Source organism: Grosmannia clavigera (genome assembly GCF_000143105.1).
Source record: "Grosmannia clavigera kw1407 unplaced genomic scaffold GCSC_140, whole genome shotgun sequence".
Lineage (NCBI taxonomy): Eukaryota > Fungi > Ascomycota > Sordariomycetes > Ophiostomatales > Ophiostomataceae > Leptographium > Leptographium clavigerum.
Window position 1 is genome coordinate 3,855,477 of NW_014040801.1, and position 60,948 is coordinate 3,916,424.

General features: G+C 54.8%; 20 protein-coding genes across 20 annotated transcripts; 13 read left to right on the top strand and 7 right to left on the bottom strand.

Moving 5' to 3' along the window:
* Positions 1-4,519: 4,519 nt before the first annotated feature.
* On the top strand, positions 4,520-7,056 carry CMQ_1455 (isp4 protein; the record flags this gene model as incomplete). Its single annotated transcript, XM_014318534.1, has 5 exons — positions 4,520-5,020; positions 5,076-5,379; positions 5,434-6,745; positions 6,806-6,929; positions 6,997-7,056. The coding sequence occupies 5 exons, from the start codon at positions 4,520-4,522 to the stop codon at positions 7,054-7,056; spliced, it is 2,301 nt and encodes a 766-aa protein (XP_014174009.1).
* Positions 7,057-7,533: 477 nt separating this feature from the next.
* On the top strand, positions 7,534-9,422 carry CMQ_851 (serine palmitoyl transferase subunit; the record flags this gene model as incomplete). Its single annotated transcript, XM_014317930.1, has 5 exons — positions 7,534-7,764; positions 7,870-7,970; positions 8,050-8,563; positions 8,634-9,125; positions 9,192-9,422. The coding sequence occupies 5 exons, from the start codon at positions 7,534-7,536 to the stop codon at positions 9,420-9,422; spliced, it is 1,569 nt and encodes a 522-aa protein (XP_014173405.1).
* Positions 9,423-10,199: 777 nt separating this feature from the next.
* Positions 10,200-16,170, bottom strand: CMQ_636 (beta-glucan synthase component gls1; the record flags this gene model as incomplete). The annotated part of the gene is made up of 3 exons (XM_014317715.1): positions 10,200-10,548; positions 10,611-15,944; positions 15,998-16,170. The coding sequence occupies 3 exons, from the start codon at positions 16,168-16,170 to the stop codon at positions 10,200-10,202; spliced, it is 5,856 nt and encodes a 1,951-aa protein (XP_014173190.1).
* A 2,837-nt stretch (positions 16,171-19,007) lies between these two features.
* On the top strand, positions 19,008-21,135 carry CMQ_1415 (uncharacterized protein; the record flags this gene model as incomplete). Its single annotated transcript, XM_014318494.1, has 2 exons — positions 19,008-19,774; positions 19,854-21,135. The coding sequence occupies 2 exons, from the start codon at positions 19,008-19,010 to the stop codon at positions 21,133-21,135; spliced, it is 2,049 nt and encodes a 682-aa protein (XP_014173969.1).
* A 242-nt stretch (positions 21,136-21,377) lies between these two features.
* Positions 21,378-22,106, bottom strand: CMQ_686 (ran GTPase-binding protein mog1; the record flags this gene model as incomplete). The annotated part of the gene is made up of 3 exons (XM_014317765.1): positions 21,378-21,678; positions 21,736-21,951; positions 22,030-22,106. 3 exons carry the CDS (start codon positions 22,104-22,106, stop codon positions 21,378-21,380), a joined length of 594 nt encoding a protein of 197 aa, XP_014173240.1.
* A 962-nt stretch (positions 22,107-23,068) lies between these two features.
* On the top strand, positions 23,069-23,807 carry CMQ_976 (hit domain containing protein; the record flags this gene model as incomplete). The annotated part of the gene is made up of 6 exons (XM_014318055.1): positions 23,069-23,111; positions 23,162-23,244; positions 23,306-23,374; positions 23,442-23,534; positions 23,606-23,620; positions 23,700-23,807. 6 exons carry the CDS (start codon positions 23,069-23,071, stop codon positions 23,805-23,807), a joined length of 411 nt encoding a protein of 136 aa, XP_014173530.1.
* Positions 23,808-24,121: 314 nt separating this feature from the next.
* On the bottom strand, positions 24,122-25,770 carry CMQ_542 (cral trio domain containing protein; the record flags this gene model as incomplete). Its single annotated transcript, XM_014317621.1, has 4 exons — positions 24,122-24,654; positions 24,721-24,820; positions 24,894-24,935; positions 24,991-25,770. 4 exons carry the CDS (start codon positions 25,768-25,770, stop codon positions 24,122-24,124), a joined length of 1,455 nt encoding a protein of 484 aa, XP_014173096.1.
* A 1,390-nt stretch (positions 25,771-27,160) lies between these two features.
* On the top strand, positions 27,161-28,643 carry CMQ_350 (dash complex subunit; the record flags this gene model as incomplete). Its single annotated transcript, XM_014317429.1, has 6 exons — positions 27,161-27,481; positions 27,545-27,629; positions 27,694-27,751; positions 27,893-28,050; positions 28,199-28,341; positions 28,470-28,643. 6 exons carry the CDS (start codon positions 27,161-27,163, stop codon positions 28,641-28,643), a joined length of 939 nt encoding a protein of 312 aa, XP_014172904.1.
* Positions 28,644-29,133: 490 nt separating this feature from the next.
* CMQ_809 (tsa family protein) lies at positions 29,134-29,993 on the top strand (the record flags this gene model as incomplete). Its single annotated transcript, XM_014317888.1, has 5 exons — positions 29,134-29,462; positions 29,536-29,581; positions 29,656-29,821; positions 29,882-29,913; positions 29,973-29,993. The coding sequence occupies 5 exons, from the start codon at positions 29,134-29,136 to the stop codon at positions 29,991-29,993; spliced, it is 594 nt and encodes a 197-aa protein (XP_014173363.1).
* Positions 29,994-30,932: 939 nt separating this feature from the next.
* Positions 30,933-32,698, top strand: CMQ_1533 (ring finger protein; the record flags this gene model as incomplete). Its single annotated transcript, XM_014318612.1, has 3 exons — positions 30,933-31,026; positions 31,120-32,556; positions 32,613-32,698. 3 exons carry the CDS (start codon positions 30,933-30,935, stop codon positions 32,696-32,698), a joined length of 1,617 nt encoding a protein of 538 aa, XP_014174087.1.
* Positions 32,699-33,505: 807 nt separating this feature from the next.
* CMQ_1313 (succinyl-3-ketoacid-coenzyme a transferase) lies at positions 33,506-36,890 on the top strand (the record flags this gene model as incomplete). The annotated part of the gene is made up of 5 exons (XM_014318392.1): positions 33,506-33,565; positions 33,619-34,992; positions 35,092-35,219; positions 35,506-35,706; positions 35,759-36,890. 5 exons carry the CDS (start codon positions 33,506-33,508, stop codon positions 36,888-36,890), a joined length of 2,895 nt encoding a protein of 964 aa, XP_014173867.1.
* A 722-nt stretch (positions 36,891-37,612) lies between these two features.
* Positions 37,613-38,562, top strand: CMQ_768 (uncharacterized protein; the record flags this gene model as incomplete). Its single annotated transcript, XM_014317847.1, has 3 exons — positions 37,613-37,685; positions 37,739-38,370; positions 38,452-38,562. The coding sequence occupies 3 exons, from the start codon at positions 37,613-37,615 to the stop codon at positions 38,560-38,562; spliced, it is 816 nt and encodes a 271-aa protein (XP_014173322.1).
* CMQ_1147 (uncharacterized protein) lies at positions 37,674-39,875 on the bottom strand (the record flags this gene model as incomplete). The annotated part of the gene is made up of 3 exons (XM_014318226.1): positions 37,674-37,844; positions 38,074-38,593; positions 38,743-39,875. The coding sequence occupies 3 exons, from the start codon at positions 39,873-39,875 to the stop codon at positions 37,674-37,676; spliced, it is 1,824 nt and encodes a 607-aa protein (XP_014173701.1).
* A 262-nt stretch (positions 39,876-40,137) lies between these two features.
* Positions 40,138-43,044, top strand: CMQ_1157 (mitochondrial translation initiation factor; the record flags this gene model as incomplete). Its single annotated transcript, XM_014318236.1, has 3 exons — positions 40,138-40,161; positions 40,223-42,842; positions 42,893-43,044. 3 exons carry the CDS (start codon positions 40,138-40,140, stop codon positions 43,042-43,044), a joined length of 2,796 nt encoding a protein of 931 aa, XP_014173711.1.
* A 291-nt stretch (positions 43,045-43,335) lies between these two features.
* On the bottom strand, positions 43,336-44,547 carry CMQ_365 (rli and duf367 domain containing protein; the record flags this gene model as incomplete). The annotated part of the gene is made up of 1 exon (XM_014317444.1): positions 43,336-44,547. One exon carries the CDS (start codon positions 44,545-44,547, stop codon positions 43,336-43,338), a length of 1,212 nt encoding a protein of 403 aa, XP_014172919.1.
* A 424-nt stretch (positions 44,548-44,971) lies between these two features.
* Positions 44,972-47,062, top strand: CMQ_1421 (vhs domain containing protein; the record flags this gene model as incomplete). The annotated part of the gene is made up of 4 exons (XM_014318500.1): positions 44,972-45,517; positions 45,591-46,287; positions 46,339-46,793; positions 46,853-47,062. 4 exons carry the CDS (start codon positions 44,972-44,974, stop codon positions 47,060-47,062), a joined length of 1,908 nt encoding a protein of 635 aa, XP_014173975.1.
* A 228-nt stretch (positions 47,063-47,290) lies between these two features.
* On the top strand, positions 47,291-48,195 carry CMQ_1007 (fha domain containing protein; the record flags this gene model as incomplete). Its single annotated transcript, XM_014318086.1, has 2 exons — positions 47,291-47,396; positions 47,507-48,195. 2 exons carry the CDS (start codon positions 47,291-47,293, stop codon positions 48,193-48,195), a joined length of 795 nt encoding a protein of 264 aa, XP_014173561.1.
* A 1,368-nt stretch (positions 48,196-49,563) lies between these two features.
* CMQ_1623 (and nb-arc domain containing protein) lies at positions 49,564-54,112 on the top strand (the record flags this gene model as incomplete). The annotated part of the gene is made up of 6 exons (XM_014318702.1): positions 49,564-49,566; positions 49,634-50,325; positions 50,388-50,622; positions 50,683-50,698; positions 50,975-51,850; positions 51,918-54,112. 6 exons carry the CDS (start codon positions 49,564-49,566, stop codon positions 54,110-54,112), a joined length of 4,017 nt encoding a protein of 1,338 aa, XP_014174177.1.
* A 355-nt stretch (positions 54,113-54,467) lies between these two features.
* Positions 54,468-56,039, bottom strand: CMQ_1645 (glucose galactose transporter; the record flags this gene model as incomplete). Its single annotated transcript, XM_014318724.1, has 4 exons — positions 54,468-55,024; positions 55,081-55,132; positions 55,193-55,473; positions 55,529-56,039. The coding sequence occupies 4 exons, from the start codon at positions 56,037-56,039 to the stop codon at positions 54,468-54,470; spliced, it is 1,401 nt and encodes a 466-aa protein (XP_014174199.1).
* Positions 56,040-56,892: 853 nt separating this feature from the next.
* CMQ_579 (eukaryotic translation initiation factor subunit) lies at positions 56,893-59,159 on the bottom strand (the record flags this gene model as incomplete). The annotated part of the gene is made up of 2 exons (XM_014317658.1): positions 56,893-58,494; positions 58,578-59,159. 2 exons carry the CDS (start codon positions 59,157-59,159, stop codon positions 56,893-56,895), a joined length of 2,184 nt encoding a protein of 727 aa, XP_014173133.1.
* Between the last annotated feature and the right edge of the window lie 1,789 nt (positions 59,160-60,948).

A 60,948-nucleotide genomic window follows, 5' to 3' on the forward strand; every position in this document is an offset into this window, starting at 1 on the left:
AAATAGTCTTAGCGTTTAGCTAAAGTTAGTAACTAGCTATAAGCTTATTACTTACTAAGCGCTACTATAAGTAATAGTTAAAGAAAGACTACTACTTAGTTAGCTTAAGCTAGTATAGCTAAGGCTTTTATAGTTCATAAAACTTATTTAAGTAGTTTTTCACTCTTATTATAAAATAAAGCATATTAGCGTAGCTAGTTTTAATAGTTATATTAAATTATTTTATGAATAATAAAATAAAATAAAGATTAGCTTAAGTAATAAGTTAGTAACAACTTAGCAATAAAGCTAAAAAGACTTATTATTACTTTTAAAGTAGTAGCAACCTAAGTTTACGCTTAAAAAAGCATGCTAACATTTAAAATAATAAGTAGTAAAAGCTAAAAGATCTTTACTAACTATTAAGTAGTTATTAAAGTTAGCTTTAGCTTTTACTAAAATTAGTAAAGAATATTAAGCTATAATATAGCTTACTAAGCTATCTTAAAGCGTTCATAATAAGATTACTAGTTAGTTGCTAGTAGTTTTAGCTTATTCTTTTATAAGGCATAACTAAGCTTTTTAGCTATTAAAGTTAGTAATAGCAACTATTAAGCAATTAATATATAATTTGCTAGTACTATTATAATACTATTAATTATCTTACTTTAAAGAAATAGCTTATTTATATTTATAAAAAAACTGCTAAATATATTAAGCTAAGCCTTTAAGCTTTTTAAAAAGCTATTAGTTAGTAGTTATTTACTAGTATATATAAGTTAATATACTTATTAAAAGGTATAAGTTAGCTATTACTTAGTAAACATTATACTATTAAGAACTTATATTATTAAAAGTTAGTATATACGCTCATACTAAACGTTTTATAAGATTTATATTTATTAAAAGTTTATAAAATTTAAAAGTAACTTTAGTTTAATCTTATTTTATAAATAATTATTAGCTAGTTATTACTTTATTATATAAACAGTTATATTAACTTACTACTTAGTAAGTTTAAAGAAAGAAAGCTAAAGAAGTAAAAGTAGTTCTATAAGATTAAATAAATTTTACTTTAAATTATAAGATTTATTTAATTTTCTTATACTTTAAAGTAATAAAAGACTATAAAACTAAACTTTTAAATATATCTTAAGTACTTAATAACCTTACTTCAATAAGGTAAAAAACGTTTAAAATTTAAAAAAAAAAACTTAATGATAAACCATTTTTATTAACTAGTTAATAATAGTCTTATAATTAGTAAGTAATAAATAGCTATTATTACTTTTATCTTCCTTTATTTTAGTTAAAAACTTTAACTTTATATAGCTATTTTTAGTTAGCATATACTACTTTATTTTAAAAATAAGTAAAAGAATATTTTAGTAATAAACTACCTTTATTAACTAGTTAAAAATAGTCTTATAATTAATAAGTAATAAATAGCTATTACTACTTTTACTTACTTTTATTATAAGCTAAAAACTTTAACCTTACTTTATTATTTTTAATTAAGCGTATACTATATTATCTAACAATTAAATAATTATCTTAATAATAAACTACCTTTATTAATTAGTTAATAATAACCTTATAATTAATAAGTAATAAACAGCTATTACTACCTTTATTCTACCCTTATTATTAGTTAAAAATCTTAACTATATAAGTATCTTATAACTAAGATTTAAGCGTTACGCCTTTTAAGAAGCGCCTTTATAAGATAGCCTTTATACCTAGCTAGATTTAGCAATTACTTTTGCTATATTCTAAGTAATATATATACGCTTCTATAATATAAGAATGCAGTTACACAGCAAGCAGTCTATAACCGTTTAGCAACAGCTAATAACTTAAAGCACTTAACTCTTTTTCTTAACTTTACTAAAAGAGGTTTTTTAATAAGTAAGCAGCCGCTACGTATACACCTTTTAGCTAATAAAAGCGTTACTTTAAAAGAGAAGAAATAGTATAAGAGTATCCTACGTACTTGCCCTACACACTAGTTCGGCAACCTACCGCTTACTAAGCGTTAGACTTAATTAACTATCTTAATATATAAACAGGGCAAAGCATAGCTACTTAGCTATACTATACCTACTTAAGGTTGCGCTATCGCGCACCTCTTATTTACGTATAAATTAGATAGTAAGCTCTTGCTTAGTAGTTTTTTATAGTTTGTTAAGTTAAAGGCTTAATATAATAGTATAAATACGTTTAAGCCTTTATAACTATACATTATATATAAACCCTTATAATATTACTAAGCTAGTATACTAACAATACTAGTACTTAAGTATTAGTACTTCTTTTTAGTACTTAAATACTAGTTTTTTAACCTTAGCTATATATAGCGTTATTTACTTTGTATTAAAAAAGAGAGTTGCTATTTGCACCGTAAAATTTGGCTATCTGCACCGTATTCCACTAATAAGAAATATGGTACATAGGGTGGGTTTAATAAAACTTAGTTGATTGGTTAATTTGTTCTGCGCTATACTAGAATAGGAATAGACTTACGTTTTTGCCGTAAAAAAAGTTGCTTACTATTATAGAGTACTTTTTACAACGTATAAATTATAATAATATTTACTTTAAGAAGAAGGATACTAGATACTAAAGGTAAGCGTGTAAAGTTAGAATTCCTACTATATATTAACTAGTAGCTTAGACTTATAATATAACTAGCTTTATTTAAAATTTTCTATAAGTTTTATTCGTAGTAGTAATTTAAAAGGGGGCAACATTTTATTATTCTTTAGTATTTTGTTTGCCTATAGAGTACAAAGTATAGAGTATAGAGTACAGAGTACTCTGTACTTAACTAGACAACGGTGCGAGAATATTATTGGCTAAAAGTAGATTTATATTATAGGTTCTTAGGGGTGAAAGCAGGGACCCACCCTATGTACCATATCTCTTATGAGTGGATTACGGTGCAGATAGCCAAATTTTACGGTGCAAATAGCAACTCTCTTAAAAAAAGCGTCTTTAAAAGCTTAAAAATATTATAAAGAACGTTTATTTATTTAGTAATTAAGATGTAGTGTTTTATGATATTTAACTGCTTTAGTTAATTACTAGCAGCCCTTTTAGCTAAAAACGTATACTAGTCAGTTTTTGCAAAATTTATAGGCTAGTATAAACTAAACAAGACTGGAATAGCAAAAACAGAGACTTATAATACAAGTTTAAAGCATTAGGCCGATTAAGGTCCTGCCCGGAATCGAACCGGGGCTACTGGAAATTAAGATTGACGAGATCAGAATCCAGTGTCCTAACCGCTAGACTACAGGACCGGTTGCTGTTGTGGCCCTCTGACACCCCTAGGAACAGAAGAGGCCTAGGCTCGTCTGCAAAACGGCTATCGTATAAAGTGCAACGCAGACTATATAGCATTTGGTCGCACCTGTTGCATGCGTACTACTATGTTACGTGTCTTTACAGCATAACGCTGCGAACTTGTTGGCCTCTCTCCTCCCTACAAATCACGCCAACAGAAAAAACCCGGCCCGGTTCTAAGCGCTTTGCCTTATCTCTGCGACCCTCACACACGGCTTGGCATCGCTGGTCTCGACGGTTTATAGTCATGGACCATGTTCTTCATGGCCGTGTACCATATCACCTTGATTTACACTTACAGCATGCCAAGTCTACGCTGCTTGCATCTCAAAGTCCTTTGTTATTCGAGCGGTTTGTGCAAACACCTCTTCTGAGGCGGCAGTGTCGACTAGACGGCAAGACATGTCCAGATCATCTATTACTCCGTACTTTGGCTATCTACTCCACAGGGTGGAGACTTTCGATCCTCGGAGCCTCTGAGAGGATATCAGGGAAATTGTTGAGCCCACCAGCTGCCTAAAGCAGTAAACTATAGCACCAGCTTGCCGGAACGCTACTCCCCAACCAAGACTAGTTTACGGGCCAGGATAAGAAGAGGCCCAAGCTTCCATCCTGCCTGTGAAATCACATTCACTTACACGGCCATCTCAATCCATCATGCCATGTCAAGCTTCCCCGCGATAAGGACGGCTACACGCCGTCTTAACCGTCGGGGCCAGAGCCAGAAGCCAGAGAAAAAGGGGAACAAAAGGAAGAGGTAGAGAGCAGGTGGTTGAGAAGAATAGAGATTTCGAGCAGCCTATAGATAAACTGATAAACTGGCCACCCGTATCTTTTGCCGCGGAGGCCACGATGCTGTGTCCCTTTACTCGGCCGTCGCCACTGTCTCGGCTCTTGGCGTCGGCGAATCGGCACACGAACATTGTCCCTCATCGTCGCGTAGCATCGCATATTCCTCCCTTCCTATCTCAGCTAGCCTAGAGGTTGTGCTCGTCGTCCTGCCTGTCTGGGATCGCTTTCTCTTTTGTGTGTATCACCAACATATCGGACTGGAGAGATATGTGGGAAGACGCTTGTAGCTTGCAGACAGTCCCCGCGGGGTATAAGAGAGCTGGGGCCCTTCTAGCCGTGCCAGCATCGCCGTCCACGTAACAATGCCAGGAGCGATAACGCCTTGTGCCACACCACAGATTCAATGACCGTGCACGAGATTGACGCCGCTGAGGCGGGTGATGCCCAATCAGCGATCTATCCCGTGGATGAGAAGCACCCTGCAGAAAAGACAGCATTCGACAGTAGTGAAGAGATTATCGATTCCGCCGACAAGATCTATGTTCCTGGCGAGGACGAGGAGTTTATCGACCCTCGTCTGAAGGACTACCCCATTCCTCTCGTGGCCAAGACCGTTGATTTACATAATGACTTCAGCGAACCCATCCTCACCTTCCGCTTCTTTCTCCTCTCCACCTTCTGGGTCCTTGTCGGCGATGCCATTTCCACCATGTACTACTTTAAGCCCTACAGCAACACTCTGACCAGCTACGCTGTGCAGCTGCTATCGTGGGGCATGGGCGACTTTCTTGGTCGTGTCCTGCCCAAGCGGTCCTTCCACATCTTGGGCCGCTCCTTCAGCCTCAACCCGGGTCCCTGGAATGCCAAGGAGCACGCCTTGATCGTCGTCGCCTACTGGGGGAGTGTGAGTGTCGCTGGTCCCTGCTGTTGTGTCTTTTCCTTGTTGACGTGGTGTCTAGTGCTATACGGCCTATGGCCTGGGGCCCCTCTCTGCCTTGGAGCTATACTATGACCGCAAGATCAATGCCGGCTGGGGCATCATGTTCCTCCTCACCTCCCAGATGATCGGCTATGGCTTTGCCGGCTTGTTCCGTGACATCTTAGTGCGCCCGCCCAAGATGTACTATCCAGGCGTGCTGCCCAACGTCGCTCTCCTCAATGCCATGCATCGGAACCCTACGGTGACCAAGAAATCGCTCAAGTTCTTCGCCTACGTGTCTTGTATCACTTTTGTCTACCAGTTCTTCCCTGGCGTGATCTTTCGTACGTTCCCGCTGTGCTCTGTTCGAACTAGACTATAGCTAACCGTTTGTATAGCTATGCTTTCTTCGCTCCCTCTACTGTGCTACATGGCACATGGCAAGTGGAAGGGCTTTGTGCTGGGGTCTGGCTATTATGGATATGGGTTGCTGGACATCTCCCTGGACTGGAACTACATCGGCTTTTTCTCGCCTCTCTACACGCCTCTCTGGGCTAACGCCTCGATGATCGGCGGCGCTCTTATGGCCTCCTGGATGATATACCCCATCATGTACTTTACAAACACCCTGAACGCTCTTACCTTCCCGCCCATGTCTTCGGGCACCTTTGACCAGGACGGCCAGCGATACAACGTCAGCCGCGTCCTGACTCCCAACTACAGGCTGAACCAGACCGCCATGGATGAGTACTCTCGGCCGCACTGGGCTCCGTCTTACGCCATGTACTTCTTCTGGGGGTTTGCTTGCTCGACTGGCGCCATCGTCTACTCTGTCCTCTGGTACGGAAAGAGCTCCTACACCGCTATTGTCGATGCCTTCAAGGGTCGGAGGACCGACTATAACGACCCATATATCCAGCTGATGTCGCGGACAAAGCGCGTACCGCACTGGTGGTATATAGTCCTGCTGGTCGTCTGCGTGGCCCTGTCGCTCGGAACTCTGTATGGCGGTGACTTTGGCCTGCCCTGGTGGGGTTTCATCGTCATCTGCATCGTGTCCGCTATCTCCACCTTCCCCAATGGCATCCTCTGGGGCATTGCCAACCAGCAGGTTGGCATGGCCTTCCTCTCCGAGCTTATGGCCGGCGCCATGTTCCCGGGCAACCCCAGTGCCGTACTGGCGAGCATGACCTTTGGCCGCCAGATCCTTGAGCAGAACCTCAACCTCATCTCGGACTACAAGTTCGGCTTCTACATGAAGATCCCCGAGAAGGAGATGTTTTGGGGCCAGGTGTACGGCACGCTGCTGGGGCCGTTTGTGAATTATGGCTTCATGCGCCTCATCATCGACCGTGTCGGCAAATCTGTTCTGACCGGCCGGCAGGAAAGCAACTCGTGGCTGGCGCTCAAGACGAAGAACTACTATTCCTTGTCCGTCTTGTGGGGTGTTCTCGGGCCCAAGGTCATCTTCGCAAACGACTCGCAGTACAACTGGATCTACTATGCCTTCCTTATTGGTCCTGCTCTTGTTGGCATGGTGTACATTGTCCATCGCTACAAGCCGCACTGGGAGATGGAGACGCGCTGCAACCCCGTTGTCATCATGTGTGGCGCCTTCACCTCGCCATTGTATGAGACTGTCAACATCTTCACATCCGGTCTGGCGGCCTTTTTCTTCATGGGCTACATGTTCCGCTACCGACCTGTCTGGTATGCTGTCTCGTCCCGACCACCCACTTGAGCATCATCGCAACTGACTGGACACAATAGGTTTCGCAAGTACAATTACCTGCTTGGTGTCGGCCTGGACTGTGGCACGCAGCTGTGCCAGACCGTCATCATGCTAGCCATCAACCTGACCAACTCCGAGTTCCCTCAGTGGTGGGGTAACGACGTAAGTACAGCTGTCCTGGCCTTTGTTTCAGGATTCAAAAGCTGACAATCTGGCTCTTGCTACGCAGGGTGCTTACTTCGACCGGTGCTATCCGCCATCCAACCTGCCAGCAAATGCTCTGAATTGAGCTGGATGGTAGATGGTAGCAGCTTGTGGTGGGGGTGAGCATAGGTGTGTACAAGCTCGGGCGCAGTCACAGAGAAGAGGTAACAGTATCAGATAAGATCGAGTAAGACGTAATAAGATACATACTCTGTACAGAGTACTTTGCCCCTATATTACGCAGCCTGCTAGTGTGTAAAGACACATTCACGTGATAACACGGTTGTTCTTGCCCGTACGGAGTACGAGGATTCCGTACCAACGACGTATTAGTAAGGAGTCTGCTGCATTTCAATCAGGGGGCTCCGCACAGATGTTGCGCCCCTTTATTCCCCGACTGTGACGCGAAAAGCGTGCCTGCCGTTTTATGGACCAGATCTGCCCATGTTTTTTGACGCAACCTGCTAATTGCATCGCCAGCGAAAGCCACCCTGTCTTGCCAATTCTTCCCATCGCCACCACTCGTCGCAGAGCAGAGCACGCACACACATACAAGTGGGCCATGGATTTCCACGAGATCCCCGGCCAGGTCACTGTGTGGCTTGATGCCGCCTCGCACACTTTCCAGCGAGTGCCTGGATCGGCTGTTTTGATTCGATATGTCCGGTCGAGCTACCAGAACGATCCTATTCGGTCGGCCATCGAGCTGATCCTCGTCCTCTTCTTTATCCGCTACCTCCTCTCGCCGTCATACTCGACCTCGAAGCAGAACTTCGTCAAGCTCACCGAGGATGTCAGTCTGCCCCTCCGCCTCTCACCGCCATGCTGTTCTTGTGTCATATTTGTGTCTCTTGTGGTCGCTGTGTGGCTAACGTGTCTGCCTTGTGTTCTCCTGTAGGAAATTGATGAGCTGGTCGAAGATTGGACTCCTGAGCCTCTTGTCGAGACTCTGACGCCCATGCAAGAAATCGAAGCCGACAGGCTCCCCGTTCTCGTCGGGTAAGGATGAGCCCCTCTGCCACGATTGTATACCGAATCTGTAGAGCTGACTGCTGATCTCATCTCTTCTCCCCAACAGTCCTACAGGCCCTAAGGTCAAGCTGTCGTCCGGGCGCACTGTTGTTAACCTGGCTTCCTACAACTTCTACAACTTCAATGCAAACGAGCTCATCAAAGAGAAGGCAATCCAGACACTCCGAACATACGGCGTAGGCCCTTGCGGACCGCCTCAGTTCTACGGTACCCAGGATGTCCACATGAAGGCCGAGGCTGACATTGCCGCCTACCTTGGCACCGGTGGCTGCATCGTCTATGCCCAGGCCTTTTCTACTATCTCCAGCGTGATCCCGGCTTTTTGCAAGCGTGGCGACGTCATTGTGGCCGACCGTGCTGCCAATTACTCTATCCGCAAAGGCCTCGATGTTTCCCGCAGCACCATCCGCTGGTACAACCACGGCGACTTGAAGGACCTCGAGCTCCAGATGAAGAAGGTCGCAGACGAGCAGGCCCGTAAGAAGAAGCTGACGCGTCGCTTTATCGTCATGGAGGCCGTGTCAGAGACTGTTGGCGATGTCACGGACCTGCCGAAGCTGGTATGTCGCCCCTCTCTCTCAGACGTCGTCGTCTCGTGTCCCAGGATATCTGGCTGACCGTATTTCACAGATCGAACTCAAGGAAAAATACAAGTTCCGCCTGATTCTGGACGAAACCTGGTCCTTCGGCGTCCTCGGACGAACGGGCCGTGGCTTGACGGAAGCTCAGAATGTAGACCCTTCGCAGATCGACATGATTGTTGGCTCTCTCGCTGGTCCGCTGTGTGCCGGTGGTGGATTCTGTGCCGGCGAGAAGGACGTGGTGGAGCACCAGCGCCTCATGGCTGCATCGTACACGTTCTCGGCAGCACTGCCGGCCATGCTGGCCACGACGGTCAGCGAGACCATCAACCTGCTGCAGACCAACCCCGAGATCCTGCAGCAGTGCCGGGACAACATCAAGACTATGAAGGCACAGCTGGACCCGCGCAGTGACTGGATCACTTGCACGAGCGCTCCGGATAATCCTATCATGCTGCTCGTACTCAAGCCGGACGTGATTCGGAGTAAGAGGCTCACTTCAGAGGACGAGGAAAAGCTGCTTCAGGAGTGTGTAGACGAGGTGAGTTTCTAATTCTTATATACACCCCCCTTGACGGCAGAGCTGCCACTTACTAACAATCAACAGGCTCTGGCCAATGGTGTGTTGATTACACGGCTAAAGACGCTTCCCATCACCAGCTCCCAGAGTCCCAAGGAGGCAGCTGAATGGACGGTGCGACCGGCTCTGAAGGTGTGCATCACCGTGGGTTTGAGCAAGAAGGACATTGAGAAGGCCGGCGTGACCATCCGCCATGCCATAACTAAGGTAATGACAAGGAAGGCCAGCAGCAAGCTGGGTCTCCCGGTTGTTGCATAGACGAGCAATTTCATGCGACGCCAGCTGTTTCGACCAGTTTCTTGGACATGCTTTGTCAGTCATACGTCGAGTTTCTGTCGAGGCCGGGAAGCGAGCCGACAAGGCAGAGGGGAGATGGGAATGGCATCCGGGGATTCTCGCATCATCTCTACCTTTTTTGCACTCCAAGTTCCATATTAGTTTTTAATAATACTCTACACAGACAGGCGCAGCCGCAGCAGTATTGCTCTCGGCTCTTCTTGTATACTATAATAAACCTGGTATCGGTATCCGAAACCAGGAAGTATGTTTACACCGTTTTAATATCGTGACATCCCCGAAACATTAGTCTTGCACAACGGCCAAAGGTCATTTATGAATCCTGGATTATACGCCCTCTCCAAGAGCAGCTTCATGCGGACTGCAAAGTTAAAAGTCTAAAAAATCCTATGTACCATGTCACAACCGCCAACACGGAAAAAAGAAAACAGAAAAAACAAAGGAAGGAACGCGTACAAGAAAAACCAGGTAACGAAGTGCAGCGATCCGGAAACTAAGGACTAGCCCACCAACACTTTCAAATTTACGAGGCCTCCATCCTTACTGTTGCAGTGTCTCCTTGGCCGCGCAACTTTCTGTCTCAATGTATACACGCCAACAACCAAACAAGATGACATTATCCTGCTCCCTTCTGCTTCTGACAAAAATCATTAGGCTTTGTGGCGTACATATCATACAATTTTCTCACCGCTGTCTAGAGGATCCTGACAGCCCTTTCCCGGGCAGCTTGAAATCACTCTAAAACAAACGGATCTTCTTGCTGTCTGCCGTAGCCGTCGCCGTCGAGGCAGATCCCGATCCCGATCCCGTCTTCCCAAACAGGTAGCCCGTGTAGTTCGCAGCGCCAGTACCGGTCTGTGTGTGGCCCTCTGTGTCGTTGTTGTTGAGGCCAGTGGGTTGCATCAGGTTGGTGCTGTTCAGCATACCCGTGATGCTGTTGGGAATCATCTTCTTCACGATAAGCGGCGCCGCAATGAGTGCGACAAAGATGATGCAAATGACAAAGTACAGGACAGCAAAGCGAATCACACGTCTCCGACGAAGCTTGGACTGCTTCATGGTGTAGATAGGAGGCCGGATTTGTTGACTGTTTTGCGCAAATTAGCTTCCGAAGACGTCGAGAAAGGATGGTGGACAGGGAAAACCAACCTGGGACGAAGCCAGAAGAGCATCATCGAGTGCAGCTTGTCGATCTGCGGGATGATGATGACAGGCAGCATCAAGAAGAGGATCGTGTGGCCGAGAACAAAGTCACCAGCGAACATGCTGAGCTCAGAGATCTTGCAGAGAAACTCGCGACCGGGCTGCGACATCGAGTGCCAGCCCATAGAATACCACTTGCCTGTCCAGAAGGCAATGTTCGACTGGTCAGTCTTGAACTCACGTGTCAGGACACAGCAGACAATAAGCTTGACGATGAATCTCTGCACAGCCATCACCACGATCATGCCCAAGACCGTCCGAGCAAAGTTGAAACCCTCTAGGAAGAAAAGCACGACCCAGAAGACCATGATCATGATGACGGCAACCGCATGAGCAATGGCAGCGAGAACACTACCAAATTTCTTGCAGCACATTGCCAGAAGGGGACCCATACAGCAGGCCATGCCGAACATAGCAGCCAGGACGCCGGCGTTGACACCGATAGGACCAAAAGCAATGATGGCGATGCGGATCAGCGACGCAGTCGCCTTTGCATCCGGGTTGTTCTTGAGCACACCAGTCTGCGCGTTGATAAACAGGTACGGGATAAGCGTGACGACGACCAGGAGAAACGGCGACAGGATCTCGCTCATGAACAGGTTCGTAAAGGCCGCGCGAGGAACATCAGACGAGCCCTTGGCAGACGGGTCACCGGCAACCTTGCGCTTGTAGCCAGTGATACGCGTGCGCGACAGACGGCTGTACGCAATCCAGGACGACGCGTGCGTGCGCGAGTTACCACGGGACAACCACCGGAGGAAGTCGCGGTAGTCGATGAAGAAGTCGTTCCACGAGAACTGGTGCGGGTTGTAGACAAAAGGCGAGACCATCAGGGCCAGCAGGGTGATCCAGAAGTAGACCAGACCCGCCTGCCAGATAGTGACGGAGGCAAACATGAGCATCATGACCAGACGGGAGCCGAAGTAGATCGACGGCCCGGCAAATCTCGAGAAGAGCACACCGAACGGTATGCGGGCAGTGGCGAAACCACGACCTGTACCGATGTAGCGAGCGCCACCAAAAGACAAATCCTGCTGCACGGAATTCGCGTAGATCTGGCAGGTGAAGACTTCGAAGAAGGGCGACAGCGAGAAGAACTGCTTGCAGAAACGCGTCGTGGCACGGAGAACACCACGCTCCATGAGCTCCTGGACCAGCAGAGGGATGTAAGACAGGAAGAACACGACCAAGATGGACAGGATACAGCGGTAGACCCAATCGTGCAGCGCGTCCGTGTTCTGACAACCGGTCGGGTACATCGGGTCGGTGATAGGAACGCTTCGGTTGTACGAGCAGCGAATCGTCTCGTGGCGAAGCGCGCCCATGCTGAGCAGGCAGATCATGAACATCTGCACCGAGAACATAATGAAGATGTTGTTCAGATGGAAACCCGGATGCGCGTAGTAGAAGGACAGGAACCGATCGATGGGGAGTTGTGTGCCAAGGTAGTAATATTCGCGTGCCAGCATTTGCTCGCCCATACCCGTGCCGATCTTGGTTGTGAAGTTCAGAATGGAGCCGAAACCCAAATCACGACCCTTGCCACACTGGTAGTACTCGCAGTGCTTGATGCGGCCACCACGCAGTAGCGCATTCATACCAGCGTAAATATCCTCGTTCAGATGCAGACCCTTCTGTGCCTTGGAAACACCGCCACGCGTTGTCATGAAAATGCCGTTGAGGAAATCAGGATGTCCGTAATGCAGCTTGCCTCCAATCTGTGCCAGAGTACGCGCGAAGAGAGTACCGAACGTCTGTTCCTTACCAGCGGCAATATCACCGAGGACACCAATGTTCTCAGAGAAAATGTACTCGCGAGCACCAAGAATAGCCACCGGCGTAAACGTCTCGTTCTTCACACCAGGCGTGTACGGGGACACGTTGTCGACCTTCATCTCCTCGAACTCAGCCAATACGCTGCGAATCTTCAAGCATTCCTCGAGGTAGTTGTCCTGGTTGGCGTCGATGAGCTGGATGTACTCGCCGCGGTAGTAGATCAAAGCGTGGTTCTGGTTGTCCGATTTGCCGTCACCCAAGATAGGGTTGCCAGAGAGTTGTACGCGGAACTTGGGACGACGCATGCCGTTCTCCAGAATCTCGGAGTGACCATCAATGAGCGCGGAGTACAGTCTAGGCTCCTCACCCTCAGCAATAGGGGGCTCTTCGTCGAGATAGGCGATCTGAAGGTCGGGGTAGGCGCGTAGCAGGAACTCGGCGTTCTCCATCTCCTCCTTCTTGAACTTGGCGTAACGCTGCATGGCGACGCAGATCTTGAACTTGCGGCGGGCCATACGCTCGAGCTCACGCTCGAGCTTGTCCGAATTGGCGCCGAACATCTGCACAACCTCCGGGTTCTCAACGCGGTAAAGCAGCTTGATCGCACGGCTGTAGTTCATGAAACCTGAGATGGTACGGTATAGAGTCTGGGCGCGAAGAGAAGCCCAAATACGCGTACGCAGAGTGTATTCCGGCGCAGAAGACTTGAAACCAATGCAGTAGAACGGCAAATCATCAATCTTGTTCTTGACAGCTTCCTTGTTGTCTTTGCCGTCCTCCTTGTCGCCGTCACCGTTGAACTGAGCCGTCTCGTCGGCGAGAATTTTCGTGTCCTTAACGAAACAATCCCACTCGTGCGGGTGCAGCTGCTTAAGATACTCAAGCTGGGTGACGCGCGAGTATGGCTCGTCCTCACGAATGATCTCGCGCAGAGACAGAAGAATCTTCTCACCGTAATGCGGAATGAAGACGGTGAAGGTAGGCATGTTGTCGACCGGCAGTGGCTCCGGAATAGGTGTCGACAGGGACTGGGCGAAGAACGAAATGCGACGCTCGGCCTCGCTGTACGAAGGGAAGAACTCTGTCTTGAAGGAGTGGTCCTCCTGCGAAACAAAGAACGTCGGTGCGCGAAGTGTTCGCTTGCCCTCCTGCTCAGACGGAACCTGGTGGTACAGAAGCTTCTGGACGTGGTCGATAGCCAGGAGATGTTCGCGGTACATGGAAATGACAATGGCGTTCCAGATCTGGGAGACAAGAACCTTTGGCTTGTACTTGATCTCCATGTCGGTGGTAGCCAGAACCTTAGAATAAATTCGCTTCGGCAGCCGAGAGTAGATGTTCCGCCACGGCGTCCAGATCGATGAACCGAGGTAGAAAGAACGCGCGATGGAGAAGACTGAGTTGTAGATGACATACCATAGGTACGTATCCAGGAAGAAGAAGAGCAGATCAGTGAACGCCATGAGACCAAGCAGGATCTGTGGCTGGTATGGGCAAAGATAACGCTTCAGAATCGTGTCGCCAAGGCAGCTCTTCACATTCATGATCGACAGGTACCGAATCGGATCACGGAAGGACAGAGCCAAAAAGACGTACGACTCGCCCATCTTGGTACCGAAGACACAAGCCCACAGAAAGTACGACATGAGAACGTCGTTGCCCTTGAGATGCGGCCAGCTGGCGGTAAAGGTCTGGCTGGCAACATAACGGCGGGAGTTCTTCGTGAGGTAGCTACCAAAGATGGCACCAAGCGGCATAATCGAGAAGACGATGTATGTGATGATAGCAATGATCAGGTGAACAATGCTGAGAGCGAGAGATATGCGGTTCTTCTGCTTCTTCACAAAGGCATCATTGTCCGTCTCTGGCATAAACACATAGACACCGGGAGCGATGTTAAGGACCAGAATGAGGATGAAGAAGAAGAGCTTCTTGGTCAAATGCTCTGCGCCAGCCCAATTCCGAGGCACGTAAGACCATTCGGCAAAAGTTGAGATAACCTGGATAAGAGCAGCGAAAGCACCACCGAAGGCGACAAAGGACAGTTGGGCAGAAGTCGGCGGTTGCTGGTTCACCTGCTGTTCGTAGCCGTGAACCAGGAGCGTCGGAGCATTGCGAGCAGTGTAGAACCACCACATGGTAACGTGAATGATCCAGATCCGGTTGAAGTTTGTGACACAATGGAACCATGACCGCTTCTCCAGGTACGTCTTGAAGAAAACCTTCTTCCAATTTACGTCCCTGAGCTTCATGTACCGCTCGGCCGGTGGCAGATCGACCAACTTGCTCTTGTCTTCGAGAACAATACGCTCAATGCCCTCTGGGTACCAGAACAGTTGGTTGCAGTCGTCGTAACCGATGATGCGATTGTGATCAAGTTCACGGCGAACATAAACACCGCCTGAGATCTCATAGCCCTGGTCGCGCAGATAGTTGTACAACGGGGTGATAATCGTGTTCAGGAAGGTCAGCTCCTCTACCGGCTCGACGAGGGCCTGGCAGGCGGGCGAGTTGTAGTAATCATCGGCGCACTTGAAGATGAAGCAGAGACATTCAGCCATGAAGCGAACCTGATTAGCCTCACCCCAGCAGAGCAGGTAAAGGGCAATCTGGCGAACACGGTCGTGCTGCGACATGCGGTTCATGCGTGTCTTCCAGCGGTACTCGGCAGCCTCAAGAGACTGGTCGCCTTCCAGATCCTGCAAGACTTGATCCTCACTGGTGTTCTCTTCCTCTCCCTTCTTCTTGTTCTTCTTCTTCTTCCGCTTGAGGACGTCGCCCTTGACGTTGGCAAATCCGACGGCGTCGTCGAGATCCAGGTGAGCAGCAAAGTACCATTTTCGGTAGTTAGCGTTGTCGCCGCCAATGTAATCGGCATGAAGCGACAGCAGAGCCTGGTTGGGCGTCATACGAGATGCACGCGAATCCAGGAGAGTCATAAAATGGTCGTACACGTTCCGCATGCTGTCACGCTGAAACCCGAATTTGGCGGTTAGATCCATGAAGATATCCTCGATTTCCTCTTTGGACAACGGAATCTGGGCGTCTGCGGTCCAGGCCGGATACGGTTCATGCGAACGCTGTCCAGCAGGCAGAACATTTCCGTAGTCTAGACCGTAGTTGGGAGTGGAGGCCCCGGAAGAGCGGTTGTTGCCAAAAGACACCTGCGAAGAAGGTGGGCGGAAGCCGCGGGCGCCAGCTGGGTTCTGACCATCGGTGTAGTCATACTGTTCATCACCACGGCCATAGTAGTCCATGTCGGCAGCACGAGCCATATCAGAGCGCATAGTGAAGTCACTGAAGGTCTCGGAGTCCTCCTCAGACGCGTGACGCTGACCGCCTTGAGCATATCCGGCCGACTGGTCGTAGCCCTGGTCGTAGTACTCATTGTTCTGGTTGCCGCCATTGTTGTAGTACTCGTCCTGGTACTGCTGGTTGGTGTTGTTCTCATAGTAGCCGCCGTCTTGATGATACGGGTTCGTGGCGTCCGCGTTGTAATATCCGCTGGCGATTGTCAGAAATATGAGCCAAAAGAAAGTTCCGATTAGAAAACTCACTGCTCATCGTAGTAGCCATCATTGGCTTGACCGCCGTGCGCAGCGTTGTTGTCATGATACTGCTGCTGATCATCCTGATAGTAAGAATCTGTATTTCCTTGCGGCGGATGCTGGCCGTAGCCGTCCGCGTATTCGTTATTCCCTTGATATCCAGACATGGCGACTGCCTGCATTACTGTTAGTGGGGACGACTAGGATGGGAGGGATAAGGTGTAGAAAAGGAAAGCGGCCATTGGCCTCGATTTAACGAAGCAATTGCATACTGCACGTATTGGAGCCAGCGTGCATTGTGCATAAAAGGCTGGACGGGGCTTAAGGGTGGAGGGTGCAACATACTATCAAGACGCTTGAAACGAACTAGCAATGTGACGGAGAGACAGACAGAGCAGATGAAAAAAAAAAATTGGAAGTGTGCTAGAAGTCGTGGTAGATGGCTGAAGTTGGGGAACTTGTGGCCGGCCACAGCATTCGGTAAAAGAAAAAGCAGGCCGCAAATGCCTTTCGAAAGCGAAAGTATAGCGTTCTGCTGTGAAGATGGAACGAACGGCAGAGCTCCGCGGAAGACGAGAGTGTCTGCGACGTAATGAGCGAGTGACTAGGAGGGTGATTGAGTGTTACACTCTGCTCACGGCGTGTCTGGATTTGATGGTCGGTGTTGCCAGCGTCGATTGGTGCAGGTGATGCGTAGCCGTATCGTAGGCAGAGATGGAGTAATTAAAAGATACGAGAAGCCGCGGAAGAAAGAGAGATCGCGAGAAGACGAAGGTCAAAATAGGAAGTTGTTGTGAAGTGGAAGCCAAGCGAAACGATCGCCGGCAGAGATACTCGTCTTGGCTCGTATCGCGCTCTCCGGTAGTGAGCAGGAACGAGACAAAAGGAGAGGCGTCCTGCAGGAGGACAATGAGAGTTCGATGTCGTGATGACAGTCAAACGAGCGAATGTCAGGGGGAGAAGACAAACAAAACGGGAGGAAAGAGCAGGAACAAGAAAAAGACGGTGCTCCGGGGGAAGAAAAGGGAAGCGTCGAAAAGGAGGGCAAGAGAAAGAAATGGCAAGGGAAGAACGACTCTGGTGGGCATGCAGGAGGTTGGCAATGTGGGCTAGACCGGCGGGAGTTGCGGAGACAGGGGGCATCAACAGTGTACGAGCGAGATACAAGCAAGTGTGGGTAGCGTGGTGCAGCAGTGCTGGCAGCGAAGAGGGTCCTGGGGCGAGGAGATTGGCGTTTCGCAGTGAGAGAAAAGGGGGTAGACGTGGCCGATGCTAGGCCGGGAAGACGCTGAGCCCGCTAAGAAGGAGGATGGCGGGCGGACACAGAGCCGGCACAGGGCGCTGAAACAGGAGACACTTGCAACATACCTTACATAGGTTGTGTGTATGCCAGCCACTGCAGCTAGCTGTATTTGCATTGTGTTGTGTTGCTATTTCGATGCATCCTACAGGGGGCTGGTCTTGGTCTCGGCGGTGGCCACATAGCTGCAGAGATTGTGGGGCTATGGGTCCAGGGGGGTACTGCGGAGGTACCTGGCCGCTAGGCCCCTGGAAAAGGCGGCGACACGTACTTGTGTTGTCTGCCGCCACGAGTGCGATGCGCGTAGAGTGCGACAGGAATGGGAGAGGACGATAATACTATGTAGGAGTACGTAGTCCTGGTAAACAGGAGGCTCACGCCCTGATACTCGTCGGATGCAATCATAAGCCCATGCCAGTACGGAGTACTCGTAAGATCGGTGGGGACGCGGTGGCAAAAACACAGCCGGACAGGTTCGTGCATATGTCGTATGTAGGTGCACTAATATTGCAGATGCCGCGTGTTTCCTCCGGCCTAATTCCTGTTCTCTTTTCCTGCCAATTTTCCCCCATTTGCTCTTCCAGTGGCCTCCCTCCTTTTCGGCTCTCTTCTTACATTTCCCCCCTAATCGCCGGCATGCAAGGTACTAGCGCCATCCGCTTTGCCACATCTCTACCGGCCAATGAAACGGCTGGATATTCCGTGCTTGTCGATGTAAACTGGACCGCCTATCCTGGCGGCCATCAGCCGCCACCCAACCAAATATTCTTATCGCGCAAGCTAGCAGCCATAGCGCATTCCGCTCAGCTTGTCCGGCTCTCTTCGTTAGGAAGTCCCTTTCCACCCCCCTTTTTTCTTCGTTTTTCTGGACCCTGTTTTTCCCAGTCCGATCTCCCAATTTTAGCGAACCTACGACCATTCCAAGCCTGATTCTAAGCCGCATGTCCGAGCACCGATCGATAGAGGGAGGCCGGACCAAACCAGACAGCCAACCGCATCATCTTCTTTGCCTCGTGAGGGAGGCAAACAAAGAGGACGACGACATGGAATACGAGCCAGACAGTCCTGTTCTGGGAAAAATGTGCCACACTTGTGCAAGCCGCATCACCCAGTTGCCCGTATTCTCTATAGTCTTCCCCGTAAACGGCCTCGCGCGAAGTGCATGATTTGCCGCTGGCTTCGTTTGGACTGTACGAGTACGAGTATCGATTGGTTTTCGATGTCTTGCTACACCCCGTCGATGCCCAACAATTTCATGTATGTGCACGACGTACGGAGTACGTCGAAGTGTTCAGTAGTCCGTGTCAGAAATTAAACACTGCGCTATTAGGACAAATTGTCTTGAAGAATTATTTGCCGTCTGCTTGGCCTTGTCTGCTATGGACCATGGGGCTGACCCATAGGCTCAGATGCTTGTCATCTTCAGTTGCTTCGGGCGTTTTCGAAAGCCGCTGACAGCGTTGCATTCAAGAAACTAAGCGCACATCTTGCCAAGTTAATCGCAGTTCTCCGCGCGTACTCCGTACTCCGTAAGATATTCTCGTATGTATGTGACATTATCTGTAATGACTTTTGCGTTAGCGTGCGGAGCTTCACCATCCAATAGTACCACGTGACCGTTGCTTTGCCAACGTAACTCCATTTGTCAGTCTTTGCATCTCCTGTGGGCTAAAGAGCATTCCTATGATGATGCATTGTGTATGAGCAGTAGTATACAATATGGGCGGCCGGCAAATAGTCAGAGATAGCGATGACGAAGACGAAGACGATTTTCCGTCACGATTCCCACCGTCATCAAGAAGAGCGTCGCAAGGACATCCCGAGGCAAAACCAAATGCACCTAAAGGTCCGAAGAGCACGGCCGTTCGCCGCAGAAAGCTTGGCGCCGTCGAGAACGACAACGCGCTGCTGCTTCCGTGGAGTGTCGACAACGACAACGTCAAGAAAGGCAAAGCCCGCGAGCCGATAAAGGCTGAGAGAAGACCAAGACAGCAAGTAGAAGTCAGGACGAGAAGAACCAGACGAGTCTCGGAGCTACCTGCAGATGACGCCGGCGAGATATCGACCGAGGAGGCTACAGTACTGGAGGATATCGCACTGGGTGGCGACGAAGCCAGCGATGCCGAAGAGGAGGGCAAGGATGATGAAGACGAAGACGAAGACGAAGACGAAGACGAAGACGAAGACGAAGACGAAGACGAAGACGAAGACGAAGACGATTCTTCCGAGTTTCATGAAATATCAGGGGACGACCTTTTAAGCGACGACTCGGTTGACGATTTCTTCCCATCCCCAGCCAAGAAAAAACCCATTCTACGTCCCCCAAGAGAGCCCAATGCCCGGAAAAAGAGCAAGGAGCCCACTCCGCCTGCTTTGGAGGAAAAGCAGGTCGCCGAGTCATTTCTAGAGGAGCCGAGCTCTGTGTTCTTCTCTGCCGACGAGCCATTCAGTGACGCCCTTGAAAGACCCATGACCGAGCTCAGCTTGTGCGTCCCTTATCGTATACACCCACATCTACGTCTATGCTTTGCCTTTCTGCTAACGAAAGCTTACTTGGCCGCATAGAGACATCCGGTCCAGACCGGCCAAGGAGTTTTCGAAGCCAGCTCGCTCTTCGCAGACCGCCCGATCGTCAACACCGCCGCCTTCACCCCCACAAACAGAGCTGTCTCGAGGCCTTGTCTCGCCGACAAAGAAGCTTCCGCGCATCCCCAAGACCCCTCACAGGCCCAGTACGGATGCTTTTTGGGACCAGCAGCTGACCAACGACTGGAACCAAGAGCACTCGCCGCGTAAGCTCCTATTCCAGCCCGCTGGCGAGAAGACGGGCACCACCAGTGTCACCACGGCCCCATCGCCGAAGAAGGCCAGCAGCACCAGCACCGCAGCCCGAGAGAGAGAGGCGAAGAAGACGTTCCAAAAGGCGAAGCACGAGACTGCAGAGAAGTTCCTGGCCGAGCTGGACAGCACCATCACCAACGGCGAGCTCGGACGGCTTGCAGCCACGACGGGGGGCGTCCGCATCGTGTGGACCAACAAGCTCAACACGACCGCAGGACGGGCAAACTGGCGACGGGAGACGCTGCGGCCGAGGCAGACAAAAACGGTCGACGGCGATGCTGGCGCCTGCACCGATGCCGCAGACTCGACCGCAGCCGTGCGGATTATGCACCACGCATCCATCGAGCTGGCCGAAAAGGTCATTGACGACGAAAACCGACTGCTCAACGTGCTCGCACACGAGTTCTGCCACCTGGCCAACTTTATGGTCAGCGGCGTGACAGGGAATCCGCACGGGCGAGAGTTCAAGGCCTGGGCAGCCCAGTGCTCGCGGCACTTTGGGGCGCGTGGCATCCAGGTGACGACCAAGCACACCTACGAGATCGACTTCCGCTACGTGTGGACGTGCGAGGAGTGCGCCACGCAGTTCAAGCGCCACTCCAAGAGTATCGACCCGACACGCCATCGCTGCGGCGCCTGTCGCGGCGAGTTGCGGCAGACGAAGCCGGTGCCACGGGGTGGTGCCAGCAGCAGTCGGGCTGGTGCCGAAATAAAGACTGGTGCCGGTGGAGGTGCCGTTCCGAAAGGCCCGCCGGCACCGTCTGCATACCAGTTGTTCATGAAGGAAAATATGGCGGTGTTGCGGCGTGAGAACCCAGGCAGCCCGCAGAAGATGATCATGAAGCTCGTCGCCGAGCGCTGGACTCGTGCAAAGGAGGAGAAGCAGTCTGCTGGCGCAAAAGGTGCCGCATCAGACAAGACGGCCACGGCCACAGTGACAGGCAAAGACGTTGACGCGGGCGTAACCCGTCTGCACAGCGCCTTTGTAGACCTGACGCTGAAGTAGAGATGGGAGAATGCACAGTGAGGCCTGCAATATAAATCACTACCTGAACGTATTTTGGCGCTTGTGCTCGCTGAATTTGTCTGGGCATATAAAAGAGCATTCGTACATCCGTCGTAGGGCTGGTTCCCGTAGATATTCCTCCAAAGCCATACACATGATCCAAATCATCTCCTGGAGTTCTGTGCACCTTTCCCACCACGACCAATCCAGTCTCGCAATTTGTTTCCATCCCGTCCAATACCTCATCCGGATTTGAACAGCTTCCAGTCATCGATGCGGAGCGTCGCCCAAATATGCGATGCATAATCGATGGCGTCGCCAATCAGCTCTCCCTGCTTGCCCAGCGCCAGGTCGATTTCTTCCTCGTCGTACTCGCCGCGCATGTGTGGCACGTTGATGGTGACCAGCAGGTCTGTGTTGTGTTTCTCGAGCCGCAGCAGAGTGAGCACGATGGCCGTGAAGTCCGGCGCGCTCGTGCTGCTGCTCTTGGGGTCGGCAACGGGCGTCTGCGTCGCGATCAGAGTGTAGGCCGGAAACTCCTCCCTGGTAGGGTTAGATGCATGCACGACCGCACATCTAGGACGAGGGCTGGCTGCTCACGTCAGCTCCGAGAACTGCGTCTCGGTTGTGTTCCACACGCGCACCGTGTCGACGTCGTCGCCCACGAGCTCCTCTAGATGCGTCGACAGCGCTTGCCCGTCAATCTCGGGGCTATTGCCCGCCGGACCGACACGCTCGCATATCTCGACAATGATGCTGGTGAAGCCATCCTTGTCAATGTAGACTTCCTGGTTGTCGGGAACCTGGCGCAGTTTGCTAGGAGCGGGCTGTTAGCAATAGATTCGTGCATGCCCGGGACACTTGTGCGCTTTTCTCATGTCTGCTTCCACATACCTGACATCGGCAAATTTCTCTGGCAGGTCGACGGCCATCGCTCCGCCGAATAAGGGCGTTTCGTGGTACTTGGTCATGATGAAGGGCGGGGCAGTGCTGGCGGGCAGTGACGCTATTGTTTCAACACGGGCTGCGGCGGCGAGGTGCAGATTGTCTGGAGAGGAAAATTACAAGATGCGCTGATTGCGACAGTGGCGGGGAAGTATTCGAGCAGAGGGACAGAGAGGCGCAGCAAGAACCCTGACAGGTCATGACGTACAAGGCAACTACGAAAATGAGGGCGTAGATGGAGGGGCTGCCAGCTTCATTCTGACATGTTAAAGTGGGGCAAATTGAATTGGGGGTATATAGGATCAAATAACAGCAAAAAATAATTGGAGTGGGACTATCCTAGCGAACTCACCTCTTGCCTTTTACCAGAGATGACCGTGGGACGGCCCAATAGACTCCGTTCAATAATCTTTGGCACCAAATCATGCGAATCCGCTGGGTTCGATTGTTCTTTTTGCCATTTTTTTTCTTGGGGGTTTTTTTCTCCCATTGGTTCTTGCAAACGGCCGTAAGAAAACGGGCCTACGTTTTCTTATCTAGTCCGTATAACTCCGAATTCGAAGACGTCGTCTCGAATTGTTGGGGAGGGGGAAACGGAGAAAACGGAACGGCTGCCATTTAGCGGGACACCGTTTTGTTCGACGGGGCTTTTACTGTGCGGGTATCTGCGAGTCACAGTGAGCAACACGGCGGAATACGGTGTCAATATGGCCCCGATACCTGAATAAATCCGAGATCCACACGCTAGGTCGTAACAGGGACCCTTGCTTCGCTCCACCAATGCCGTGGAGTGCAGTGTGATTCTTGTGATTCTTGCACTGTGTCGCCGAGTATTACTCGGAGCTTCGCACGAGCTGGCGCGGGGTGCACTTGCACCTAGCCGAGCTTACATTCAACAACCATCTTCCCTCGCGTATTTCAATCATCTCACCTCTCCATCTTTTATAAATCCTTTTTGTTTGTCCTCAATTTTACACCGACCGTCCCCATGAACAGAATGGCCAGCTGTATTTTTTGCAAGATAATCAAGGGTGTGTTTTACTCCGCCTCCCCGTATTTGCCGTGAAGCTCATCGAACTAGGAGATATCCCATGCTTTAAGCTCTATGAGACCGAGCAGACGCTCGCTTTCCTGGACATCAACCCTTTAAGCTCGGGCCATGCAGTGCGTAATAAAAACTGTTCAATTCGTCCCTCTTGCAAAATTGTCTAACATGCACTCCTAGCTGGTGATTCCTAAGTACCACGGTGCTAAGCTTCTGGACATCCCGGACGAGCACCTGGCCGATATTCTGGTGCGCATGATACATCATTCGATCTCCGCTCCCCAACATCTGTATGCTGACCACAATGATGTCGTAGCCCATCGCTAAAAAGCTTGCAAAAGCCACTGGCGCTGAAAATTACAACATTCTTCAGAACAACGGCCGATTGGCACATCAAGAGGTCGATCATGTGAGTCTTCCACTATCTCGCCATGTTATCCCCTATACACTGCAGCGCCACGAGACTGACGGCTTGACCAGGTACACTTCCACATGGTAATCAACTCGCAAAGACAGCTCTGATTGATCTGGTGCTTTTCGGTGTGCCTTTATTATTCTAACGTACAATACCTAGATTCCCAAGCCCAACGAGGCCGAGGGCCTCGGTGTCGGCTGGCCCATGCAGAAAACGGACATGGATAAGCTCAAGGCTCTCTATGAAGATATCAAGTCTCGGATTTAAAAAGTACAACAAATGAGGTACAAAAAAGAGTCAACCAGTAAAGGTGCAAAAGGATAGCAACCCCTGTATGTCGTTTCCTTCCCATTAACAATGAACCCCAAAAATCAGGCAGCTATAGTGCTTCTCCATCCAAACAAACAATGAAAACCCACATCAAACCAAAGAGAGTGACCGCCAACAGTGCAGTGTGGCAGTAGCGATACCAATTGGTGGCGATTGGACAAACCCGAATTGCGGCTGTAATCGAGAACCTCTGTGGAGGACCGTCGACATACAGTCTGGTCGGCAATGCTACAAAACAATGGCTAGCTGCATTACTCCACGTCATCGATCGAAATGCTTGCTGTCACCTCGCCATTAGTTGCGGGATTTGCAATTGCGCCAGGTGTCTGTGTTGTCTCGTCGATCCCCAAGTGAAGGCTCCGATTAACGTCACCGTTGGGCAGAAGAAGGCCAATTCGGTCATACAGAGAGCGTGCACGCAAGTAAGGATCGACCTTCCAGTAGTCGACCCGCATGCGATTGGCAATGTCGTCCCTTTCGGCCTTGAGTGCCTTGGCTTTCTCACCCTCAGGGTTCATAATCCACTCGCCTGTTGCCACTTCGTACTGCCGATAGAGTTGTTCACGCTTGGCAAGAAGCTGGTCCCGTGTGGCCGTGTCGCTGATCCTGTCGTCATCTCCTGGAGTCGGCTCGACAAATTTGTACTCCCAATCATCGCCACCATCCAGCTCCTTCAGGATTTGGTCCTTCTCGATGAATTGTTCCATGTCCTTGACATTATTTGTGAAGTGCACTTTGCTAGCCACGACCGGGTCTAGCCATCCACGTATTATCTTCCAAATGCCTGATACGACAGTCAGAAACAAGCACGACCGAGTATATAAGTCTAGAGAAAGAGCTAGCAACCCACCTTGGAAGATCCATGGCGCCTTGTGTACTAAGACTGCCCCGAGACATTCGGGATAGTTCGCCTCAAAGCACTTGATCATAAACTTGACAGGCGTGTAATCCTATGGAGCATTAGTCATGTCGGCCTTTCACCTCAGTTCCTACTAAGTCATCTCGCGGCTACCAGCAACTTACCATGTTCGCTAGAGAGAAGCTGGTCATGTCGAAAATAATAGTCTGATTCACGTCAGTCACTAACTTCCAAGGAGGCTAGGAAGCTGCAGCTGCTTACGGCCGTGTCGACAGGCGGCTGCAAAAGCATGCGAGCCGTCTCGATGATGTACACTGTGTACTGCTCCATGCTCTCTTCGCTCTGGTCTCCTTGGTGGTGCAGGCGTACACGCACGACGCAGATCGGGCGACCGGTTTTGTCAAAGCCGTGAAGGAAGCTCTTCCCCATTCGAATTTGGTCGAGAAAGTCGTGACTCAACTTGGCCTGATTGTCAGAGCCGCCTTCGCGTGCGACTGCAGCACCCTCACCGGAGCGCACAAGGTCCTCGACCTTCATGTCTTGAGACCGCCAGTGCATGGTGGATACCAGCATGACCAGTGCCTTGTCCACATCCCACTTCCTGGCGCGCAAAAAGCGTAGAAGGAGGGCATCTGGATGATCGTGCTTGACCATACTCCATATCGTGGCACGAATCAAATCCGGTGTCATGCTAGCAAGTGCGTCCTGATAAATCTTGCCTTGTCCATATTTGTCATCGTCGGTGTTGACGTTGACTGTGTGGGTCGATTTGCTTGCTGCAGATGAGCTGTCATCTGCAGTGTTGCCGTCCTTCTTGGACCGGTGGAAGAGACTGCGCTTCTTCTTTTTGTCGGGTTTCTTACCGTCCTTTCCCGATGCTTTTCCGGCGGAGTCCGTAGGCTCCATATCCGCACCCTCATCATCCTCGGCAGTGAGGTCAGTGCCACACACCCGAAACACGGCTGCCCATAGCTGACGAAGCTTCTCCTCTTGCTCCGGAGTCAAGGTACCAGGCCGACCAGGCCCCAGTTCAACCGCCATATTTTCAAATAGGCTACCGAAAGGCTTTTCGTTTTGAACTCGGTCCAAAGCGCCTTCTGTGGCGACCGACACGCTCCGACTGCGAGTGTTATAGAAGAATGATCCGGCAACTACCAGCGAGACGGCAGACAACAAGGTTAAAGTGAAGCTAGCTTCAAGAACGTGATTAGAGTGAGAGCGCGCGTAATCTTGCCGAATGGTGCTTGTGCTCGTTGACTGCCCCTGCAAATGAACGGAGCGGATAGGACGGGTAGGAATAACAAGTGTATGGCTCAGAAACGAGGTAGGAGTAGAGCAGCGTGGCACTCGAATTGCGATATTGAGGGTTGTTGAACGGAAAAGCCACGAGGACATAACATGAGAAGGAGAGCTGGCGAAACGCTCGTTAGCCGTGAATTCACATTGACGGGACGCATCAAGAGCGCCCTTCCAACCAGACAATTGGAGGGTGCATGTATAGTCAAAGCGTCCTGGAAATATTTGTATCTTGTTCACCTCAAGTTCTGTTTCAAAAGGGCTGTAGCAGCTGGCACACACGTCGCAAAGAGCCCTGACGCAGAACAGAATCACCTGCCGAAAAACCAATGGTGCTGCGCAAGAACCGCTGGCAATGACGTCGCTTGTCAAAAAAACAAATGGGGCGACGGAGTTGAGAGTGTGAAGAACACACGAGACTGAAGGACCAGAGAGGAAGGATAGCTAACCAACGGGACAACGGAGCTGGCAAAGTCCGTGTTGGCTCTGGGTGCAACCGATTTGGCGGGGTAGGACGTTGGATGCTGTCAGTTTGGCAAGTCGTCGCTTACAAACGCAGATCGACGATTGCGGCGCATAAAATACGAAGGAGAAAGAGATGGAGGAGGGGGGAGAAGGAGGAGGGAGATGTGAGAATGGCAGAATTTCTACGACATTACTGCATAGTCCAAAGCGGCAGCCACGATGGCCGGCGCAGCTGCTGACTGAAAAAAAGCAACTTGCCTGCACAAGCCTGATAGCCATACAAATTAATAAGCGCTGATCGCCGACGCAATATCCCGAGTCCTCCGGAGCCCCTATGCATAACACTACGTCGTATAATACGCTGCTGTAAGAGGCCGCCAGGCTCTGCCACGAGGGTCACGCGTCATTTTAGGGGGATCCAAACTACTCCGTACGTCGTATGGGTTAGGGCACGTGCTCGGCAACCCTCTCTCGTAAGGTGCGACGTACGAGCAATCTTAAAAGAGCGCTAGCATTAAAACGAGCACCGAGCCCGAACCTCGCCATGCATGTAAGCGTTGCAGTCGGAAAGTAAGATACAACCATCAGGACTTTGTACTCGTACGAAGTACGGAGAACTGCCAAGCGATCTGACAAACACAAACCACACTGCCCTGCACTTCAGTCCACAATGGCGACCGAACAGCACGGCTCGTCTTACCGCAATCGGTCCACGTCCCGAACGCACACTTCGCGTCCAACGACTCCGCTCCGACCGTCATCGCGGTCGTCGTTTCGCGAGTCTGCCCGCGGCAGCGTCCACGGTGACGCGTCCTTCCCACTCAACGCGTTCGAACCGGCGTTTGCAGAGCTCTCTGACGCCATGGCTGATCTAGAGGCAAATATGATGCATTACCAGCTGATGCACGAGAGCCTGTCACGGTTCAGTGAGAGCTTTGCTAGCTTCCTCTATGGGCTTAATATGAATGCCTATTGTGTGGACTTTCCCGAGGTGGGTGGCCCACAAAGAGCACTCCTGTTACGGGGGGAATTGAAGCTGATAATTGTCTTTCAGGGGCCCATATCTGAGTCTTTCCGAAGAGCGAAGCAGAGGGACGAGAGCACGACTGTAGCGAATATCCGACAGGAATCCGAAGGAGGTGAGCGGATGAGTCCTTGCTCGCACCCGTCTTTGTGAAGAATGGTTTATATTAATAAGCCTAGGAGCAACACAATTACGAGAAAGGATAATGGGCGACCTGGATGGCGAGACGACCTTCATGTAAGTTGGTGGAAAGGTCCGCGTCTGTAAGCGCTCCTTCTGACCTTGAACCGATTATATACAGGACTACAGACACATCGTTTATCGAAAACCCGGCGACATCCTCTAAGAACTCGTCCAGACTCCAAACGCCCAAACCAGCCACAAGGGGTTCTGCGACAGCTACGGCGCGCGGTGGACGCGGTGGACGTGGTGGGACCGGGACCCGAGGCACCGCAAGCACCCGTGGAGGCCGACCAAGCGGGCTGGGAAGACCGAGGGGCAGAGGCATACGGTGAACGTGTGGGTGGGAGGACTGGGTAATGGAAGCGCTGATGCCCGGTTAATTGCATACCCCGACAAGTGCAATCAGCAATTGCGGCTTCGTCGATTTCGCCCCATAACGCCAGCTGCTTCGTAACGGTTTTGTAAATGTGTTGATTCCAGACGCATCTAACCCGGCCACAGACATGGCCGCTGTTCTTCGTTATGTTGCCGGCACAAAGAAGTCGCCCAAGGGAACGCTGTACCTCCAGTGTCATATCAAACCCGGCGCCAGCAAGATTCGTCAGGGCGTGACGGCTGTGACGGATGATGCCATCGAGATCTGCGTGTCAGCCCAGCCGCGTGATGGAGAGTCGAACAAGGCCGTACTCGGTGTCCTCTGCAAGGCGAGCGCCTCTCGGCTTCCTGCCCCCAGCACAACGATGTGGTGGCTGTCTTGCTGACCTGGTTGCAGGTTCTCGATGTGCCCAAGTCTAGCCTGCAGATCACGCGCGGCCTCAAGTCGCGAGACAAGACCGTGGCCGTTGCAGGTTTGTCTGAGACAGACGACAAGGCGCAAGAGTTGTTGGACCGCGTAAAGATACTCTTGTCCAACGCAGCAGGCGGTAGCAGTTCTTCTGCCCCCTAGATTGGCAATGTCCTTCATCTGCTAAAAGGGTGCTGGATCGGATGAATGCGCAGCGACGATTGCTACTCACCCCTGATATGATGGGTGCACTACCGGGAAGCACGAGAAAGAAGTTGAGCGCATATTGTCGCGAGAGAACTATCTGATTCTGCATGGCATCCTGAATGGGTTTGGTCTTCGCTGGACACCATCCCGCTCGTAGGTGAAGACAATATCGAAGTTCAGGCATATTTAAATGACCTGCACAAGGATTAGGCAAGCCGAGTTCTGATGCATACTCCGTATGTTCGTAGAATACGGAGTATAAGATATCTTACTCCGTACATTTGCTGTGCTGTAGCAAGGCAGGGCCACTCTTGATTGGCTGTCACACCATTAATGTCCCCCGCAACCCACATCAACGTCACTGGAGCAGAAACAAGCTTCCCCATTTTGCGCCTTTCCCGCAACTCCCCAGATTTGTTGCAACCTCCCATTGTAACAATTAAACATGGCCTCCCGACTCTTCCGACCTACCGCCTCCATCGGCCGTTCAGCCGTGGCCTCGCGTGTGGCTGCCGCCAGACAGTTCCATGCGACTCGTCCGGCCTTTGTCCACGTTGGTCAGAAGGTTCCCAGCATTGAGGTCTTGGTCGAAAACAGCCCCGGAAACAAGGTCAACCTGGCCGAGGAGTTCCAGAAAGGTGACGGCCTCATCATTGGTGTACCGGGCGCTTTTTCGGGTGCTTGCTCGGAGAAGCACGTTCCCTCGTACATCCTGCACCCCAAGCTCAAGGAGGCTGGCCAGGTTTTTGTCGTCTCCGTTAACGATGCCTTTGTGTAGGGTTTTATTTTACGTTGTCTTGACTATTTTCTTCCAACTGGCTAATTCACCACCTCTCTCCGATTACAGCATGAAGGCATGGGGCGCCTCGCTTGACCCAACCGAGCAAACCGGGGTATGTCAGGACAGATACCAGGTGGAGAAGCCGTCGTTACAGCGGAGCAGAGCTAACTTCCGCTGCGCCTACAGATCCGGTTCCTCGGCGACCCGGCCGGGGAGTTTACCAAAGCGCTGGATCTCGATTTTGACGCCACGCCGATTTTTGGAAATCCGCGGTCGAAGCGCTATGCTCTCGTCATCCGTGACGGCAAGGTCGAGAGTGCCCACGTCGAACCAGACAACACCGGAACAAACGGTGCGTCCTGCGCGTCTTCCACTCCTAACAAGGTATTCGCTAACTTATTTGTTTTTTCAGTGTCGCTGGCGGACAACGTCCTCGGGGCCAAGGTAAGAGCGTCCTACTGCCCAATCACATCCGTCTATGGCATTCCATGTGACTAATACAGCCATATTTGAAGGATTGGTGAAGGACTTCCAAGACTACGAATACACCCAGGCGATCCAACGGGAGCATAGTCGACAATCTGTGTACGAGTACATCGACAAAGTTTTCAGTCGTAGACATTAGTCAGTCTTGCCACCGCGAGTTCCGTGGGAGTTTGCGTACTCCGTGCGCACTCGTACACGTGATGCAAATGCCTGTCTCAACACTGTGCAAATTCACGCTCTTTCAGGCAGCCGTAGTGGCCATACGTGCTAAAACCATCTAAATCCGCCCCCTCTTAGACGCCCTCCCAGCCTCGAAACAGTGGGCCCGGCCCCTTAGATAGGTAATCAATGACACTGTAGAGGGGCTGCCGCCTTGCCGTCGCGAGTCAGCCGTCGACGAAGTTACTTCCCCTTCCTTCTACTACTCGAACTCTGTCTTCGCCATCGATCTTGACATCGCAACAATAAAACGAGGCATCCGCCCTTTTCCAGGACTCACCACTTCTATCGATCATCACTCTTGCTTGTGTCTGTCTTTTCCACAAAGCAGCAGCGGCTACTTTCTCCATCGTTTATGACGAAAGTCGACCCGTTCTGCATGTCAAAGCATCATCTTTCTCGGCGACCGACCTTCTATTTCCCCTGCCCTCCCTAAAAAGAACAATATTGTGTGGCTCGTCGACTTGTTTTGACGAGCCTGAGAAACCCTCACCATTGCTCCACGACCCCCAAAGCGGAAAGCCGCTGAGGCGACGACAGCCGTCGAGGGCCGTTCTCTTCGCCAGAGGAGACTCCCCCCAGAAGGCAGGAAGGACGCAGCGACTATATCCGTTGCCTCCCAGAGAAAGAACGCGGCAACGGAGAAAGCGACAGCGGCGGAGGCGGTGGTGACAGTAGCAGCAGCAGCAGCAGTATCACCGCCCTTGTCCGCCTTTTCAAAAGGACCACCCACGCCCCAGACTACAACCTCCAACGCCATGGATTCCGACGACGATATGATGTCGAACCTGTCTAGTGATGACGATGTTCTGCAAGACGATAGCGATATCGACGACCTATCAGGAGGCGAAGGTAAGCTGGCGTCAAAGCATGGGACTTTCCGCTCTCGCTGTTGTATTGTGCTTGTGGTTGAGCAGTCTGCTAACTGTGGCCGGGAATCGGTAGATTTCGATGACTTTGGCATGGAGCCTGAGGACGCGGATATGGGCCTCGATAAGGACGGCTTGGACGACAAGCAGAGAAAACCGTACGATGTTAAATACACGGTCTATGAGCCTAAAGACATTCGGAAGCAGCAGGACGAACTCATCAACGACGTTGACCTCATCCTAGAGATGCGTCCAGAAGATGCAGCGATCCTCCTTCGATACTTTCGCTGGAACAGAGAACGTTTGATCGAGGAGTATATGGAGCGCCCGACCAAGGTGCTGGAGTCGGCAGGCCTCGGGCCCAGCAGTTCGGCACTCCCCAAGCTCGAGGTCATTCCTGGGTTTGTCTGCGACATTTGCTGCGAGGACGGCCGTGGGCTGAAGTCGTTTGCGATGAAGTGCGGCCATCGCTTTTGCGTCAACTGCTACCGCCAGTATCTGACGCAGAAGATCCGAGAGGAGGGCGAGGCAGCACGAATACAGTGTCCATCAGATGGCTGCGGCCGGATTATCGATGCCAAGTCGCTGGATGTGTTGGTGACGCCCGAGCTGACGGACCGCTATCACGAGCTGCTCAACCGCACGTACGTGGAGGACAAGGACTCACTCAAGTGGTGCCCTGCGCCCGACTGCCAGAACGCGGTGGACTGCCACGCCAAGAAGAAGGACCTGGACCGGATGGTGCCGACGGTCGAGTGCCATTGCGGTTATCGGTTCTGTTTCGGCTGCAGCCTAACGGACCACCAGCCGGCACCTTGCAGGCTCGTGAAGCAGTGGCTCAAGAAGTGCGCGGACGACTCTGAAACGGCCAACTGGATTTCGGCGAATACCAAGGAATGCCCCAAGTGCAACTCAACGATCGAGAAGAACGGCGGCTGCAACCATATGACATGCCGCAAGTGCAAGCACGAGTTTTGCTGGATGTGCATGGGGCTCTGGTCAGAGCACGGCACGAGCTGGTACAACTGCAACCGATTTGAGGAGCGGAGCGGCACGGAGGCACGGGATGCGCAAGCTAAGTCTCGTGTGAGCCTGGAGCGGTACCTCCACTACTACAACCGGTACGCCAACCACGAGCAGTCGGCGCGGCTGGACAAGGACATCTACAGGCGGACGGAGAAGAAGATGGTGCAGCTGCAAACGTCGTCGGGCATGTCGTGGATCGAGGTGCAGTACCTCAACGCAGCGTCGCAGGCGCTGCAGACGTGCCGACAGACGCTCAAGTGGACGTACGCCTTTGCCTTTTACCTGGCGCGAAACAACCTGACGACAATGTTTGAGGACAACCAGAAAGATCTGGAAATGGCGGTAGAGGCGCTGTCGGAGATGTTCGAGCTGCCGGTGGGGGATTTATCTGAGGCGAAGATGAAGCAGCAAATCATCGACAAGACAGCATACTGCAACAAGCGGCGGGTGATTCTGCTGGAGTACACGGCGGACAACCTCTTTCAAGGTGAGTGGTTGGTTGACACCGGGTTTACAGAGCGCAGGACGCTGACAACGGGGCAGGCCGCTGGACGTTCAACTCGATGGAACATGCCGAGCCGACCGCTTCGGCCAAGACAACGGCGGCGGCAGGTGGCAGCCGGCCGTAGAACAAGACGGGCAGTTGATGGATGCGCCAGTGCAGACGAGCCATGTGAGGCTAGTTTGACGGGCTGGCGGTTGACAAGCAGACATTACCACATTCAGATATTAGATTGCATGTATCTCGGAGTGCTGCGGCATCTGCGAAGTGGGTGAAGAGCGCGGACCCCACAGGTGATTGATTTCCTTTGGTCTTCTTTGCTTTTGCTCTTTGCTTTACTCTTTGCTCTTTGCTCGTTGCGCCTTTTTGGAAGGAACGGTGAAGTCCATGACCCGTTTGTGGAGTATACAGGGAGCCGATGGATGGGATGTTTAGGATTAGCGTTGCGGAGGGTTTGCCAGCGTAGCAAGGCCCTCTGCATAATGAACTTTTTCTTGACTTATTGCTGAACTGTGACCGGCCATGAATGGCGTTATTTTTCCCGCAGCTGGCTCGAGGGCTGATGGGAAGAAAGCTTTGCCGAACATGGGCCGAAATCGGAAATACGGGACGTGGGGAAAGCCAGGGTCGGAAGAGGCAGGCACTAGCGGAATTGGCACAGCGGTTGTAACTGCCGTGTTGTAGGACCGAACGGCGATGGAGTAGGAGCTGTCTCCTCACCTTTTATTGGGTGCAGCTCGGCTGCTGCGTGAAGCCAGAGCTGGGATCGGCTGTGATTTCTTCCTCGCCTTGTGCCGGTTTTCTGTTACCCGGCTCCTCCTCGTGGCCGGACTGTCTTTTCTCGGGCTCTTACACATCCCTTCTCAGTTTTCATTCGTCTCTCCTTCCCCTCTCATTTCAGCTTCGCCCTGCAACCGGCAGTCGATATAGAAAGATGCGTTCTGCTACGACGTGTCTGAAAGGCCTGCGGGCCTACTCGAAATACGGCTCGAACGTGAGGCTTCTCTCCCTTCTCTCTGGCGGACGCACACAGCTAACGTGGCCAAGCACGCCGCCCTCTTTGCACGGGCTTTCTCGGCGACAGCCCGGCGTCCCCGGATCGACAAGGTGCTGCCGTCAGCGACGGAGGCCATCAAGGACATGAAGCCGAACAGCATCGTGCTTGTGGGCGGGTTTGGGCTGGCGGGCGTGCCAGACACGCTGATCAAAGCGGTGCTGGAGAAGTCGGACATCAAGGGCCTGACGGCAGTGTCGAACAACGCAGGCACAGACAACCACGGTCTCGGCAAGCTGCTGCAATCGAAGCAGGTGTCCAAGATGATTGCATCGTACATTGGCGAGAACAAGACGCTGGAGCAGATGTACCTCACGGGCGAGATAGAGCTGGAGCTGACGCCACAGGGCACGTTGGCAGAACGCTGCGCGGCCGGCGGACGGGGCATTCCGGCCTTCTTCACGCCAGCAGCTCTGGGCACGGTGGTGCAGACGGGCGAGCTGCCGCTGCGCAACAACCCAGACGGCACGCCGCTGCAGTTCTCGAAACCCAAGGACGTGCGCGTGTTCAACGGCAAGCCGTACCTGCTGGAGGAGAGCATCGCGGCAGACTACGCGTTTGTCAAGGCATACAAGGCGGATCGGCTGGGCAACTGCCAGTTCCGGCTGGCGGCACACAACTTCAACGGGGCGATGGGCCGCAATGCCAAGATGACGATCGTGGAGGCCGAGCACATTGTGGAGCCGGGCGAGATCCCGGCAGAGGCAGTGCACCTACCGGGCATCTACGTGAAGCGGGTGGTGCAGAGCACGGCGACTAAGGAGATTGAGAAGCACGTGTTCACGCTCAGCCCGGAGGAAGAGGCCGCAGAGCTGCAGAAGGCGCTGGGCACGGGGGCGACGGCAGAGAAGCGCAACCGGATCGTGCGGCGGGCAGCAAAGGAGTTCAAGAACGGCATGTACGCGAACCTGGGCATCGGGATGCCGATGCTGGCGCCCAAGTTTGTCGGGCCCGAGATCGAGGTGCAGCTGCAGAGCGAGAACGGCATCCTAGGACTGGGGCCGTACCCGCGACGCGGCGAAGAGGACGCGGACCTGATCAATGCCGGCAAGGAGACGGTGACGCTCAAGGACGGCGCCTGCGTCTTTGGCAGCGAGGAGAGCTTTGGCATGATCCGCAGCGGTCGCATCGACCTGACCATCCTGGGCGGCATGCAGGTCAGTGCCTCGGGCGACCTGGCCAACTGGATGCTGCCCGGCAAGGTCAAGGGCTTTGGCGGCGCCATGGATCTGGTCAGCAACCCGTCCAACACCAAGGTCGTCGTTACTATGGAGCATACCGATCGCAAGGGCAACCCGAAGCTGGTCAACCAGTGTGCCTTTCCGCTGACCGGCAAGGGCTGCGTGTCCATGGTCATCACAGAGCTGGTGTGTTTATTTATTTCTTCACTCTCTCTTTCTTCCTCCCTCTCTCCCCCTCTTTTTCTCTCCTCTTTCCCTCTCCCTCTTCCTTCACTAACTTTCTAGGGCGTCTTCAACATCGATGCCAAGACTGGCCTCACCCTTAGCGAGATTGCCGACGGTGTGACTGTCGAGGAGATCCGCAGCAAGACGGGCGCGCCATTCCACGTGGCCGAGGACTTGAAGCCGATGCTGTGAGCGCGATGTAGAGCTGTCCGATAATGTACATATACAATGAATTATACAATGAAAAGGGAACCCATCTGTTCCTGTACATATCTTACTAAGCAATGCGACCTGCTGTTGCCCTCTTGTGTTGTTAACCGCATCGCTCTGTCCTCATTGGGCGAGATTAGCTAACCTCCATTCAGTTCGACGAAACGGATCCTCAACAGCTCAAAAGAATACACTATTATTTGAGAGATCTTTTATTTGACAGTTGCCCAGGCCATGCGTACCAACAATGACCGTTCACTCCAGACACACAGACTTGGGCTGGGACCTACGAGGTCAAGACTGGACGCCCTTGACACGGTTCCCACGGCCGTCCCGCGGCCCCAGATCGCTGGCCGTGATGGCACTGGAACATGTGGCCCACGGCATCGGTCAGCTGGGCTCTGGACACGTGGGCGGTCTCTCTGTGCAGTCGGCTGACAGGCTGCGCATGCTGTTGTCCAGCCGGTATGTCAGTCCCTACGACTTGGACGCGTCCACAGGACTGACCTGCACATAGCGGCGAATTGTCTCTCCATGCGTGGAAATTGCTGTTGCGCCATCTGCCAGATCCGGCGTATCACGAGGATGAGCTGGATTCTGTCCGCTGGCGGTACTGTCTTGTCTGTCCTCGGCCGCAGAGCCAGCTGTGTGTCTTCACGCGTCCGCTCGGCGCGCCCGCGGTCGAGTTTATCGCCCACCTACGCATCACGACGTCGTCCGACAACGCTCTCTTTGGCACTCACGAGCTACTTGCTCTGGCCGCGCTGCCGAACCTCGGCGTGCTCGAGATTCTTGACAGCAGCAGCAGCAGCAGCAGCAGCAGCAGCAGCAGCAATATCGGCACGCACGAAGTCTCCGACCGTCTCATCAAGGGCTGGAGCCTGTGTCCGGACCCGTTCCCCGCGCTTTGTGTCCTTAGGCTCTGGGGCTGCTACGACACGCTGACGCCGGCATGCCTGTCGTCTGCGACCTGCCTGCCGGTCCTCGCTGTCCTGGACCTGTCCGTTGGCAACTACCATACGGCAGGCTGGCGCGACGGGTCAGAGCCCGCGGCTGCAGCGTTCGGCTGGAGGTGTTCTGCGCCGTCCTGCCAACGCGGGCTGCCGGGGGATGACAGCCTTGTGCGCATGCTGCACGCTACTCTAGGCACGTCGGACGACAGCCTGGACAGAGATGCTGGATCCCGAGGACGAGGCGGCGAGCGGGACGATCAACTAGCCGACATGACCTCTGCATGGGCTTTCGAGCTTTACTCGTTTTTACGGGCGCAGGGCTACTCGCTCGACCAGGCGACATTCCCGACCGTCCGGCCGTTTGCCACGCTGAGCCTCGGCCAGGACCGGACAACGAGACCGGGACCGGCTGATGAACGCCTGCTCTTCGTGCGCACACCCGCATCGATCCGGGCTCACACGGCACAGGCAGAGATGCAGCGAAAAACCGACGCCACATCGTCTAGGCAAGCTACGAGAAAACGGCCGAACAATACCCAGCAACCGCGGCTGAGAGCCAAGAAGAGCAGGGGCGCCAACGTACGCGACATGCTTGCATCCCTGAGCGGGGGGGTAGACAGCTGCAAGAACAAGTCACGAATGGATGTATCAACAATTCAAATTTCTCTAGGCGCCACTCCAGACAAAAGTCCGTAAAGACACCCAAAGGGTAAGTAGTCGACGTGTTTCTTCTCTCCTCCAATTTCCCCTCCAAGACCTGCCACTGAGGCGGCTAAAGCCAGAGTGAATATGAAGGATTTTCAGTTTTTATGAAGAGAAAGAGGAGGAAAACAGGAAAGAAAAAAAACCAGAGGCGGACAAATTATAGTGTGGGCGATTTGCGCGCTAGCGAAAAGACCCGCTTATTAAGTCAGTCAGTACTGGTTTGATGCATCTTTGGCAAAGTTGCCTCGCAGGCGTAAGATGCTTGTATGGGGCGCAGCCACGACCTGCAGGTGATCCATGGTAATAACGTCATGCTGCACCACTCAGAGAGGCTGTGCCATGCGTCGAAAGGACTACAAAGCTTACAAGCTCACGGCTGCTTGTGCATCTAGTTCACAGCCTCAGGATGGATTTGATCACGTGGGAGAAATGAGAGCAAAACGCGGATCTTATAATGCATAAGTGCATATTCGTTTCCCACCCCGCCTTCATGGTCGTGTCGACACTATAAAACCCTGCCCCTCTCTCGCCTCACCTCATACCATCACTCGTGAGCAACGCTTTTCTGGGCTACTTATTCTCCTGTTGCTCTGATTTCCTTGGATTCGCACCGCCCGGACTCTCGGCCCTTTCCTGCGACCATCTGTACAAGGAAAACCTGCTCGAAAGCCATCCTCCATCTATTTCCGCCTTCTTACTCTTCCACATCCAACATGGTCGGCAGTGTGCAGCCCGGAGCGAACTCGCGTGGTCGCGGCGGCAAGTTCCGCAAGTTTACTCGTGGAGGTAAGGTGATGTACCCTTGTTTGTCGCTTCCGGCATTTCTGACAGTCTGACAGGCGGCAAGCACTTTTCGCGTGACCTGCGACCTCTCGACGCGGACGGCAACGAGATCAGCATGTGGGCCGAGGGTGCGCAGAAGAAGGACAAGGGATCCGACGACGACTCAGAGGAGTCGGAGGAAGAGTCGGAAGAGGAGTCAGACGACGAGGGCGCCGCATCCAGCGCGGCCGCAGTAGCAGCAGCGGCGGCATCGCGCGAGGACCGCAAGAAGGAGAAGAAGGCACGCAAGGAGGCAGCGATTGCGCGATCCAAGGGCCGGGCGGTACAGGTGGGTGACCTGCCATCGGACGAGGAGGAGGAGGAGGAGGACGACGACGATCTGCCGGCCAACCCGAACCACAGCAAGGCCAGCCGCAACCAGACACAGGCCGGCGCGGCTGATCCACATTCGGCGGCCAATGCGGCCAATGCGGCGGCCGATGCCGTCAAGGAGCTCAGCCTCGGCAGCAGCAGCAGCGCGGCTGCCGGCACGCCCAGCCGCAAGGAGCGTGAGTCCATGGAGGCGCTGCAGGCCAAAGAGCGCTACCGACGCCTGCACGAGCAGGGCAAGACGGACGAGGCCAAGGCGGACCTGGCTCGGCTGGCGCTCATCCGGGAGAAGCGTGAGCTTGAGGCGGCTCGGAAGCAGGTAAGCAACGAGACGGACAGAGGAGAGAAAAGAAGAAAGAGGAAAGAAGAAAGACACGTGACATGCTGACAAATTGTACAGGCCGAGAAGGAGGCTCGAGATGCGGCCGAGGCGGCCCGGAGAGACGGGACCGAGGCCAAGAAGCGCGAGGCTGCCCTGGGCAAGTCGGCCAAGGCAAAAGGCAAGAAATAAGAGGAGTTCACGCGTGATTGTGCCGTCCAGTCTAGCTGCTATCGTACAACCTTCCATTCCATACAGAGACCCTTTGTCCTGTCAATGCCGTTCCTATGCGTCTATGTCCGATTGTGCATTGTTGTCGCTTTCCTGCGCTTTCGCTGAAGCTTTTGACTTCAACTCCGCCCACCCACCTACATTCCCGCCAGCCCGTCGGATCCGACGCTGTCGCGCCAGAGCTCGTCAAAGTCGACGCCATTCCGGCTAAAGAGCGCGCGCACTTCGGCAGCCACAACGGCCTGACGTTGCTCATCGCCCAGGCCGCCTGGTTTGGCCACCTCGCGCTGGATGATCTCGATCCAGCGGAAAAAAAGGTCCTCCTTGTCCATGGCTGAGAGCGCCTCACGGAAGGCAAGCACCTGCAGGCGCCGCTCATCGTTGGCCGCCTCGTCGCCAGCACTGGCACTGCCGGCACCCCCGACACCTCCGAGCACCTGCTTGTCCACCGTGACCCAGCCGTAGACGTCGTGGTGCAGCAGCACAAGCTTGCCAAAGGCCTCCAGCCCGACATCCTTCTTGTCGACCAGCGTGGTGGCCCACACCATCATCGCCCAATCGAGGTCCCAGCTGCCGTCCATGGTGAGGTATCCGGTCTTTTGCTCCAGCAGCGACGGCGCCGTCGCCTGGACGACGTAGCCCAGCAGCAGCCGCTGTCCCTGCTCGTCGGTCAGGAGGTCGACCTTTTTCGTCGTCATGGAGTCGATGCCGCCCGTTCGCGCCTCCGCATACCACGACCGGCTGCGCCGCACGTAGATCTCCTTGTCGCGGAAACCGACGGCCCAGCGCCACTGCACCGGGCTGCCGTGACGATTGCCGGCGACAAACTCGACGGGCCACGGCCAGACAAAGATGGCCAGACAGAGGTCAAGCATGAAGCTGAAGCCGCGGCGCAGCACCACCTCGGCCATCTTGCGCCACTCCAGGTCGACAGCCCGCAGCGTGGCCTCGTTGGCTGACCCCAGCGCCGTCTCGAGCAGCAGCCAGTAGTACGGCCCAATGTACCACACGCGCCAGACAAACAGCAGTGCCACGGCCACGTTCATGAGCACCGGCACTGCAAAGATCTTGCGCTTGAAGTCCCGCGGCCGCCCGTCCACGTGGACAATGTACACGTGGCGCGGCGAGAGCTCGTCGAAGAAGGGCCGCAGGCTGTCGGGTGCCTCCTGGAAAGGGTGCGGGAGCTCGGCCAGCGTTCGAGAAGCTGTCTTTCGGCCGGCCGACGTCCGGCTGGTCGACGATGCAGCAGCCTTGGCGTTTCGCTTGGGAGCCATGTCGATAACGGGGGAGGGGGGTTCGCGATCTGTCGATGCTCCGTCTCCTGACAAGTGGACAACACAAATCCCAAAATCGAATACTATGTACGTGTTCTGCTGACAAGGCGCTAAAGCCGCTGGAACCACTGTAATATCTTACTTTTAGTGGGCACCGGGGAGGATCCACTTTAAAGCATACAGCCTGCTAGATGCTTTTTGGTGCAGAATCTTCCCGAGACAGAGCTCTGGATGGAAACCGGCTTCACGTCTCAACGCCACCATGATACGAGGGCATCTGTGGAGGGTGAGCCAGGCGCTCTGGGGAATGCTCTCGACCGCTGTTCCGCTTTTGCTGACTCGCACAGGACCCCCAGAGGCGCTCCATCGCGATCGCAGCTAGTCTTCCGAGCTGCCGGCTTTCGACGAGGATCCCGACGACAGCAGCGACTGTGCGGTGGCAGTCGCAAGACCGACCGAAGCCGTTTCAGCCGTTTCAGCCGTTTCAGCCGATTCAGACGACGGCCTCACGCCAGAACCTGCCCGACGGCCCTCCTGCTAACCGGCCGTTTGGAGGCGGTCTTCCTCCGTCCAGGACCAATCGCCCACCGACACGAGAATGGGGCAAATTGCAGCAGCGCAGTGGTCCGCGTCGGGGCAAGACTCCCCATCAGGGCGGTGGTGCGTCGGACGGCAGCCCCCTGCAACAGCTAGCACGTGACATGACCAAGCCGTCGCGGCCAAAAGCGTCGATGCTGGGCTTTGAGCCCATCCGCAAGGCACGAGGTGGCGGGCCACCAGGCCGCGACCGGAACGAGCAGCGACGGCCAGACGACTTCTTGGCGGCCTTTGGGGCCCGTGACAGCCCCAGCAGTGTATCGCGAACAGCTCGTGCACGCACGCCCAAGGCCGACCGTCGAGACCGAGACAGCGGCGGCAGCAGCAGCAACGACATCGCAGCCAACCTGACGGCAGACGGATGGGACGACGAGAAGATAGAGTTGGAACTGCAGTCGGAGTTCTCCGATGTACCGCTGCTGTTTGGCGAGGGCCCACTCCTCACGGATGGACCGCCGACCAGTGCGTATGAGCATCACCGCAAGGGCCGCAAGGAGAAGGTGGTGGCGGCGGAAAAGACGGGCAGAACAAAGGCCAAATCACGGCGCCGGAGTTCGTATGCGCCTGACGAAGACGACGAGTATGATGAGATGACGGAACGGGCGGAAGAGCGGCGGCAGCGCAAAGAAGAAAAGCGACGACAGCGCGAGATGGGCGCAGCAGCTGCTCGACAAGGCCCGATTCCGATCCTGCTGCCCGCATTCATCAGCGTGGCCAATCTGGGCACAGCGCTGCGGGTGCGACCACACGTCTTTCTGCAGCAGCTGGCCGAGCTGGGCTTCGACGACATCACGCTCGACAACATCATGACGGGCGAGACGGCCGCGTTGGTCGCACAGGAGTACGGCTTCGAGCCGACAGTGGACCTGGGCGAGGCAGTGGACCTGCGACGCCAGCCAGCAGCAGCAGAGCCATCAAAGCTGCCGGAGAGGCCGCCCGTTGTGACCATCATGGGCCATGTGGACCACGGCAAGACGACGATGCTGGACTGGCTGCGCAAGTCATCAGTGGCGGCACAGGAACATGGCGGGATCACGCAGCACATCGGAGCCTTCTCGGTCGAGTTGTCAGGCGGCAAGCAGATCACCTTCCTGGACACGCCAGGCCACGCGGCCTTTCTGACGATGCGGCAGCGCGGCGCGCTGGTGACAGACATTGTGATCCTGGTGGTGGCGGCCGACGACAGCGTCAAGCCGCAGACGCTGGAGGCGCTCAAACACGCGCGGGCAGCCCGCGTGCCCATCATCGTGGCCATCAACAAGGTGGATAAAGACGAGGCGCGCATCGACCAGGTGAAGAGCGACCTGGCCCGCTACGGCGTCGAGCTGGAAGACTATGGCGGCGACGTGCAGGTGGTGTGTGTGAGCGGCCGCACGGGTCAGGGCATGGCCGACCTGGAGGAGAGCATCCTGACACAGGCCGAGATGCTGGACGTGCGAGCTGAGCGTGACGGCCTGGCCGAGGGTTGGGTCCTGGAGTCGAGCGTGAAGGACCGTGTAGGTCGGGCGGCATCGGTGCTGGTGCGGCGTGGAACTCTGCGGCGTGGCGACGTCATCGTGGCCGGCATCACGTGGGCACGTGTGCGCGTGCTGCGAAACGAGGCCGGCGTCGAGATCGACGAGGCGCCACCGGGAACGCCGGTCGAGGTGCTCGGCTGGAAGGAGCTGCCGGATGCCGGCGACGAGGTGCTGCAGGCGCCGACCGAGACACGAGCCAAGGAGGCCACGGCGTACCGTCTAGAGGCACGCGAGCGTGGCCAGGCGGCAGCAACGGAACAGGAACGGCAGGCGAGCGAGGTGGCTCGAGTCGAGGAGAAGGAGAGGGCCGAGAACATTAAGTCCGAAAAATCCGAAAAATCCGAAATTGCCGAGACTGAGGCCGAAACGGCCGGTCCCTCGACGGTCAATTTTGTCGTCAAGGCCGACGTCATGGGCTCGGTCGAAGCGGTCGTGGCGGCCGTGCTGGAGATTGGCAGCCACGAGGTGCGGCCGCAGGTGTTGCGAGCAGCTCCAGGCCCAGTGACCGAGTCGGATGTCGAGCACGCTGCTACCACTGGCAGTGCCATCATCAGTTTTCACGGTGGCACCGTGCAGGGCACCATCCGCCGCATGGCCAAGGATGCCGGCGTGCCACTGCTGGAGCATTCCGTCATCTATCACCTGATCGATGAGGTCAGGGACCGGCTGTCGGCCCGTCTGGCCCCGACTGTTACCACGCGCGTGCTCGGCGAGGCAGAAGTCCTGCAGGTCTTTCCCATCAACGTGCGCGGCCGGCTTTTCCGCAACGTGGCTGGCTGTCGTGTGCGCAACGGCCTGGTCACGCGGAGTGGCCGGTATCGTGTGCTGCGTGGAAAGGAGGTGATCTTTGATGGTGAGTATGGGATGAGGGTGAGGGTGAAAAGCAAGCCGCTGACTCCACAGGAAAACTCGAATCCCTCAAACAGGGCAAGAAAGATGCCAGCGAGATGCGCAAAGGCACCGAGTGCGGGATCTCGTTTGATGGCTGGGGCGATTTCGCTGCCGGCGACACGATCCAGGCGTACGAGGAGATCCGCGAGAAGAGGACGCTCTGAGCTGGCTGGTGGCTGGCTGGTGGCTGGCTGGTGGCTCATAGGATGCATGCATGGCTGTATAACGACAGGAACGAGGCGCTCCGGACTGGGTATGGATGGCTGGGCTTGGGCCTGTAAAACACACCTCTTTGTTTTGGAGTTTGTGATTGTGATGATTGTGATGAATTGATGTGGCAGCACGTTCTATGTGGTTATCACGCGGGTAGCTCCTGCCGGCCTGACTGTCGGCTCTGCTCTGCTCTGCTCTGCACTTACAATCACAAACTAGTCACATGACTGCCAGCGACACCTTCACCCTCTTCGACCTGCTGCTACATAGCCCGACGTGAATGTCCGGGTCGAGATCGCTGCCCGTTCCCGCTCCTTTTTCAGCCGCGCCACGCCCATCTGGTCCGTCACCGGCGTCGCCATGATGATCTGGTCAAAGTCATCATCGTCATCGTCGTCGTCGTCGCCGTTGTCGCTGTCAACGCTCGCATTCTCGCCGTCTCCCTCGCTATCGGATGACGACCCATACTGCTGGTCGTTGTCTGAGTCTGGTTCGGCATTGGATGGTCGCGCAATCGGTGGCTGCAGCTGTTGTTGCTGCAGCGGTTTCTTCTCGTTCTTGGCACCCGAATCGGCAAACGGCCTTGAAGCGAGCACCTTTCTGCGGATCTCCTCCATCTCGGCCTCGTCGTCGCTGTCGTCCGAGATGTCAAACGGATCTCTGTCCGGCTGCTCTTCTTCTCCGTCGTCTTCCCCGCTCCCCCCCTCGTCCTCGCTGCCCTGCAGGTGTCGCAGATTCGAGTTGCCACCCTTCCAGATGTCGGCCGCACTCGCCCGATCCTCGCGGCTCTCCGTATACTCGCGCTCCAGCTGCTCGATCCACGCTTCCTCGGTCCGCTTCACCTCGCCGTCGTCCGCGCACGCCGCGTACCGCTCCAGCAGCGTCCGGTTGATGTTCAGAAACGACTCGCCGTACGAAAAGGGCGCCAGCACCGCCTCGGCCCATGCACGCTGGCCGCAGATGTAAAAGGCCGCGGCCAGCGCCTCCACGCAGTTCAGCCGCCACGGCTTGCCGTAGTTGACCGTGTTGGCCGCCACCAGGTATGGCAGCAGACGCTCGCACTTGCCGCCCACCTTGTTCCACTGCACCTCCTTGGTGCGTGCCCACGAACATTCCACCACGGCCGCGCCAAATTGCCGCAGCAGCTCGCCGTCCGCCGGGCTGACCACCTGCCGTCCGTTGGGCGTGATCACCACACCCGCGTGTCGCTGGCCCAGCTTGAGGTCGCGCATCAGACCCAGACGCATCAGCTTCTTGCCCGAGCACCGCTTCGGATCGCAGTGGCCCAGGTCCCAGCACGCTGCCTTGAAGGCTGGCCAGGACGACGATGACGACACCTGGGCGTCTTGGCCTTCGGCCGTGCCGTCGTCTGCTGCTGCGCCCGGCCGCGGTCGCGATGGACCGTAGTGCAGCTTCTTGCCCCGGCCACCAAAGTCTTTCTTGTGTCGGACCATGTTGGGTGTGTGTGTGTGTTTGTGTATGTGCGTAAGTCGGACTTCTGTTAGTTGCCTCTTTCGATATTTTACGTCTCCCTTTTCGGAAGCTGCTTATCAAAGGTGGGATACCGTGTATGCACAGTGCGCACACTGTCTCTAGTGGATTGCCTCTCCCAAATGACAAGCTGACCCGCATCGACCTGCCACCCATCACAAACGCCCTTCCACGCCGCATCTTCCAACCGCCCACGCTGGAGAGCATTGCAACCTGCTTTGATACGGCCTGTCCGAGGCCCACACAGCCTGCCAGGAAGCGCCCGAGCCAGCTGATTGGCTTACGGGCTGATAGCTAGGAGACACCACACGGGAAAGCTACCTAGGCTCTTCCCAGCCATAGCGAAAGACGCGATCGTCATCGTCCGGCCCACGGCCATCTACCGCGATGGAAGCCGCATCGGCGCGCTATGCGGCACGGGACCGTTGGGGTGAGCTGGCCCATCCGGCGCCGTCGCAGCTGCTTCGCTTTGTGCAGAGCGCCTGCAGCCCCGAGAACTACGAGCCCAACCTGGCGCTCAACCTCGAGATTGCCGACCTGATCAACTCGAAAAAGGGCACGGCACCACGCGAGGCGGCCAACGCCATAGTCGGCTACGTCAACCACCGCAACCCGAACGTGGCCCTGTTGGCGCTCAATCTGCTGGACATCTGCGTCAAGAACTGCGGCTATCCGTTCCACCTGCAGATCAGCACCAAGGAGTTCCTCAACGAGCTCGTGCGCCGCTTTCCCGAGCGACCACCCGTGCGGCCGACCCGTGTCCAGCTTAAGATCTTGGGCGCCATTGAGGAGTGGCGTGGCACAATATGCGAGACCAGCCGGTACAAGGAGGACCTCGGCTTCGTTCGCGACATGCACCGCCTGTTGAGCTACAAGGGCTACACCTTTCCCGAGGTGCGGCGAGAAGATGCCGCCGTGCTGAACCCGAGCGATGTACGTGTTTGTGTGTTTGTGTGTTGTGTGTGCGTGTGTGCGTGTGTGCGTCTGCATCCGACTGACCGGCCAGAACCTCAAATCGGTCGAGGAGATGGAGGAGGAGGAACGCGAGGCCCAGTCGGCCAAGCTGCAGGAGCTCATCCGCCGAGGCACGCCCGAAGACCTGCAGGAGGCCAACCGGCTGATGAAGGTCATGGCCGGCTACGACACGCGGTCCAAGGTCGACTACCGTGCCAAGGCGGCCGAGGATGTCGGCAAGATCCAGAAGAAGGCGGCCCTGCTTGAAGAGCGTCTGGCGGCCTTTCAAGAAGGCGACACGATGACGGACGGCGACGTCTTTGACGAGCTGGCCTCGGCCCTCTCCAGCGCCCAGCCCAAGATCCAGAAGATGTGCGAGGAAGAGTCGGACGACCATACGGCCGTGGCCCGTCTGCTAGAGATCAACGACAGCATACATCGCACGGTCGAGCGCTACAAGCTGCTGAAGAAGGGCGACATGGCTGCCGCCCAGAAGATCGCCCAAGGTGGGCCTGTGCCGGCGCGCAACGGCAGCCGAAGGGCCGACGGCAAGAAGCCACAGCCTGCCGTCCCCGAGCTGTCGCTAATCGACTTTGACGGCGACTCCAGTGCGGACCAACAGCCGCCGTCGCAGCCGCCAACCAATGGCTCGTCATCGCGGCCGCTGGGCATCGAGAACGACCTGCTGGGGCTGTCATTTGGCGACCCTTCAGCCGGAGGCATAGCATTGGGCTTTGGCGAAAACAGCAGTAAGCTATCAGGCAGGCAAGCAAGCGGACTACGCTAACATGCTCTTCTAGACGTGCCAGGCCCAGCACTGCTGTCGTCTGTGATGCAGAGCAACAGTGCTCGTGGCCCTCTGGGCTCGCCGTCTCCGCCGCCACCGATGACTTCGTCGCCACAGCCCGTCTACCAATCGTCGGCCTTTGCGCCACCGAAAGCAGCAGCAGCAGACCCGTTTGCGGCACTGGGACTGGGACTGGGGTCTCTCTCATCGCCGTCGTCGGTGCATGTTGCCAGTCCGGCACCGGGCGGCAACGACGACGACGAATGGTCATTTTCTTCGGCGCTACCGCCCGAGACACCGGCCAAGCCGCAGGAGCACCGCATCACAGTCGGCAACGGAGCCGTCAAGATCGAGGTTGTGGCCCGGCGGTCGCCCGAGACGCCGCAGGCCATCAGCTTTATGTTTGCCTTTTCCAACAATACGGCGCAACCGATTTCGGACATGCACTTCCAGGCTGCTGTGACGAGGGTGAGTTTCTTGTTTCTAGTCTGGGCGATGCCTTGTTGTTTCTGAACCTGACTCTCCAGGGCTACGAGTTGAAAATGCAGCCGCAAACTGGCCGCAGCCTGGCACCACAGCAGAGCCGCGGCATCGCGCAGACCATGGAAGTATGGCACGCGCATGACCGGACAAGCAAGGTGGAGACGATCAAGCTCCGGTGGAGGATATCATGCAAAGTAGGAGGCGACGAGACGAAGACGGACATGGGCGAGGTGCCGGAGTTTGGCCTGGCATGACCAGGCGGGAGGGGAAGAAAAGTTCAGATAGTGTACACCGTACGGCTGCATAGCTATTTTTCTGTTCAGAGCCAGTTTGGTTGGAGGCGATTGGAAGCTGTATGTGCAACAGGACCCACTTTTTACAATGGCAAAATATCAAGTTCTTTTTTGATCGTCTACAGGTCCGAGTGCTTGTACTCCGTAATCACAACGGCTCCATGGCATCCGACGACGCAGAATCAGGCAATGGCCGGCGAGGGGGTCCAGACGGCGATGGAAGGCACAGACGACACGACGAAGCCCATCGGCATCGCACACGGGATAGAGATTGGCGGTCACGATCACCGGACGCGTCACGACGGGGAGGGAGGGAGGTAGGGAAAGAGAGAGAGAGGGAACAAAGAAGAGAAGGGGGAGAGAGAGAGCGGGAACGCGATAGGCGGTCTGTTCGCGAGCGAGAAGAGCGGCGACGGCGACGGAAGCGAAGGGCGGACTCGGACGCGGACACGGGCTCAGACTCTGGATCAGGGCGAGAGCGACAGAGGACGCGAAAGCGAGGAGACATCCCGGAGACGACAAGACGGCGCGGTCCGCTGCCGGACCAGGCAGACTCGTTTGCCCTCGTGCAGCAGGGTGGCGACGGCGACGCGGCGGCGGTGCGGCCGCCCAAGGAGAAGGCCAACTACGGCACGACGGGCGCGCTGGCGGCCGCGTCCAACGCCGTGACTGCGGCGGACGGCCAGACGGTGACGCTCAAGTACCACGAGCCGCCTGAGGCGCGCAAGCCGGCGCCGGCGGACGCGTGGCGGCTGTTCGTGTTCAAGGACGGCGCCATCGTCGACTCGATCGTGCTGGCTGCGCGCAGCTGCTGGCTCGTTGGGCGCGAGGCCGCCGTCGTCGACCTGCTGGCAGCCCACCCTAGCGTCAGCAAGCAGCACGCCGTGCTGCAGTTTCGCTTCGTCGAGCGGCGCAACGAGTTCGGCGACCGCATCGGACGCGTGCGGCCGTACGTGCTGGACCTGGCGAGCGCCAACGGGACGCGGCTGAACGGAGAGGCGGTGGCGGCACAGCGGTTTGTGGAGCTACGGGAACGGGACATGGTGCAGTTTGGGGACAGCACGCGGGAGTACGTGTTGATGAAGGAGGGATGAGAGGGTGGGGGTGGTGTTGAGGGTGTGGTGATGGTGGTGATGGTGATGATGGTGGTGTGATGATGGCGATGTTGTTGTTGACAGTAATTAATAGTTGTGGTTGTGATAATTACGAGGCTGTAAAGAAGGACAGCAAGAGAGCAGGAGAAGATACGAGGACACAGGAAGAAGACAGGAAGAAGACGGCAGAACGACAGCAAGCAACACGAGAGATCACTGCCAAAGGACAACTCGACACAGCACAGGAAAACATACTGGACACCTGGAATCTTTCACTTTGCTCACTACACTACCACTTACTCTGCACACACTCTGCTCTCTGCACCCACTCTACACACCGTCCCGAGACGGGCCGCTACCGTCAACTGTCATGTGCCCAAAAAACAGACGATGTTACCCTTCTGTCTCAGACTCCAAGCACTCGGTGGCCAACAGCTCTGCGTCATCACGGCTCCAGGCAACAAGGCTCTGTCCTATGACTGGCCATCTGCCTCGAGTCAGAAGGCCAAAGGCAATAGGCGGAAAAGTCGTGCAGACAGCTCTTTACGTCATGCAATACGCATACGAGTAGGCACGGAACTAGCACTCTTCGGGCTACCGACGATACCTTATAGATGGGCAGCACTCTTCGGGCTACCGACAATACCTCAAGACGGACAATATCCGTGCATTGTTTCACGGTCATATGGATGCCTTGAATCATTGCCCCGGCTTTGCTCGCCTTGCAGCCCTGATATTCTCCTATTACTCACTGCGTGAATCCGATCTAGATAATCAGAAAAAGCCGAACCCTACTTCGTACTTCGTACAGTGGCCTGTTAACACAAATCCCAGATAAGGCTGACCTGGTGGCTATGCCTCACAGGGGGTTGCAATTGGTGGGGGTGGGGCAACAGGACTGGTAGGAGCGACAGACGCAAGTGAGCACTAGAGCTTCATGGGAATGTTCCCTGCCTCCAATAAAATACTGCTTACGAGCTGCAGGGCAGCCGTTCCTGCTCCTTCCCTACACTTCCAGCTTTGTGCTTGCTCTTTCTCTCTCGGTCGTCTTTGCCGCCGCCCTTCTTTGCTACATCCGCTTCCCCGCTGCCATCCAGTTCTGCTCCTCTTCCCTGCGTCTCTACAGCCTCATTTGTCAGACCAGATGTGCCGTCGTTTCTGAGCCCTCCCTCTCGCCTTCGCTTTTGCCCGCTCTGTCAGGCGGGGATCCACATACGCGCGTGCAGTAGCTCTCTTTCTCTGGTAGAGGCCCCCTTACTATATGAAGAGCCTGTTCTGTCTCTGCTTTCCCTTCCCAATCTTCTCATCCTTCATCCTTCCTCCTTTCTCTTCATTCCTTTCACCAATTTTCACCAGGCAGCAGCGCCTATGGTGAGCAACCTTGGCTGTCGGCCCGCTCCGCCCAAACCAATTACTCAAGCTAACTTCATCTTACTAGGACTCCGTCAATCAGACTATCAACCGCTATGAGGTGACGGGCATCTACACTCACCCTGACGCCCGTGTCGACATAGTCCTCGTCCACGGCCTCAATGGGAACCCCCAGAAGACCTGGACGGCCAAGAACGGCGTCTTTTGGCCTGCCGACCTCCTTACCGAATCCCTCAAGGACCGCCCGGCCAACATCCTCGTGTACGGCTACAATGCTGACGTCTATTCACACGGCCATAAAGGCAGTGCTAGCGACAACTTCATCTACCAGCACGCCCAGACCCTCGTGACCCACCTAACAGCCTACCGTGCGCGCCACAGCACCACCCGGAACCCCATCATCTGGATCGCCCACAGCCTCGGCGGCATCCTCGTCAAGCGTGCCCTGCTGTACTCTAACGATGTCCAGGTGGCCGACCACGATCCTCTCCGCGCCATCTTTGTGTCCACTTATGCCATCATCTTCCTCGGCACGCCCCACAACGGCTCTGGCCTGGCTACTTGGGGCCTTGTGCTCCACGCCATGAGCGATGCCATCATTCCCAAAAAGTGGCTCCTCACCGAGCCCGTCCTGCTCAAGACACTCAAGCACGACAACGAGAGACTTCAGGAGATCAACAGCCACTTTCTCGACGTCTACCAGCGCTTCAAGATTCACATGGTGCACGAGAACCATACCACCGACCTCAAGGGAACAAGGTGAGCCGGCCTCCAGCCGTCGATTCACCCATTCGCTAATCCGCTAATCCGCCAATTTACAGGACCTTTATCGTCACTGCCACTTCTGCCAGCCCGCAGCTGCCGGGTGTCATGTACTACGGCATCGAGGCCGACCACTCGGGCATGTGCAAGTTCGACGGCCCAAGTGCGCCGGGCTACTTCACCGTCTCTTCGGCCATCTACGACTGGGTCGAAGAGGCGCCGCCTGTTATTGACGTCCGCTGGAACTTGGAAGACACCATCCGCCGCTCGTCCTATGATCCTCCCAGGCCAAGCGTACGTACAGGACACAATCCTGCTTCCGCCCAAAGTCAGCATGCTTACGAACTGACTCAGATTCCTTCAACTCCTGGTAGGTCTTATACACCGAAGCCTCCTCTTCCTCTGCCCCCGTCTGCTGCTGCAGACAACTTATCCTTGTTCTCAGACACCGCTTCCATCGCCTCTTCCAAGGCTACTCTATGGGAACGCAAACAGTATTAGCATGTGCGCTTTGCTGAACAAAGGATCACATCTGGGGGGGCTTTGAGGGGTCACGCATTCTCGGCTACGAAGTATTGAAATATATGCTGATTCTATTTCCTCGGGTGCGCTCCCTCGTCGGTAGATGACCCTCTGCCCACACCAGTTGACCCGTTCCCTGCGCCATCGCCGGGTTCTGAGCCGCCGTTTTTGCATCCCGAATCGTTTCGTCCCAACTCGTACTTTGTGGGCCGTCGGCGAGAGCTGGAAGATTTACACGCAAAGCTCACGGACGAGAAGAAACGGGCTGAGGGTACCTCGGCCGTGCTGATCCAGTGTCTCCCTGGCGGCGGAAAGACACATCTGGCTCGCCAGTATGTCTTTGAACATCGCGCTGACTATCCTGGAGGAATCTACTGGGTTCGTGCCAAGTCTATCACGGAGATGGAGCAAGTCTACTGGAGAATTGCAACCGAATTGGCTCTCGATCAGTCTAACAGGTCGTCCAACGTTGTCGAAAATGTGCGGTCCTGGTTCAACTGCTTCGACCAATGGCTGCTGATCTTTGACGGTATCCATTTTGATACTCCGGGCGTCCGCAAGTTCATCCCAGACGCAAAAAACACCAGTCTAATATACACATCCATGCAACATTCTGCCACAGGAATGTACGAGTTTGACAATCCGCAGGTCATCGAGCTCGGCCTCTTGGATGACGAAGATGCCCAGAACCTGCTGCTGGCAGAGATGGAAATGAGCCGGCCGCCGACGCAGGATGACTTATCCTACGCTCTAGAGCTGGTACAGCTGATGGGTCGCCTGCCGTTGATGATCCACGTGGCTGCGAGGCACCTCCATGCCACGCGCGAGCCGCTGTCAAAGTATCTGCGTGAATACAAAACACGACCTCGGGCCGGACGGTTGCCGGCCTACCGTGCCGTCCACAAGGAGCTGGAAAGGCGTGGTGCAAACACGGCTCTCAACCTGATGTCTATTTTGGCATTTTACGACCATCTGATTCCGGTTGGGTTGATTACTCTGGGTAAGTCGTCCTGCCTCTGTTCGGATCCCCCCCCTCGACCCTTCTGACAGGTCGTCTTTCTTTACAGGGCTCGGTGGCTTGACCAATATCACTCCGGTCGTGTCCAGAGACCTGAAGCCTGAAGCCAGACCTATTAACAAGACCCTGCGGATACTGATCGCATTCGCCCTCATCGAACGGACTGAGATCAACAATGTGACTCCGGCCAGCTCCCAGAACAGTGCCAAGCGCAGCTTCGATAGGAGCTCTGGATATGTCGATGTGCTACGCGTCCACGGCGTCGTCCAGGCCTTTTTCGTCGACCTGCTTGCTGAGAAGAGAGAGTTGAACTTCTGGCTGGAGCGGGCAGCGGCAGTGTTTTGCGCGTCCGTCTGCGAGGCTGACAGGAAGATCACGGAGGACGCCAAGCTCGGACTGCCGGATGACTACCGCCGCTTCATGATACACGGACGGAAGCTTCTGGAACATCTAAGACGTGCTGAGAAGAAGGGTGGAGCGTCATCCGAGCTGACAGATAGGCGTGCAGATGTGGAGGCGAAGCTGGGCCTCTGCCAGGCGGCCATCGACCAGTTTGAAGCTACGCAAAGCCAAGTCGTGACTATTCCTGGGCCAACAGACTCGCAGATTTCCGTGTTTGAGCGGGCTGACAGCTTTTCGGCGACAGACTCGTCCTACCACGACAGTTCGTCTGGCTCTGGGCTCCCTTCTCGAACGGGGACAGGATTTCTTGGCTGGGACCGTGAGGCGTGCGCTTCGCCCACTGACTTCATTCCCGATGATCTTAACGCTCGCTACCCGCCGTATCCTAAAGAAGGAAGCACTATCCCGGGCCCACCATCGCGAGAAGACAGCGACGAATTAGCAGAAATGGCTACACCGCGCGTGCGAGAGCTTCATGGGGGGGCTGCGTTTCCGCCGAGATCCGAGACACACAGCGGCTTTTTCGGATGGATCAGCAGTGACACAAGACAGGCGACATCTGGCCACCGGACAGTCAGAAGGCAAGAAAGTCGGCGCTACCATGATTGGGCGGGCTCGTGGAGAGATAAATCGATCAGCGACCCCAGAACTGAACTCACCCGTCAAATTGCCGAGGGAAAATCTTCCAGGCGGGAGACCATAGTGTCCGAGGAGAACGCACCGGGTGGCAGTGAAGCCGAGATCAGCTTGCACAGAATCAAAGCCCGCAGCCAGCAAGGAGTCCTGTCGCTAAGCACAGACATTCTGGATGCGCATGACCTGGACGAAGACCTCGACGGATCGCAGCCAGTCCAGGAAGGCCAGAAGCCGCTCGATAGCAGCATTGCTAGTTTGCTGGACAGGCAGCAGTCCCCGTTGTTCCGGGGCTCGAGGACAGCTCAGTCAAGTCCCAACCATGGCCACGGCCCATTCTACCCTCCTCCTCGACCTGGGCCCGACGGCAAGGCCAGCCTGCAGCACGATTCGCCAGCATCTATACGGCTGTGGGACAATCAGAGCCCCACGACAGGCCGCTCGCAATTTGACACGTCCGATCTGAGCTTTGGCATGGCAGACGACCTGACGACATCGTCACATTCCAGGCCTCTGCGAGGCAGCCATTCATACCCAGTCTCGACACAGCAGCAACAGGTGGCGATCGGCTACTGGCGCCAGCACTCGCATCTACAGCCGTCGATGGTGGTGGATGGTTACACATCGCAGCCCATGTCTCGAGGCGGTAGCGGAAGCCGCTCTTTCACGTCGGTGGCCAACGACGAGGACCCATTTAGCCGCAGCCTGCCGTCCAGTCATTTACAGGGCTGGCCTGCCTCTGCGGTCGACATACCGCCTAGGGAATTGAGGTCACCGGCATCCTATGTCGAAACAGAGCCTTCGCCAGACACAGGCAACGCCTTTGCCGAGGTCAGAACCAGCTATCAGCAGTGGGGAAAAAGACATAGCCAGGGTGCAGCCGTTGTGTCGGGATCACGTGCTGCAGCGATGAGGATGGGCGGCCGGCGGTCGTCGAGCCAGAGCCCGCTTGGCTCGCCGGCTCGGCCGGTGATGGATGCAGCGTACACCTCGGAGCCTATGGCACGATCTGGATCAGGCGGCATCAAGCTACCCGACGGACGGCTCATTCCCTTTGGACAGTCGCCGAGGTTGCTGCCAGTTGACGTGATGGAGGTAGTCGAGGCGAGCAAGTCGGGTCACGTGGACGACGAGAGCGACGTGGACGGTGAGCCGAACGTATTGGTTGGACTTGGAATTGTCCATGGAGTACGAGTGATTATGGATTAATGCTTGGTTGTTTATAAATCTCTTCTCTTGCTGCATTTCATCGTTGGGTCGATTTTCGGGGTAATTGGTGAATCATCACATATAGTTTGCAAGGTTCTGGTTTCATATAACAAAAAGAGCTGCTTAGGTAGATTGTCAACCAATAAATAGGAGTACGATATTGACAAGCCCGGAGGCACTGAGCCAAGACCTTGCTGCCGATTATTTAACGAGATCTCTTATTGAAAGCACACAACTTTTAGCTACGACTCTCCCGCTGAGTTCGTAGAAAAAAAAACACCTTCACGTCAACCCACTCGTACAGTATACAAAATATACGAAACTCGCAGAAGAAAGCAGCATACATTTCCATCCCTCACTTCATGTCGCCCAGCTCGGTGGCGACTGCATTTTCAACGTTGGATGTCTGCGCCTCGAGCTGCAGCTGCTTGTCAGAGACTTCAATCGGCTTCACGGCATAGTCAGTGGCGCGGTGGCTGTCCATCAAGTCGCGCTTGAAGATGTTGACGTATACAGGGTAGACAAACGCCAGGATGTAACCCATCATGGGGATGGCCATGGCGACATGGGGATTGCGACGGTCGATGACGGCACCAGTCATGGCTGGGAAGACCATGCCACCAGAAATGGCAGCCACCAGCAACGAGCCTCCGATTTTGGTGTGACGGCCAAGACCGCGAAGACCGAGAGTGAAGATAGTGGCGAAGCAGGCGGACTCGAAGAAGAGGACGAGGATGAGCATGGCGATGGAAGTGTTGCCGGCAGTGTTCATGGCAGCAACAATAAAAACGAAGCAGAGGGCCAGGTAAATGGCTAGGATGTAACGAGGCTTGACGGCCGGCACCATGAGCAGGAAGCCGGTGACGAAACGGTTGAAAGCATAGACGCCCTGGCCAACAGCAAGAAGATCGGCTGGTGGAGGTGTGAGCAAACGGAAAATTAGAATGAGGTTGACCCGAAATACGTACATCCAGAGGAGCTGTCACGACCGGCATCTTCGCAGAACTGGATAAAGTAGTTCTGGCCAGTTAGCATAAACATGGAGGCAAATCCACACCTCCACTCTCTCGCCTCACTTACTGCCACGGCCACCTGGGCTCCAACATAGCAGAACTGCGACCAGATGGCTAAGAAGAGGTTGTACTGCTTCTTCAGCGGACCGGGATCGACGTCGCCGATTTCGCCTTCCTGCGTGCCCATGTCGGCGTCGGTGATCTCGGGCATGGGGGCCAGGAAGAAGAGGATGATCAGCAGGCCGACAAAGCAGGCCACGCCCAGGTATACCCACTGGACGTTCTTGAGGCCCTGTTTGGTGTCGACAGTGTGGGCGAAGAAGACGCGCGAGGCGAGCAGAGGGGCGACTGGTCGGATAAGTTGGGGAGCAGAAGGAGACGACAAAATTAGGAAGAGACCTACCAAACGACCCGACGCCCTGAACGGCTTGGGCCAAGTTCAGGCGGATCTCGGAGTAGCGTGGCGGTCCGCAGATGGACAGGAAGGGATCTGCGGCGGTCTCGAGCGTTGACAGACCGGCACCGACGACAAACATGCTGCCACAGAAACCGCCAAAGGAAGCCTTGACGCCAGACGGCCAGAAGAGCAGACAGCCGACGGCCAGAACGGCCAGACCGGTCATAAAGGTCACGCGGAAGCCGTAGCGACGCAAGATCCAGCCTGACACGGTCGGCGGACACACAAAGTAGGCGCCAAAGTAGGCTGACGAGAGGCCCGACGCCATGCTGGAGCTGATGTGCAGCGTTGACTGGAAGTGCTGGTTGAGCACGTCGAGCAGGCCGTAGGCGAAGCCCCAGAGGAAAAAGAGGATGGCCACCAGCAGGTTGGGAACCATGGACTGGCGCACTGTCAGGCGCACGGCGCTGGTGACGGCGTCGTCGTCGACGACGATGGTGCGGCGGTAGAATGGCATGTCGAGAGGAGGCAGATGACGATGGAAGAAGGATGATGAATGATGGATGAGACGAATCTGGCGATATGCCCAGACAAGAAGTCACGGAGAGAAACGCACCTTCTTGGCAAACTGTGATTAAACGAGCGGGAAGGTGCGATGACACGTCGAAGAAGCGGGGGTTGTTTCCCCCAACTGAGCTCGTGTACGTGGGACAGACACTATATACTGAAGACACCGGCTTGCAACTCGATGCCTCCTACAAGTTGGTACCAGCTAATTGCCTGTCTATACGGCGAACCACACGAAACAGCTGCTCGGCCTGTCAACGTGCCGGACTGCTCGTGAGCGGGACATTGGCAGCCGAGCAGGAAGGTGGGAAATACATGCATAACCGTGCCAGAGAAAGAAAAGAAAAAGGGAAACCCAGAAAAAAGACCAAAACAGAGGACGGATGACCTCGTGCACATAGACAATGCAACCTGTTACAAACAACCCGACAGCCAACCAGACGATCTCTTCCCCGCATGACCGTCCGAAAGAGGAAAAGGGAAAGAGGAGATGGGTGCGATGTGCGGTGGGTGGGGCCGTGTCTCTGAGTGCGGGGATGGCCTGCATTTTGTGGTTTTTATTGGTATTGTTAGGTGATTGCCAACTCTCTTGCCAGCTGCCAATGCCAGTTAGGCAGCTGTAGCGCAAAGTGTAGCAAATGCCTCCAAGGCTGCTCCTTTCTTTCCAAATAGAAAATAATACAATTTAAACCGGTAATCAAAAGGACGCCGTGGACGCAGCTCACGTGACAACAGCAAGCCGTGTCTTTGCCGGCCGCCAACTCCCAAACCTCACTCCTCTCCCTCCACACACCCCTTCCCACCTATCCCTGCCTCTCCAGATCCTCCAACTCCCGCATCACCACCGACTTGGTTCCAATCTTCTTGATCTGCGTGTCCTCCAGCTTCTCGCCCCCGGCATGCCGCATCTCCAAATCCTCAATCGCCCGGATCTTCTTCTGCAGGCTCCGAATCTTCTTGGCCGTCGGGTTCTGGCTGCTGCTCGCCTCGTTGGCTGCAGCCAGGGCAGCTGCTGCCGCTGCCGCCGCTGCAGGCACTGCTGGCGTCGCCGAAATCGGTGCCAGCGACGCTCCACCGCCGTTCTGGCCGAAGCCCTCTCGGAAGCCATCCCGGTTCCGCTGCGTGTTGCTGCGCGGACGCCCGCCACTGGCCCCGTTGTTACGCGACTGGCTGCGCGATTGCGTCTGCTGCTGGTGGTTCTGGAACCCACGTCGCTCTGGACTGCGGCCCTCGTGGTGATTGCCTGACCACTGTTCCGGCGCTGACAGCCCGTTGCCGTTGCCGTTTGTCGTCGCTGCCCCGTTGCTTTTGCCGTTTGGCGTCTCAGCCTCCCGGCTGGCCTTCTTGTTGCCGCGCTTCTTCTTGTTCTTCAGCGCCGCCTTCGACAGCGTCTCGCCGTCCACTGGCTCCGATCCCGGCACAAAAACTGCCGCTGCCGCCGACAACTCCACCGGATCCGCTCCTGGAACCTGGCGCCGCGACCGTCCAAAGCCGTTCAGCCCACCCAGACCGCTGAGCCCGCCACCCAGCCCCGTCCCGTTGCTCACCATGTGTGCCGCCCCGCCCTCGTCCTCCCGCTTGAAGTGCAGCGGCGTTGATGCTCCCCGTGCGCCAGGCGGCCGATACGCTCCGGCCGGCTTCGACGGCGTCTTCCGTGCTCCCAGAAACGCTAGCGCTGACGCGTGCGGCGTCGGCACCGTGTTCAGCGGCTCCGTCGCACCCACTGCCAGCGGCGCTCCCTTCTCCAGCGGCCGCCACAACACGTTGTACAGCTCCACCATGTCTTCGTTGTACACCAGCCCGCCACCCACGTGCCACAGCTTCACACCGTTGTCTACGCGCAGCCGCGGCGACGTCGTCGCCGTCATCAGGTATCGCGAGTCCGGGCTCCACTCGCACACGCTCGGGTTGCCGCTCTCAATTGTGCACACCTTGAGGTAGTCCTTGGTCAGGTCGTACACGTCGATCTGTCCGGCCAGGTTGCCGAACCCGGCCACCAGAACAAACCGCCCGCTCGGCGAGAATGTGATCGTGTTGCGCGGTCCGATCGGAAACGAGTGCTTGGCCTCAGCCCGCTGGTTAAAGATCGTCGTCTTCGCCGGCATGAAACCGTAGATCACTCCAAACTCTTTCGAGTTGGGCGACCACGACACGTCGTGAATCGGCCCCTCCTTGTCCAGCGACACCCGCGCGTCGAACCCGCCACTGGCACTTAGGAGGTATAGCGTCGTCTCGCCGTAGTAGCTCTTGTTCGACTTGTCCACGTCCGTATGCGCCAGCACAATCAGGCTCGACCCCTGCGCATTCCACTTCAGCTGCACCTTGTCGCCCTTGAAGAACGTCTTCTGCGACGCCGGCGTGCTGAAATGCGGCACATTAAACACGCGCACCGCAGCCGGTTGACCCTGCAGTCACATCCAAAGTCAGTCAAACTGCCTGGTCACATGGCCACGTGGCCACACCACAAGTCTTGTGCAAAAATGCTTACCTTGCGCTCCGGAACGAACACGGCCACCGAATGGTTCTTGCCGGGTGCCAGGGCAAACGTCGCCACGCCCTCCACGCGAAGCTTGTCGTGGACCGTCGTCAGGTCCGAGCTCTGGTAAAAGTGCACCTCGTTGGTCACCAACCGCGCGCAGAACTGCTCGTCCTCCGTGTACTGAAGGTTCCAGCCCGTCTGCGACTTCTGCACGAAACGACCCAGCGGCTGCACCTCGGCCGTCGCACCGTCTGTCTCTGTGCGCCACACCTTCAGGTTCTTGGTAGCATCGCCATTCTCGTCCTTCGCCGGCCGCTCCCACGTGCTCAGGTACGAGCCTCCGGGAGAGAAGCTCAGTTCAAACACGTTGGAGACGACAAACGTTGAAAGCACGTGGCCCACAGACGCGTCGCAGACTGTGACCAACTCGTTGGATGCCCATGCAAAGTAGCGGCCGCATGGCGAGTAGACACAGCCCCGAAGGTTCCCCTCGGGCGGCACAAAGGCGGAGAGCGACGTGTACACAGGGTCGGCCTCGAAGACACCGATGGCCTTCTGGGTGCGGTAGGCAAACTGTAACGGACTGGCCATGACTAGTCAAAGTCACAGTAAGACCGGTCGGAGCGTGGTGGCGGTGGTTTGGAGGGTGATGATCGGTGCAGGACTGGCCTCGAAATCGAAAATCCCTGATTCTGTCTTGGGACAAACTCGAAGTCTGTTGTTCGGAGAACCGTGTTGGTCTAATATGGCCCGTCAGCAAATCCGCACATTGGCAAATCAGCAGGGAGAGAGCGGCGGTCCCACAAAGAGGACAGAATGCGCAGAAGTGGACTGTCGTTCCCGACGTCGCCAGTCTCCATCTTCGGCTCCCTTTGTGCTCTCCCCTGACGATCATCCCTGCATGGGCGGGCGTATGCTTTGGGCTAGACGGCCAGATATACTTACCAAACTGTGAGACAACCGGCTGCTGCAGCTCTCGGGTTGGCAGAACTGAACGAGACGCCCGATTACACGATGCTGGTCGGCTTTGCTGTATGGACGCAGGGAAGTTGGCGGCTGATGCAGAAGTCGGGAGAAATCCTGTTTGAACTCGGCAAAGAAATACCCTGGAATAAAGAAAAAAGACCGAGAGGCAGATATAAAAGGGCCGAGGCGAGAGGAGAGAGAATGAGGAGAATGCCGTACACACACCTGCGAGAGGGAGTGATTGACAAGGAGGTGCTGCGCTGTTGACCTGAGCGGGTGGGCTGGTGAGAGAGGGAGAAGAAAGGGACGGAAAAAAAAGAGGCGGATGACGATAGTTTTCCCACTAAGTCTGTATTTATTTTTCTGCTTGGGCAGCGATTTTCCATTTTCTCATGTTTTTTTTGCGCCTGCATACTGCAAAGAAGCATCGTGGTTGGTTGATGGGTATATAAGTGGGTCTCAATGTGCCAGCGCCGGTCTGGAACCACACACAAATCCGTGAATCATTTTTAATACGGCTGTTTGGCCTGAGCACTAGTGCCACTTACGCAGGTGCTAAGTAGTGATTAGACAGGCATGGTGGCGACAGCAAATTGACTGAAACCATTCCATACTCGTATGGAGAAAACAAGAGGAACAAATGTCAACTAACTAGTACGGACTCAGCGAAACTGTATTGTGTCACGTGGTGCTCTGCCTCGCTAATGGAAGGAGCGACTGGCGGGCATCCGTCCAAAACTTCCTAAAGCAGAAGTCATCTACGATGTAAAACAACTCGTCGATGTCTCGCTTGATGGCCCGTACACTAACTCTCCAACCTCTCTAAACAAACACCTGCATTCTCATTACACCATCAATGTTGCATCTACTATCTTGCCCTGTCCTACAGTACCGCGTATATTGTTATCCCCACAGTCATCTTAGCTAGCCGCAATGCTGCCCAATCCATTAGCCAACCGGGCTCTGCCCATTCGAGGTGACGTGGCTCCCTAGGAGAAAGACGAGGCAGACGTCGAAAGGCTAGAGAATCTAGTGCTGAAGTACCATGACACACGGCTATGCACGGCGTGCACCCCAGAGATCTACGATGCTGCAAACGAGTTGCCTGCAACTACCGCAGCCGAACAGCTAGCTCTCACGCAGAATACAATCGACGACGTCCTAGACCAGCTCACGGTTTTCAGCGAAAAACTATACCGCGGCCTTAGCATCGTAGGCTATGGAAAGCTTACTCCAACTGTCCTCGCTCGACATATTTTATATTTTCGCTATCGCATTTCCGCCAATGGCAATACCAGATCCCAATATGCCTGGAGCAGAATACTAAATACAGTCGACACTCCTAGTGACCACATAGGCCCTGCCAAGCGCATAGCTCTGATAGACTTGTTCTCTGTCGTACCCGCTCCAAAGC